Source organism: Nerophis lumbriciformis, linkage group LG06 (assembly GCF_033978685.3).
Source record: "Nerophis lumbriciformis linkage group LG06, RoL_Nlum_v2.1, whole genome shotgun sequence".
In the NCBI taxonomy this organism is placed as follows: Eukaryota; Metazoa; Chordata; class Actinopteri; order Syngnathiformes; family Syngnathidae; genus Nerophis; species Nerophis lumbriciformis.
Window position 1 is genome coordinate 12,906,763 of NC_084553.2, and position 72,089 is coordinate 12,978,851.

Here is a 72,089-nt window from a genome sequence, read left to right on the forward strand (position 1 = left end):
TTTGTTATCTCTTGCACGTGTTCATGTTCCTTGTGTTTATTATTTTGTTATGGTATATATCACAGAAGAAGAAAAAACATACAACGATAAAAGAAATACAAGCAGAATAAAATCAAATAAAAAACTTGTATGAAAAAACTAATAAATAAATAAATAAAAAACACTCCACAATATTAAATGTCCAGCATAGTTATATGTAGGTATTTCAATGTCTTAATTACTGTTTGGAAATTATTAAGAAAAATAGTTTCCATCTATATATTTTTTATACATATTTTGACATGTTCTCTTTTACGTTCTGATTGTTTGAAATGTGTGTATCGTTTTGTTGAAATAAAGTGAGAGAAAAAAAGAGCTGTGATAGTCACCTTCTTATGACATCATTTCCGGGTTCACCCAGCCCACCTTGGCGAACGTCTTCTTAATAAGGTTTTAAAGCAACGTGCACATTAAAAGTAACCGTTGTTATAAAATGATTATTTCCAGCGCCAACATTAAAGTGAGTGTCGCCAACAACATTATATCACAAGCAGGAGAACGTGTGGGAGCAGGGCCGGCCCGTGGCATAGGCCGTATAGGCAAATGTTAAGGGCGCCGTCCATCAGGGGGCGCCACGCCAGTGCCACAAATGTTGGAGAAAAAAAAAAATAAATAAATAAAAAGTTGGTGCCATTATTTCTAAATACAAAAAAATAATCCCACGTTCATTAAAATACAAAGTACAGCCTATTTAATAGAAATATTATTTGTTACAACAGCAGCACAACCCAGCCATGATGCAGCAGCATCAAGCGGTCTTCCTGTTGCCTCCACCTCAGCAGCACAACCCACCAGTGATGCAGCATTAGCAGCACAACCCAGCAGTGATGCAGCAGCATCAAGCGGTCTTCCTGTTGCCTCCACCTCAGCAGCACAACCCACCAGTGATGCAGCATTAGCAGCACAACCCACCAGTTTTGCAGCAGCATCAAGCGCTCCTCCTGTTTCCTCTACCTCAGCAGCACAACTCAGCAGTGATGCAGCCGCATCAAGCGGTCCTCCTGCTGCACCAATAGACCCTGCTGACTGGCCTTCTGTTTTAACTGAAAAGGTACGAACAGAGTTAGTTCACAGAGGTCCATTTGTAATTGATAGTGACTTCACATTCCCGAAACAGAAAGACGGACGAAGGTGTCAGCATGATTATTTTAACAGACTCTTAATCAATGGGGAAAAGGTGAGAAGAACCTGGCACCTACTCAGTGGCCTAGTGGCACCTACTCAGTGGCCTAGTGGTTAGAGTGTCCGCCCTGAGATCGGTAGGTTGTGGGTTCAAACCCCGGCCGAGTCATACCAAAGACTATAAAAATGGGACCCATTACCTCCCTGCTTGGCACTCAGTATCAAGGGTTGGAATTGGGGGTTAAGTCACCAAAAATGATTCCCGGGCGCGGCCACCGCTGCTGCCCACTGCTCCCCTCACCTCCCAGGGGGTGATCAAGGGTGATGGGTTAAATGCAGAGAATAATTTCGCCACACCTAGTGTGTGTGTGACAATCATTGGTACTTTAACTTTAACTTTAACTTTTATATACTCGAAAAAAGAGGATATCTTGCACTGCTTCTGCTGCAAAATATTTTCAAAGAGAGATTACAAACTGAGTAGGGAAGGTCTGAAGGACTGGAAAAATGCAAGCCACTTGCTCAAGGTCCATGAGGATAGCCAGGAGCATAATGCTCACATGGCAACATGGAAGAACTTGGAGGTCCGTTTTGCGAAAGGACTCACAATAGATAAACAAGAGATGGCACTTGCTGAGGCTGAGAGAAAAAGGTGGCGTGAAGTTCTACATCGTTTGGTGGCAATAATTCAGTCCTTAGCTGAAAGAAACATGGCTTTCAGGGGGTCCACAGACACATTACATAAACCAGACAATGGCAATTTTCTGAAAGAAGTGGAGCTTATGGCCAAATTTGATCCAGTGATGAAGCAGCATGTCAGTAGAGTAGAAAGTGGAGCTGGCAGTCACGTACATTATCTGGGAAAAACAATCCAAAATGGACTGATTGACTCCATCAGTTCAAGAATAATAAAACGCATTGTGGAAGAGATCAAAACATCAAAGTATTTCTCCATCATTTTAGATTGCACACCTGATGTGAGTCATAAGGAACAGCTCTCTGTCATAGTCAGGATAGTGTCACAAGAAGACACACCACAAGTTAAAGAGCATTTCCTGGGCTTTCTTGTTGCAGAGGAATCAACAGGAGATCATTTGTCAACTCTCATCCTAAAACGGTTAGAGGAGCTTAACATTCCTTTTGAAGACTGCAGAGGACAGTCTTATGACAATGGGGCCAACATGAAGGGAAAAAATAAAGGTGTTCAGGCAAGGTTGCTTCAGCTAAACTCAAGAGCTTTTTTTGTCCCATGTGGTGCCCACACTTTAAATTTGGTAGTAGCTGATGCTGGAAAAAGCTCACCAGATGCCCTTGGCTACTTTGGGCATTTAGCAAAGTTATTCAAGCTCTTCTCAGCCTCCACCCATAGGTGGGGTGTTCTACTGAAACATGTTAAAACCACTTTGAAATCATGGGCTGAGACCAGATGGGAAAGCAGGATAAAAAGCATTGAGGCAGTCAGATATCAGGCTCGGCAAGTCAGAGAGGCTCTTCTGGAGGTGAGGGAAACAACTACAGACCCTGTGGTGAGAGTTGAAGCCCAGTCTTTGGCTGAGGAGATTGGATCCTATCGTTTTTGCATTTGTACAGCCATCTGGTATGACATTCTCAGCAAGATCCAGTATGTGAGTAAACTCATGCAGTCGCCTTCCATGCAGCTCGATGTGGCTGTCGACTTGCTGAAGAAAACCAAAGATTCCCTCACCAGCTACAGAAACACTGGATTTTCTGATGCACAGACAACGGCAAAGGAGATGTGTGAAGAAATGAATATGGAGGTTGAACTCAAACAAAAGCGACTGAGAACCACCAAAAGGCACTTCGGTTATGAGTCTCCAGATGAGCCCATATAAGATGCACTTAAAAAAATGGAAACCACATTTTTTAATGTGGTAGTGGATACAGCCATCTCTTCACTTGATGAGAGATTTCAGAGCCTTGGAGAGGTGAATGACAAGTTTGGAGTACTCCTCAATTTCCAAAACTTACAAAAAGAAGAGCTGCTACAGCAGTGCCAAACCCTGAGTACTACTCTGATCCATGACAGCCAGCTGGACATTAATGGCACAGAACTTGCAATGGAAATGCAGAATTTCCCACCATTGCCATCAAAGAACATGACAAACATGGAACTCTTGACCTTCCTGCATGAGAAGAAGCTGGCAGAAATTTACCCCAACATGTGGGTTGCTCTGAGAATCTCTGCCACTCTTCCTGTTACTGTGGCTGCTGCTGAAAGAAGCTTCTCTAAGCTTAAACTCATTAAAACCTACCTGAGATCTACTATGATGCAAGAACGTCTCAGTGGACTTTCCATCATAAGCATAAATCATGTGGTCTCAAATCAGTTGTCATATGATGATGTTGTAGATGACTTTGCTGCAAGAAAGACTAGGAGAGTAAGGCTGTAGCAGGTGATGTGAGGTTGATGAGGGGGCGGTGTACAGTAATTTGTAAGTCATTCTAGTTAATGCAATATTAAAAAGCACAAATAGAGAACTCTGTAGGATCCCCTTTTTTTGTAATATAGTTGTTAAAGTCATACTGGTTTGATATCTTGTTTTGTGCAGTGCCTTATTTATATTGTTGACACATTTTATTTTGTGTTTATGTATGTAAAGAATATTGTATTTATTGTATAATAATAATAATGTACAATATTGTATTTATTTTTTGTATTCATTTATTTATTCATATTTTTTTTATCTTGTTAACTATTCTGATTGTTAATTTGCTTTCTTTAAGTAAAAAAAAAGGTCAAAGACAAAGCTATTCGGTTTCTTGTGAGTATATACACTTCACTGCCGATGTGGGGGGGCGCCACCTAAAATCTTGCCTAGGGCGCCAGATTTGTTAGGGCCGGCCCTGTGTGGGAGACAATTGCAAGTAGGTCCCGCCTGCTCGTACCGAAACAAAGATTGTGGATGACGGACAAGAGGATCACTCTGCTTGTGTAATTCCATCGTCGAATAAACTTGCTGAGCGATGCACTGAGTGAGACCTCTTGTGGCAAGTTCGAAAGCCACAGCCGAAGAAAGAAACACAGACGTAGCAATTTATCGACGACGGCAAAGTTATTAAGTTTATTTTAATTTTTTGTTCCATTCATTGACTTATTGACTATCGGTCCCGCTGTTGTGAGAAAAGGTAAAGCTTCATTTAAAAAAATGCAACTAGTTTCACAATGTGATGGTTGATGACATTTTCAGAAAATTTCCGAAATAGTCGTTTTTATTATTCATACATAAGCTTGTCACAATAGGTTAATCAAGGTTTATAACGTTTTAGTTTCCTGGTATGTTAAATAATGCTAAAACTAACCACACTATAAAAACATTTTTAACCTTAATGGTTGCGGTTATTTTGTTCGAGAAAACATTCAGCGTTGATGCGCATGCGTGCGTATGCTCAGGAGCGTTGGTTAGCAAATTTTAAAGGGAGCATATTTTCTCAAACATCGGCCTAAAACTGTACGATTTTTTAAATTGCCTCTGGACATCGAATTTTGTTTTTTAATGCCCTCTTAAGGCCTTAATTTTCTCAATATTAATTGAATGGCTTAATGTTTTGTGATGACTCTGTAAAAGAAGCTAGAACAAGGTAAATAGAAGATGAAAATAGGGTAAATAAAAGGTAAAAAAATAAGTTAAAATGTGAAGAAAAAGGTAAAACAAGGAGAATAGAAGGTAAAAGAAAGTAAATGTAAAATAACTTAAGTACAAGGTAAATAAAAAGGTAAAACAAGGAGTATAGAAGGTAAAATATGTTAAAGAAAGTAAATACGGTAAAATGTGTTAAATAGAAGGTCAAAGTAAACAAAAGTTAAAACAAGGAGTACAGTATGTATATAAAGGTTAATAGGTTAAATAGAAAGTAAAATCACGTAAATAAAAGTCAAATAAGTTAAATATAAGGTAAAACAAGGAGTATGGAAGATAAAAAAAATAGAAGGTTAAAGAAAGTACATAAAGTTAAATAGACAGTAAAAAAAAGAAGGTAAAACAAGGAGTATAAAAGGTAAAATGAGTTCAATAGAAGGTAAATAAAAAGTACAACGGATTATAGAAGGTAAAAAAATAATAATAATAATGTACAAGTAAATAAAAGGTAAAACAAGGGATGTAACAGGTAAATAAAGTTAAACTAAGGTAAACCGAAGGTAAAAGAAAGTAAGTAAAGATAAAATAAGGTAAATAAAAGGTAAAACAAGGAGTATAGAAGGTAAAATAAGTTAAACAGAAGGTAAAAGAAAGGAGATTAAAGGTGAATAAACAAGTACAGGAAGGAGTATAAAAGATCAAATAAGTTAAATAGAAGGTAAATGAAAGTAAATAAAAAGGTAAAACAAGGAGTACAGCATGTATATAAAGGTTAATAGGTTAAATAGAAAGTAAAATCACTTAAATAAAAGTCAAATAAGTTAAATATAAGGTAAAACAAGGTGTATGGAAGGTACAAAAATAGTAGAAGGTTAAAGAAAGTACATAAAGCTAAAATAAGTTAAATAGACAGTAAATTAAAATAAATAAAAAGGTAAAACAAGGAGTATAAAAGGTCAAATGAGTTCAATAGAAGGTAAATACAAAGTAAAACAGGGAGTATAGAAGGTAAAGGTAAACATATTTAAAGAAAATAAGGTAAAAGTAATAAATAAAATGTAAAACAAGGAATGTGACAGGTAAATAAAGTTTAAAATAAGGTAAACCGAAGGTAAAATAAAGTAAGTAAAGATAAAATAAGGTAAATAAAAGGTAAAACAAGGAGTATAGAAGGTAAAATATGTTAAAGAAAGTAAATACGGTAAAATGTGTTAAATAGAAGGTCAAAGTAAACAACAGTTAAAATAAGGAGTACAGTATGTATTTAAAGGTTATTAATAGGTTAAATAGAAAGTAAAATCACGTAAATAAAAGTCAAATAAGTTAAATATAAGGTAAAACAAGGAGTAGGGAAGGTACAAAAAATAGTAGGTTAAAGAAAGTACATAAAGCTAAAATAAGTTAAATAGACAGTAAATTAAAGTAAATAAAAAAGTAAAACAAGGAGTATAAAAGGTCAAATGAGTTCAATAAAAGGTAAATACAAAGTAAAACAGGGAGTATAGAAGGTAAAGGTAAACATTTTTAAAGAAAGTAAGGTAAAAGTAAATAAAAGGTGAAAGAAAGAATGTAACAGGTAAATAAAGTTAAACTAAGGTAAACCGAAGGTAAAAGAAAGTAAATAAAGATAAAATAAGGTAAATTAAAGGTAAAACAAGGAGTATAGAAGGTAAAATAAGTTAAACAGAAGGTAAAATAAAGGAAATTAAAGGTGAATAAACCAGTACAGCAAGGAGTATAAAAGATCAAATAAGTTAAATAGAAGGTAAAAGAAAGTAAATAAAAAGGTAAAACAAGGAGTATAGAATGTAGTGAAGGTTATGACATGTACAAAAATATTTGGTTTATTTCAACTATTTATCTCTACAATACGCACTGAAGCTATAAAGTGTGTTTTATCTGATTACTTGATTAATGGAACAAATTAATCAATACTTGATTACTAAAATAACGGATAGCTGCAGCCCTAGTTGGAATTCACAAAAAGGAGAGAAGAGTAAGTGGGTTAATCCTGGGTTTTGGATTAGAATGTCCTAGTGTGAGCACGTCCTAATACTTCTACCTTTGGTCAAACATCTTCTTGCTCAACTTCCTGTGATGAAAGAAAACAAGACTTTTTGTTGACATAAAGATGAAACATTGCTAGTTTATTTCAAAAACAGGCATCGTGTGCGTCCTCTCTTCGTCACACTGTCCTAAATTCAACGTCCCTCAATCAGTCTCTCCACAAGTTCTCTTTGGTGGACCTCTGGCCGCGTCCTGAAAAGTCCCTACAGGATGAGCGTCTGACCCAGGATCTTGCGGTTGATCTCTGCCAACGCCACGGAGAAGACGAAGGCCTTCTCGTCCGAGAGGCTGGCGTAGACGTCCACTTCCTTCTCCTGTTTGTCTGCCCGCACCAGAACACACGTGTTGGTCTTCATCACAAACGTTGTTCAAGTTCTCTTAAATCACCTCCCACAATGGCTTACCTTTGTCCTCGTCCTGCTTTTTCAGGCCCACCGTCTTGGGTCTGCCCCGCCCCCTCCTGATGGGGTCCGACTGGCTGTTGGCTCGAGCTCGTCTCCTGTTCTCCACGTCGTTGGTTAAAGGAGACTCCATTCGGTCTCTCCGGATGCGCTCCGTCCTCCTGCGCTTGGATTCCAGGTTGTCTGACACGTGCGACAAAAACACAACTCATTGTGAGGCGTGAAAGGGGCGGGGCTAAACCAACTACTAAGTAAAAGTAGCTGAAATGTCTATACTTCAAGGTCATGGTGTATATTTTCATAATACCGCGCTCACCTGCTCCGTTTGGCGGCGAGGACTCGTTTGACTTGGCATTGAGGAGCTTCCGGCTGATAAACACGTAACCGCACGGGCATGACTTGCACGCCACGGGAATCTGGACGTGAGAAAATGAGAGACTTTGATGACGTGCAACTTTTTTTTTTTTTTTTATCTGAACAACTTGAAACTAGCATCTGTCATTTCAACCACAACTCATTTGGTTAAAGTCCCTAAAGGGTGTTTGTTAAAGGGGAACATTATCACAATTTCAGAAGGGTTAAAACCATTAAAAATCAGTTCCCAGTGGCTTATTTTATTTTTCGAAGTTTTTTTCAAAATTTTACCCATCACGCAATATCCCTAAAAAAAGCTTCAAAGTGCCTGATTTTAACCATTGTTATATACACCCGTCCATTTTCCTGTGATGTCACATAGTGATGCCAACACAAACAAACATGGCGCATAGAACAGCAAGCTATAGCGACATTAGCTCGGATTCAGACTCGGATTTCAGCGGCTTAAGCGATTCAACAGATTACGGTACGCATGTATTGAAACGGATGGTTGTAGTGTGGAGGCAGGTAGCGAAAACGAAATTGAAGAAGAAACTGAAGCTATTGAGCCATATCGGTTTGAACCGTATGCAAGCGAAACCGACGAAAACGACACGACAGCCAGCGACACGGGAGAAAGCGAGGACGAATTTGGCGATCGCCTTCTAACCAACGATTGTTATGTGTTTGTTTGGCATTAAAGGAAACTAACAACTATGAACTAGGTTTACAGCATATGAAATACATTTGGCAACAACATGCACTTCGAGAGTGCAGACAGCCCAATTTTCATCAATTAATATATTCTGTAGACATACCCTCATCCGCTCTCTTTTCCTGAAAGCTGATCTGTCCACGAACGAGTTTCCACACGGACATATTAAGTAGCGTACCGCACGTTGTGTAAACAATGCACACCGAGGCGCAACACACGGCATGCTAGCAACGACCGGGCTACGACAACGAAGCGAAAGTGGTTTGCCAACATTATTCAGCAGCGGTAGGGTATGCTTCCGGCAACACGTCAAACATGCTAACCCATTTGAAGCGTCACCACCTCCAAGTGAACATCGCTTCCACGAAGAAAACGACGTGCGTCGTGCAAACACCGCATTCAAGCAGCCTCTCCTCGGCGAGTCAGACAGGGCTAAAGCAATAACAAATGTTTTTATAGCAGCAGATTTAAGACCATATTGCATTAAAAACTAGATTTTGACCCACTTCTTCTTTCTGCAGACAATGTGGATAAACTGATTTTTCTGGCAAAAAACATGGAGATTGAGTGAAAGTCACCAGGGTTAAAGGCTGGGGGGGGGAAAGAAAAGTTAATCTGAGGCTGAGTTGACTTGAAACTGTTTAATGTTGCACTTTTTATATGTAGAAGAAAAGTTTTGTCATTTTATTCTATCTGAGCAACAACTTGAGGCAGTTTAATGTTGATTAACGTGGACCCCGACTTAAACAAGTTGAAAAACGTATTCGGGTGTTACCATTTAGTGGTCAATTGTACGGAATATGTACTGTACTGTGCAATCTACTAATAAAAGTCTCCATCAATCAATCAAAAAATGCACTTTATATGTGGAAAGGTTTGGTTAAGAAACCATTCTGAGCCTTATCTTATTTAGTTTTTATTTGATATATGGTGACTGCATTAACCCTGGCAATGGACCCTGTGTGTATATGTATGTTATTGTTATGCTTAGCATTCATGACTGCCTGCTGTTGCACTGATCAGCCTAGTGGTGGCTCACATCCATCACGCACACAGCTATTTCTATTTTTGGGCAGAATTAGTAAAGTGTTCCAAATGTTAAAAGGATAAAGCCATTGTTTACAAATTTGGTAAATAAATAACCAAAAAATTTATATTTTGTTGTTTTCTTACTGTACCGAAAATGAACCGAACAGTGACCTCTAAACCGAGGTACATTTTTGTGTACCGTTACACCCTTAGATGCTGTTCAAACATTTAATTTCTTAATTTTTTTCATTTGTTTTATACAATTCTTAAAATTTTGACAGTACCTCGTAAAGATGTTTTAATTGCTGAAGTGGGTTTATTGAATGTTAAATGCGCCAAAAAAAATAGACCGCTTTGTACACTGTTGAGGGGATTCAATGCACCAGTAGAGGGCAAGTGGGTTTCTGTATAGTATCTCCAGCCGTGTCCATATGGTGACATAAATTACGGTATTGAGAGGTGAAGTGGGACTATGTAGGACAAGAGTGTCAAACTCTGGCCTGCGGGCCAAATTTGGCCCGCCGTGTACCGTATTTTTCGCACTATAAGGTGCACCTAAAAACCTCAAATTTTCTCAAAAGCTGACAGTGCGCCTTATATATGGACCAATATTGAGCCACAACAGGTCTCGCAACTACGGGATGCATAAAGTAACCTCAGCCTCTACTGTAGCGTCTATTCTATGCGCCTTATAATGTGGTGCGCCTTATAATGTGGTGCACCTTATATATGAACAACGTTTTAAAATAGGCCATTCATTGAAGGTGCGCCTTATAACCCGGTGCGCCTTATAGTGCGGAAAATACGGTAATTTCATTTGGCCCTTGAGGCAATATCAAATTAACATTAGAGCTGGCCCGCCGGTATTATACACCGCATTCACAGTCATACTTGCCAACCCTCACGATTTTCCCAGGAGACTCCCGAATTTCAGAGCCCCTCCCGAAAATCTCCCGGGGCAACCATTCTCCCGACTTTCTCCCGATTTCCACCCGGACAACAATATTGGGGGCGTGCCTTTAGCGTCCTCCACACTCCGCTTTTCCTCCATACAAACAGCGTGCCGGCCCAATCACATAATATCTAGGGCTTTTACACACACAAGTGAATGCAAGTCATACTTGATCAACTGCCATACAGGTCACACTGAGGGCGGCCTTATAAACAACTCTAACACTGTTACAAATATGCACCACACTGTGAACCCATACCAAACAAGAATGACGAACACATTTCGGGAGAACATCCGCACCGTAACACAACAGAACAAATACCCAGAACCCCTTGCAGCACTAACTCTTCAATATACACCCCCGCTACCACCAAACCCCGCCCCCCCACCTCTTCTTTTTGAAAGTTGATTTTGCACTATTAAGTTATATAAGCGTTGCTTGTTCCATATTCAGTGTTAAAGCAAATCAGTGTAGCAAACTGAGCAATAATTAACGTTTTATTCATGCACTTTCTCTTGCTACTTCAAGGCTTGAATGTTTGATTCATTCATTATTGTTATTTTATTTTCAAATGTATTATTAGCCTGTGGAAAAAGTTTATTTTGATATTTACCTCGGAAGGCTGCAAATAGAAAAGAGGCATTCAATTTTTATTTAAATTGTATTTGATATGCCATTGATATTTTTTAATTATTATTATTATTATTTGAAACTCGATTTTGCATGTCACTATAAAGTTATATAAGCCTTGCTTGTTCAATATTCAATGCAAAACTTGTTTGGGTCCAAGGTTAATTTGTTCAACCTTGGCCCGCGGCTTTGTTCAGTTTTAAATTTTGGCCCACTCTGTATTAGAGTTCGACACCCCTGATGTAGGACATCACTGAAGGCCTAGGTTTAGAAACGCACGGCCTGCCACTGCTGTAACTAGAAAAACAAAAACTCCCGTAAAGTTCTGGCGACTGAGCTGCCAGATTTTTACTGTAAAATCTACTGTTATTTTTTTTAAATTTGCAATTTCTAGTCATTTTATGTAAAAATGTTTTGGAATGTATGATGTCATAATTGTTGCACTATTAGATAATATTAAAGTTGTAAATATATGCAATTGCATGCAGTACATGTACTTCATTGATGCATATCATTTCATGATGCGGCGGAATAGGACTTAAGTTTGACCCCTGTGATCTAAAGACTTAAGCGCTGAAATTGAAATATGTATGACTTATCTAACACTTTTATGAGTTGGGCCCTTTTGGATCCTCAATAATTCTAGTGGTTTTTTTTTAACACTAACACTAAAAAAAGAATAATTAAAATCAATGTCAAGTCAATTATTGACCTATTTACGCTCCAATTACTTCACATCAAATATTCCACTTTGAACCTTTTTTTGGCAAAATATTGCATATTGTGCATACTTGCCAACCCTCCCGGATTTTCCGGGAGACTCCCGAAATTCAGCGCCTCTCCCGAAAACCTCCCGGGACAAATTTTCTCCCGAAAATCTCCCAAAATTCAGGCGGAGCTGGAGGCCACGCCCCCTCCAGCTCCATGCGGACCTGAGTGACGTGTGGACAGCCTGTTCTCACGTCTGCTTTCCCACAATATAAACAGCATGCCTGCCCAATCACGTTATAACTGTAGAATGATCGAGGGCGAGTTCTTGGTTTCTTATGTGGGTTTATTGTTAGGCAGTTTCATTAACGTCCTCCCAGCCCGGTAACAACACACAACAACAGCAGTCAAGTTTTTGTCTACCTTAAAGCAGTTCGTCTGCCGTAAACAGCAATGTTGTGACACTTTTAAACAGGACAATACTGCCATCTACTGTACATGCATATGTGACCCACCCATAATGTGTCACATTTTTGTGTTGATTTATTTATTTTATTTTGTGGTTTGAATTCGTTTTTGGAGCTGTCATTACACGTTTATCAGTATTCACATTGGTCAGTAGGGGGCAGTAGGGCGTTTCTTCCCAATTGAATGCTATCACCTGCAGACCGGAAGTGTCTTGTCATTCTGATGAGCGCGACCAGTCTGTGAACAATTGAAACGTCCTGTGTGCTTTTTCCTCCTGTATAACAGGTTAGTTTTGGTGAATCAACTCACTGAATAATATCCATGTGATCTTTATAAGTTTAAGTACACATTCTGATGGTGGAGCCTAACTCTAAAGTGTTTGTGAGTTGTAGTTTGTATTTGTGAATGAATCCAGTGCACAGCTGCAGTAATCTATACAAAATGGCGAGGTGAGTACGCAATGTTTATATAGGAACTTCTGATCCTAATTCAGACTCCCAAATTAGAGCTCCCGTTTTCTTATTGATTTTATAATGTATATTTGTATGTGTGTGTTCTGAAATAGTGACAGAGAATAGAACAAGGATGGACAATTCAACCCTTAACTCAACAATGAGTAGATGAGTGTTATGTGTGTGTATATGTGTAAATAAATGAACACTGAAATTCAAGTATTTATTTTATTTATTTATATATATATATATATATATATATATATATATAGCTAGAATTCACTGAAAGTCAAGTATTTCTTATATATATATATATATATTAACCACGCCCCCTGACCACGCTCCTTCCCCCCACTCCCCACCTCCCGAAATCGGAGGTCTCAAGGTTGGCAAGTATGATATTGTGTGTTTTTGCCATAAAAATTAGGGGTTTTACAAAAAGGTCCTAAAACATAAAAAATAAAATACTTTATAACGACAAAGACAGACCTGAAGTTGGTCGAAAGATTTAAGTGTTGAATAGAATTTAAAAAAACAATTAATATATGACTAATTACGAAGAAAAAAATTTGATTGAGGCCCTCCGGGCCAAACTTGAGAGGAGCCCTAAAGGTTGGAAATAGAGATGTCCGATAACATCGGGCTGACGATATTATCGGCTGATAAATGCTTTAAAATGTGATATCAGAAATTATCGGTATCGGTTTCAAAAAGTAAAATTCATGACTTTTTAAAACGCCGCTGTATGGAGTGGTACACGGACATAGGGAGAAGTACAGAGCACCAATAAATCTTAAAGACACTGCTTTTGCGCTACGGCTTTTCACACACACAAGTGAATGCAAGGCATACTTGGTCAACAGCCATACAGGTCACACGGAGCTTTAACACTGTTACAAATATGCGCCACACTGTGAACTCACACCAAACAAGAATGACAAACACATTTCGGGAGAACATCCGCACCGTAACACAACATAAACACAACAGAACAAATACCCAGAATCCCTTGCAGCACTAACTCTTCAGGGACGCTACAATATACACACCCCGCTACCCCCTACCCCTAAGACCCCACCCTCCCCAACCCCACCCACCTCAACCTCCTCATGCTCTCTCAGGGAGAGCATGTCCCAAATTCCAAGCTGCTGTTTTGAGGCATGTTAAAAAAATAATGCACTTTGTGACTTCAATAATAAATATGGCAGTGCCATGTTGGCATTTTTTTCCATAACTTAAGTTGATTTATTTTTGGAAAACCTTGTTACATTGTTTAATGCATCCAGCAGGGCATCACAACAAAATTAGGCATAATTATGTGTTAATTCCACGACTCTATATATCGGTATCGGTTGATATCGGAATCGGTAATTAAGAGTTGGAAAATATCGGAATATAGGATATCGGCAAAAAAGCCATTATCGGACATCTCTAATTGTAACTAAAAAATAAAGACAACTTCAGATTGTTTTCTTTGTCTTACTATGGCCTAAAATAGAACAAACACATTCTGAAAATATTACAATAAAAATATAGAAAAAAATACCGGCAGCGGTAGAGTTTAGATCCATGAAGGAAAGAAGAAAGTGAATGAATGTTTAGAACTGAATACATTTACATATATATGCATAAAAAATTGTTTTCTTTTGTATTTTGTATTTTTTTATGAATTAAGTAATGTTTTTGACAACATTTTTCCAAAACACAATACAGAATGTGAGATATAACAGGATAATGCATACATGTATCATTTGTCTTCAAAACGGTTACAAAAAAGTGGGACCCCATTTGTATGACTTGATGGGGACGGGGTCATAAAAGTCATTTTGAAAATTCCTAGCACCAACACTTATTTTAGTATTGGTTCGTGCAAAAAAGCAACGGGCTGTTGTGTCCTGCGGACCGGTTCTAATACTAATAGGGTTCGGAATTGGGGGGTTAAATCACCAAAATGATTCCCGAGCGCGGCCACCGCTGCTGCTCACTGCTCCCCTCACCTCCCAGGGGGTGGAACAAGGGGATGGGTCAAATGCAGAGGGTAATTTCACCACACGTAGTGTGTGTGTGACTATCAGTTCAGTGGTACTTTAACTTTAATCAAATATCATCCCAGGGGCCGTAGATAATTCATTCGCGGGCCGGTTGTGGCCCGCGGGCCTTGACTTTGACACCCCTGTTGTATTGATTTTGAAAATGGAAAAAAAAAATCAAAGTGCTTTGATTTTTCAGTGTGTGGTCCTCAGTGGAAAAAGTTTGGACGCATCTTTACGACAGTGACGTAACTGTCCGAGAGAGGAACTGCAGCTGTCAATCACCCTTCATGTAAGACCCGCCCCCTCCGTCACCAATACTTTTAACTTGAATAATACATTTTGTTGTTTTGTATTCACATTAGTGTGGATTCTACTGTACTAATAATATTATAGCCACTCGAATACGTACGCAATGCGTTATTTTCTAAGGTAAATGCGTAGATTTGAAAAAGGTCACCACATAATACAGTGCTATGATAAATAATACAATTTGGCCGGAAGTGCTTTACATATCTTATTTTTAGCTCAGTGTGATTTGACGACATTAAATCAAAAATCCTGACATTATTTTAGGTGCATGCAGATCAACCGTCAGGGAGCAGTTATGGTAAATAATCATTTTTTAGCAGTTAAATAAGCAGTTCTAAGGTTTTTTTGTTTTGTTTTGGGGGGAATTATTGCAGTGAAAATACGACGTGTGCAGAGGGTGAGACGTATTTCCGCCAAACAAGCGACCTCACTTGTAATATATATAAATAACACTTAATAACTATAAAACCACAGCGTCACATTAAAATTAAACACATTTTCCTCACCTGTTGGTCGCATTCAGGACAAGATTTAGTAGCCATTTTGACTTTCTTTGTTTTATTTGTCGACATACTCCGACTCCTCCGGCGCAGGCAAATAACAACCGCAGCCGCTCGACTCCTCACATTGAGGGAAACATGTAAAAAATGTGGAAAAAATAAAGAACGCTTTGGCGAATTATTAATCGGTTATTCGAACATCCCAACACAGCGGCGGAAATAAGCTCAAATAAAAAAGTAAGAATTGCACTCGTGCTACGCGCATGCGCACATGGGTTAACTGCCGCCGTGCGGCTTTCAAGGACCGTGGGGGAAAAATGCGCTTTTAAATCCCTTCACATTTTTAGGTGGAAAGGATCACGTTTGAGATGGGGCGAGTGTATATTTATTATTAAAGATACATTTTCACCGTTATTTCCTTTCGCGCAACTCCGAAAGAAGGTTGTTGTATGTGTAACATAGTACCAGAGGGACGAGGGCGGGGCCTAAACACATCTAAGCCTTCGCGACAGAGGGTGTCCTATTAAATACTAACGCAAGTGAATCCAGCACATGTATAGAAAAACAAAAGTATTTTTTTAAATTGAATACAATAATAAGAAACATTGCCAACTCCACAGCAAAAATAAAATAAAATAAAATGTTAATCAAACTCAACCAAAAGCAAAGTATTAATACATGAAATACTGTACAACAAAACTTGGCTAATAGTTAAAGTTAAAGTACCACTGATTGTCACACACACACTAGGTGTGGCGAAATTATTCTCTGCATTTGACCCATCACCCTTGATCACCCCCTGGGAGGTGAGGGGAGCAGTGGGCAGCAGCGGTGGCCGCGCCCGGGAATAATTTTGGGTGATTTAACCCCCAATTCCAACCCTTAATGCAGTAGAAGCCATTAGTTCAAGTACCACCTCAGAAAACACATGGCTCTTCAAGTACGATCATAATGACGAAAAAAAAATACAGTAGCATAGTAGGCCTACGTGTTCATTATAACAAGTATATTATTTAACAAGTATATTTCATATGTTTGACCACCAGGGGCGCCACTAGGGATTTTGGGCCCCATGAAAAGAATCTTTACAGGGCCCCCAACACAGTGTCATTATTTTTTCTGTATTATAATTTCATCATCTTTAGGGGCATTTCTGGGCCCCCCTCCATCATGGGCCCCTAGAATCCGTCTCCTTTACCCCCCCTTTTCGGCGCCCCTGTTGACCACTGTAACATTACTCTCAATGCACAAACATCAACGATGTTCCATACACAGTACATATTTACAGACTTCTTTGGCGTACGACTGGATGGAACCCGCGTACTACCACATTGAGAATCACTGCACTACAGTGTAGTCACTGAAATACACTATATTGCCATAAGTATTTGGCCACCTGGCTTGACTCACATATGAACTTGAAGTGCCATCCCATTCCTAGCCCATAGGGTTAGGATATGATGTCGGTCCACCTTTTGCAGCTATTACAGCTTCAACTCTTCTGGGAAGGCTGTCCACAAGGTGGCGGAGTGTGTTTATAGGAATTTTCCACCATTCTTCCAAAAGCGCATTGGTGAGGTCACACACTGATGTTGGTCGAGAAGGCTCAGTCTCCGTTCTAATTCATCCCAAATGTGTTCAGGTTAGGACTCTGTGCAGGCCAGTCAAGTTCTTCCACACCAGACATGTCATCCATGTCTTTAAGGACCTTGCTTTGTGCACTGGTGCACAGTCATGTTGGAAGAGGTTCCCACAAGTTTGGGAGTAAGGAATTGTCCAAAATGTTTTGGTATCCTGGAGCATTCAAAGTTCCTTTCACTGAGCCCAACTCCTGAAAAACAAACCCCACACCATAATTCCTCCTCCACCAAATTTCCCACAATGAAGTCCGAAATGTACCGTTCTCCTGGCAACCTCCAAACCCAGATCAGGTTGCCAGATGGAAAAGCGTGATTCATCACCCCGGAGAACGCGTCTCCACTCCTCTAGAGTCCAGTGGCGACGTGCTTTACACCACTGGTGATGCATGGCTTAGATAAAGCTGCTCGACCATGGAAACCCATCCCATGAAGCTCTCTGCGTACTGTACGTGGGCTGCGACACTTGTGACCCCGGGGAACATGCTTTATCACAGGAGTGTCCAAAGTTTGACTCGGGGGGAATTTGCGGCCCGCAGCTCAGGTTTTGTTGGCCAGCATCATATTGTCAAAATAAAAAACAAGTTAAAAAAAAAGAACAAAAAAGGATTGTAGTGAGAAAAAGATGACATTTTGTACAGGGTGTACCCCGTGGTATTTTAGGCTTCATATTGCGCCACACATTTCCAATGGGAGACAGGTCTGGACTACAGGCAGGCCAGTCTAGTACCCGCATTCTTTTACTATGAAGCCACGCTGTTGTAACACGTCGCTTGGCATTTTCTTGCTGAAATAAGCAGGGGCATCCATGATAACGTTGCTTGGATGGCAACATATGTTGCTCCAAAACCTGTATGTATCTTTCAGCATTAATGGTGCCTTCACAGATGTGTAAGTTACCCATGCCTTGGGCACTATTACACCCCCATACCATCACAGATGCTGGCTTTTGAACTTTGCGCCTAGAACAATCCGGATGGTTCTTTTCCTCTTTGTTGCGGAGGATACAACGTCTACAGTTTCCAAAAACAATTTGAAGTGTGGACTCGTCAGACCACAGAACGCTTTTCCACTTTGCATCAGCTAATCTTAGATGATCTCGGGCCCAGTGAAGCCCGCGGCAGTTCTGGGTGTTGTTGATAAATTGCTTTTGCTTTGTGTAGTAGAGTTTTAACTTGCACTTACAGATGTAGTGACCAACTGTAGTTACTGACGGTGGTTTTCTGAAGTGTTCCTGAGCCCATGTAGTGATATCCTTTACACACTAATGTCGCTTTTTGATGCAGTACCGCCTGAGGGATCGAAAGTCCATAATATCATCGCTTACGTGCAGTGATTTCTCCAGATTCTCCGAACCTTTTGATGATATTACAGACCGTAGATGGTGAAATCCCTAAATTCCTTGCAATAGCGGGTTGAGAAATGTTGTTCTTAAACTGTTTGACAATTTCCTCACGCATTTGTTCACAAAGTGGTGACCCTTGCCCCATCCTTGTTTGTGAATGACTGAGCATTTCATGGAAGCTGCTTTTATACCCAATCATGGCACCCACCTGTTCCCAATTAGCCTGTTCACCTGTGGGATGTTCCAAATAAGTGTTTGATGAGCATTCCTCAACTTTATCAGTCTTTTTTGCCAGCTTTTTTTGAAACATGTTGCAGGCATCAAATTCCAAATGAGAAAATATTTGCAAAAAATAACAAAGCTTTCCAGTTTGGACGTTAAGTATCTTGTCTTTGCAGTCTATTCAATTGAATATAAGTTGAAAAGGATTTGCAAATCATTGTATTCTGTTTTTATTTACCATTTACACAACGTGTCAACTTCACTGGTTTTGGGTTTTGTACTATCAATGCAAGTGAGCATTTCACACACATGTTTTTCATTCATGTATTTTTTATCATTGTAATTTGATGCTGAATAACCCTAATTATCCTAAATATTTAAACAAACAACAAATAAAATGGACTCAATCTCTGTCAGCAAAAAGTGCAGTTTTTCCACAATTGGAAAAACTGGGTGACGTGGTTCATTTTGTTGCCAACGCCATCATGGCATCCTTGCTCGGTTGTCCACGCTGATGGGCTTATATTGCTCCTTCAGTTTGAAGATGAATCATTCACCCACTGGGACATTTGGCTTTACAATCATGTTTTTTACTCCTAACTCTTGTAACTTCCCAGTGGTTCTCACTCGTGAGCCGCGACTCGGGATGCCATGTCCGTTAGGGCTGTAATTCTTTGGGCCCCACACGATTCGATTCTATTCTAGGACGTAACAATTCAATTCAGAATCGAATCTAGATTCAAAACGATTCTCGATTCAAAATCAATACTTTTTTTAATAACATTGGGTGCCAGTTCTATGATTTCCTCCATAAAATAGATGAACAGCTCGGAGAAATATCTATAATACTTAAAAGAAAATTGGTTTTGTTTGATAAAATCTTACCCAAACATTTACTAAAGTGGCTGGACTGGACAGATTTCGGGAAATATTAAATAATAATAAAATAAAATGTTTTTAATTTTTTTTTATTAGATTAAGAATCGTTACAAATAAGAATCGCAATTTATTCGAAAATCTTTTTTTTTTTTAAACCCCTAATGTCCGTGTATTGTGTGTAGGGTTCCGGGAATATTCAAAGTTGGAAACGTTCCATGGGAATTAACGGGAATTAATGGGAATAAACATTGAATGCAACATGCTATATCTTGCAGCATGATTATAAGCAAAAACAACCTGATTTAATGCAAATTCAGTAGAATTTCAACCCTGCACTGTGCATTCCTCCATCACATGTGCAGATAATTCCCAGCATGCTACACACTACAGCAGGGCTATTGAGGCCACACTAGTATTTGAGCCCAAGGATTTCATCCAGGCAGGTAAGTGTTGATGATATAACTGGGGTAAATATATTTGATCTATGGTATTTAAGTGTAATAGAGGTGTAATTGCTTGTTACTGTATGACTATAGGCTACTCCAGCAGACTTCCGCTCAAGCTAGTTAGCTGTTCCTGAACTTGTTAAATGATTTTGGGGCCAATATCTCTAGTTGGCTAGTGTTATGTACCACCAGTCTCATAATGAACCAAAAACATTGCTCCGTTAGCCATAATGCTAATTTTATCTAAGTTAAATCCCATTCATTTATGCTAACAACGCTAGCGATCCGAATTTACCTTTTTTTGTGATCTGTTAAATTCACCTAGCAAATACTAAATCAAAACGTGTACCGGTAGTTTCCTCTGCCTTGTGTTCTGCTAGCCATTCTGTTGTCATACATGTAGGTTATAGTTTGATTTAGCATGCTGATTGAGTGTTCACTTGTTCATCGAGCCCACGGGTCACCAACCTTTTTGAAACCAAGAGCTACTTCTTGGGTACTGATTAATGCGAAGGGCTACCAGTTTGATACACACTTAAATAAATTGCCAGAAATAGCCAATTTGCTCAATTTGGGCATGAGGAGGTTGAGGTGGGCAGGGTTTGGGTAGGGGGTAGCGGGGTGTGTGTATTGTAGCGTCCCGGAAGAGTTAGTGCTGCAAGGGGTTCTGGGTATTTGTTCTGTTGTGTTTATGTTGTGTTACGGTGCGGAAAATGTGTTTGTCATTCTTGTTTCGTGTGGGTTCACAGTGTGGCGCATATTTGTGACAGTGTTAAAGTTGTTTATACGGCCACCGTCAGTGTGACCTGTATGGCTGTTGACCAAGTATGCCTTGCATTCACTTGTGTGTGTGAAAAAGCTGTAGATTATATGTGACTGGGCCGGCATGCAAAGGCAGTGCCTTTAAGGTTTATTGGCGTTTTAAAAAGTCATAAATTTTACTTTTTGAAGCCGATACCGACAATTTCTGATATCACATTTTAAAACATTTATCGGCCGATAATATCGACAGCCCGCTTTTTTTTTTTTTAGTGACCCATGAAAACCCTGTCGTGACATTCATTGTAAAAGGAAAATTAACAAAAAAGCGAATACATTGTTAAGAATTTCCTTTATTTCAGTAAATGACAACGATAATTCCTATTTAGTCAGATTCTTCCTGGACGTGATTTACAAGTGGCTATGCACACAGAAAAAAAAAAAAAAAAAAGGAGACAACTGGTCAATGACGCCTCCGAAACGAAAGAGACGAGAAAGAGGCTGCGACAAATCATTTTCCAAATGTTGACACACAAACGCGGACATTGTTACATCATCAGAATGGTCGAGGACACCCGGCGACCCGTCGTGTCTGTTTTGTCCTATGCGCACGTGGAACCTGAAGACAACACGGCAGTTGCGCTACGTGATCATGTGACGAGGGCGGTGACTTCTACTCCTGCCAATTAGTCAACTAGCAACATGATGCATGTTAAAGAGACAAACGGAGAGGAATTGTTGGGAGTTAAGTGCAGTGTAGCAGACACGCTTCTGTCACATCGCCAACCAGTCGCTCGGCAAGCGGGGAGGAAATCATCGTATCTAATGAGAATAATAATAATAATAATATGGATAGAGGGAGTTTTTGGGGCTCGGGGGAATGCTGGGATCCCCTCTGACTGGCTGGGATGAGACTGTGGTGTTGTCGTGTGTGTGTGCAGTCGCGTACGTGCGTCGATATGTGTCTTCACTTTAGAGGACCAGGCCCTCGTAGACGGGACCCTCGGACTCGGGGGATTCTCTCTGCAGGCGAAGATGTTCCAGTGTGTTGTGGAAGTGTTTGTTGATCTGCTCGCTCTCCTCGCTCGCCTCAAGGTTGGGAAGATCCTCCCGGATCTTCTGGATCAGCTGGTTCAACACCTGGACAGTCACCTGGACACACAACACAAGTTTGGTCGTACAAGTCGGGATGGATTTAAGGAGACGCGTGAAACGGGAGAATGTGGCGTCTTACAGCATCAAAAGGTGGCTGTAGAAAACTAATTTTGAAATTTCATTTTCGGGACCCCCAAAAGTTTTTATTTTTGCCAAACCTGACACCCTTGTAAAATTTGGGGAGTTTCCATACATATTAAGGGCCTCAAAAAGGCGGCTAAACAGGGATAATAACAATAAAACAGCAATTTCAATAGGGTTCTAATCAATGTTCCCTCTAATTTTTTATGTGTGTGAGCAAACGCAAAAACTCCCTGAGCATTCAGCGGAGCTCATGTGAGCAACATCAGACGTGGCTACACCAGCAACACACCTGTCCAAACCTGACTAAATAACAAGTTTAATCTCCATCCATCCATCCATTTTCTACCGCTTGTCCCTTTCGGGGTCGCTGGAGCCTATCTCAGCTGCATTCGGGCGGAAGGCGGTGTACACCCTGGACAAATCCCCACCTCATCGCAGGGCCAACACAGATAGACAGACAACATTCTCTTATTATTATAATCAAATGACAGCAGTCATTTCCATGAGGTTATTTTCTAATATAAGTGTTTAGGCTCACTTACAATGACAATAACAAAAATTATTGTTTTTCATGAACTGTGTACTTGTATTGTTTGTCTGGGTGGAGGTCCTGCTTTGGAAATAATTTGTACCCCTTTCAGACATTGCATTTAGTTCCCATTAAAACATTCACATGTTGCACAATGAGATGTAAGCTTGGGATCATGTGTACATTCCTGCAACTTCGTTTGTAAAAAATATATTTTTATTAGTATTTATTTAATATACTAACAGCATTTCATGATTAATATTTTTAAATTAAGATTCCTAATAAATGACACTAGAATAAGCACACATTTGATTGGTAAATCATAGTGTAACGACCTGGAATTACACTTTATGTGTAGTGTTGGAGTGGTCCGACTTTTTGTGTGGCTGTAAACGCATCACTGGCTAAGTTCCATATGTGCATGTGTTGGCGCAAGTGAGAAAGAGCGAGCGGCTGCTGTTGATATAACAAAGTTGCTTTTGGTCTGGTTTGTACTGCAGAAAATGACCAGTTTTGCTAGATATCATTTTTTTTACTAATGTTTTGGTGATGTGTTTATGGCCGACAATAAAGAGTTTTGCTCAGTAAAGTGATCGATGGAATTCATGTCTTCAAAGCGTCTCGACAAACGTTACAATATTTGAACAATGATGACGAAAACTGTTTTCTCTGTCGTGTCCGTGTCGTGTCGAAAATTTGATTTTGTGCGTGGCATAGATTTGCCGTGCGCAGAGGACACTTGAGCAGTGGGCAATTGCACAGGCGCGCACCTTAGAGGGAACATTGGTTCCAATTACACCGTCTATATAAAGTAAAAAAAAAAAAGTAAAGTAAAGTACCAATGATTGTCACACACACACACACTAGGTGTGGCGAAACTATTCTCTACATTTGACCCATCACCCTTGATCACCCCCTGGGAGATGAGGGGAGCAGTGAGCAACAGCAGTGGCTGCGCCCGGGAATCATTTTTGGTGATTTAACCCCCAATTCCAACCCTTGATGCTGAGTACCAAGCAGGGAAGTAATGGCTCCCATTTTTAGTGTCTTTGGTATGACTCGGTTGGGGTTTGAACTCACGACCTACCGATCTCAGGGCGGACACTCTAACCACTAGGCCACTGAGCCGACACTATCAGGGGTGTCAAATGCGCGGCCCGCAAACAGGTTTTTCCGGCCCGCGGGATGAGTTTGCCAAGTATAAAAATGAGCCGAAATTTTTGAATGAAAGAAACAGCTGTTCTAAATGTGTCCACTAGATGTCGCGATAGCAATTATTTGTATCTTTGTAGATGATGCTACATATGTAAAAAAAACTAAATAAACCACATGATGTTAGTGCACCAGTCGAGGAAAATGAGCAAACTACATAAATAACATCCTGTAATTTGATTTAGGTATTCTTTTTTTGTCTTGATAGATTGAAAATTAACACCAATGAGTTGACTGATGAACATTATCACATCAATTATTCAGAAAGTATAAATAACGACAAATAAAGATAGAATACTATAAACCGCAACATGTAAGTGTAAAAAAAACCCATCAACATTATGATTTCTACATTTTCAGAATGTGCTTGTTCTATTTGTTAAACAAAGAAAACAATCTGAAGTTGTCTTTATTTTTAAGTTATCGTGTCGTGATTTACCAGTCCGGCCCACTTGGGAGTAGATTTTTCTCCATGTGGCGCCCGATCTAAAATGAGTTTGACACCCCTGGTCTATATTCTGAAAATAATATTTTTAAAAAAACATTAAAAAGTGGAATAAAAGAACAAAAAGGTGAAATGTACTGAGAAAAAGTTGCAATGTTGACTAATAACAGAGCTGCCATGCAGACTGATTTTTTTGTCATTGATCAATCAAAATCAACGGTATGAATTGACATATACGAGGCTCCAATTACTTCACATCAAAAATTCCACTTTAAAATATTTTTTAAGGAAAATATTGCATAGTTTGTGTTTGCCTTATATAAAACAAGCTGCATTTAACACAAATTAGTCAGAATGGATTTTTTCTCTCTCTTTCTTCCTCTCCATTTTTCTGCATTGTTTTGTATTTGTAGTTATCATTATGTATATGTATTGTTGCATTGGAACAACTGTATTGTTGATAATAGAGGTAAATTATTGGTATTGTTCATTATCAATAGCACTATTTCTATTGGTATTTGTATTATTCCATTTGTAGTGTAATAATGCTCATTGTCATTTCTGTATTATTATTTATTACGCTAACTGCTTCTTTGCTATCACTTTTACCATCATATTTGTACATATCCTATTTGCTGATGTTGCTCTATTGTTGTTGTTGTTATTGTTGTGTTTGCTGTTGTTGTTTTTGTCTCTCTGTCTAATCCCCCTCTTGTCCCCACAATTTCCCCCTCTGTCTTCCTTTTTTTCTCTTTCTATCCCCTCCTGCTCCGGCCCGGCTGCACCAAATGATAATATAAATACATTTAATAAAGTCAAATACAAATAAGGCAACAAGAGAAGTATCCTACACTTCTCTTTTGTAAAGTAAATCTGAACAGCCAATATGGGCATCTACATCAACTATATGATTTGCCTGAGAAGCTGGACAGGACAAAAAAACGCCAAAAAAAAAGAATGGATTTAAGGAGACGTGTGAAACGGAAGAATGTGGTGTCTTACAGCATCATTTTCCCGCTCGTAGAAGCACACGTATCTGTTGAGGATTTCGATGAAGAGTTGGACCTGCAGCGAGGGGTCCATACACTGGTTGGCGATCTTCAGCGCTTTCTTTAGACATTCCATCACCCGCTTCCCGTCCCGAATCTAACAAGAAGCGCAGTGAACAGTTTAGAGACGGCTGGGGCAAGTAGAGCATCATCACTGTCGTCGAAGTCCCACCTCTTCGCCGTTTTTGTCGGTGCTGCGTCCTGACCAAAAGAGGTGTGCGCAGATGCTGACGGCGCGGCACTGGTCGGGTTTCTTCAGCAGCTTTGAGGCCGCCAGCGCGCACTGAGTCCTCAGAGGCTCGTGGTTCTCCTCGCTGAAACACTTCATCCTCTCAAAGGTGCCGATGATGAGCGTGATGGCCGCCAGCTGAGCTTTGGAGTCGCTGATCTCGTCCTCGTACAAAGAGAAGGCCTGAACAAACAAACAAAATAGACGTTAAAACTAGAGATGTCCGATAATATCGGACTGCCGATATTATGGTCCGATAAATGCTTTAAAATATCGGAAATTATCGGTATCGGTTTCAAAAAGTAAAATGTATGACTTTTTAAAACGCCGCTGTGTACACGGACGTAGGGAGAAGTAAAGGCCCTGCCTTTGCGTGCCGGCCCAGTCACGTAATATCTACGGCTTTTCACACACACAAGTGAATGCAGGGCATGCTTGGTCAACAGCCATACATGTCACACTGAGGGTGGCCGTATAAACAACTTTAACACTGTTACAAATATGCGCCACACTGTGAACCCACACCAAACAAGAATGACAAACACATTTCGGCAGAACATCCGCACTGTAACACAACATAAACACAACAGCACAAATACCCAGAACCCCCTGCAGCACTAACTCTTCCGGGACGCTACAATATAGACCCCCGCTACCCCTACAACCCCCGGACCTCAACCCCGCCCCCAACCCCACCCACCTCAACCTCCTCATGCTCTTTCAGGGAGAGCATGTCCCAAATTCCAAGCTGCTGTTTTGAGGCATGTTAAAAAAAATAATGCGCCTTGTGACTACAATAATAAATATGGCAGTGCCATGTTGGCATTTTTTTCCATTACTTGAGTTGATTTATTTTGGAAAACCTTGTTACGGACGGCGTGGCGCAGTGGAAGAATGGCCGTGCGCGGCCCGAGGGTCCCTGGTTCAATCCCCACCTAGTACCAACCTCGTCATGTCCGTTGTGTCCTGAGCAAGACACTTCACCCTTGCTCCTGATGGGTGCTGGTTAGCGCCTTGCATGGCAGCTCCCTCCATCAGTGTGTGAATGTGTGTGTGAATGGGTAAATGTGGAAGTAGTGTCAAAGCGCTTTGAGTACCTTGAAGGTAGAAAAGCGCTATACAAGTACAACCCATTTATCATTATTTATTTATTTACATTGTTTAATGCATCCAGCGGGGTATCACAACAAAATTAGGCATGATAATGTGTTAATTCCACGACTGTATATATCGGCATCGGTAATTAAGAGTTGGACAATATCGGAATATCGGATATCGGCAAAAAAGACATTAATCGGACATATCCAGTTAAAACACTTCCATATAGGGATGGGTACCAAATTCGGTTCTTTGACAGGCACTGATCGAATTCCGTCAGTACCATAGGCGCCGATCCCGTGGGTGCTTCAAGGCCCGAGCACCCACGGACAAGGCCGAGCACCCACGTGGGATTGATGGCAAATTCTGTCTCACCACCAAGCAAAAACCGCACATGTTTTGGGTTTTCAGCCAAACTCCCTCCAAGTAATGCTGCAATTTTCAACACCAACAAAGCAAGTATGTTTGGTAAAAAACCCCTCAAATGTAAAGTAAGGCTGCACTCTTCCAAAATGTGCTAGCTTGTTGCTAATACTATTTGGATTTGCCATAGGCAGGCTACTATTAGCGTTAACAATTTTACATGGCTATTTTAACACATTCAAATTTGGTAATGACAACTACAACTAAAATTAATATTATAATCAAACAGCTGATGTGTACAGTATACAGTATAAACACCTTGTGGGGCGCAACATAATAGCTTCATGGAAAAATGACTGCCTAGTCTAGGGGTCGGCAACCCGCGGCTGGATGGCATTTGTCATACATTTTTGAAAAAGCTCTCTGGAGCTTTTTCAAAAATGTATGAAAAATGGAAAAAGATGAGGGGGAAAAATATATTTTTTGTTTAAATATGGTTTCTGTAGGAGGACAAACATGACACAAACCTCCCTAATTGTTATAAAGCACACTGTTTGTATTAAACATGCTTCACTGATTCGAGTATTTGGCGAGCGCCGTTTTGTCCTACTAATTTTGGCGGTCCTTGAACTCACCGTAGGTTGTTTACATGTATAACTTTCTCCGACTTTCTAGGACGTGTTTTATGCCACTTCTTTTTCTGTCTCATTTTGTCAACCAAACTTTTAACGTTGTGCATGAATGCACAAAGGTGAGTTTTGTTGATGTTATTGACTTGTGTGGAGTGCTAATCAGACATATTTGGTCACTGCATGACTGCAAGCTAATCGATGCTAACATGTTATTGAGGCTAGCTATATGTACATATTGCATCATTATGCCTCATCTGTAGGTATATTTGAGGTCATTTAGTTTCCTTTAAGTCATCTCAATTCAATGTATATCTCATGACACACTATCTGTATGCAATATGGCTTTTAATTTGTTTCAATCAATCAATCAATGTTTATTTATATAGTCCTAAATCACAAGTGTCTCAAAGTTTGCGACTCCAGACAGATTTGTTTTTGTATTTTTGGTCCTATATGGCTCTTTCAACATTTTGGGTTGCCGATCCCTGGCCTAGTCGGACATCATACCATAGATAGCCTATACTAGGCCTGGGCAATTATTTTGACTCGGGGGCCACATATAGAGAAAAAAATGTCTAGGGGCCGGTATATCTATTTTTAGGAACACTAATACAAAACTTCACAATAATGTCTGATTGAATGCTAAAAACGTTATGACAGACCGCCTTAAAAAACGTAATGGAATTTTACATTTTTCTATGAACGATAAAACACTGAATATTGACAAAATATGTATGTCACACCCCCTTTCGATCGACATATTTTACAATCAAGTGAAACGCAACAAAAATGCAAAAAACAGTGAAATATGAACGCGAAGGGTACAAAATAAACCCACCTACAATCTGATATTTGCTGAATTCCCCCCAGGGAATAAAGTACTTTCTATTCTATTCTATATATCACTAAGCTTTAGAACTTTGTTGTGAAAATCTCCTTCCGCGTCTGTGGAAACGCTTCCCGCCCATACTGCTTGGTGCCTCGTCTGAGCTGCTGTGACGTAGATGACCATAGTAACTAATTAGATTGCCATAGTAACTGGTATATCATCCATAAGCACAAATTCCAACCATTGAAATACTTTGTATAGTTCAAGACTTACGGTCATTAGAAAACATCACTGCACATCATAATGGCAGCTACAGTTTCCATCTTAAAGATCTCAAAAAATGATTTGGGAATATCTGGCGGGCCAGATTGAAAAGCTCAACGGGCTGCATGTGGCCCCCGGGCCTTAATTTGGCCTATACAGTACTGCCATCTAATGTCATGGACGTGGAAATGCATTGCAAATGGGACTCAAATAGTAAAAAAATAAAACAAGATACGACAACTGGACAGCACAGTTATCATAATCAGCTCATTTTTAAATGTTACATTGAAAAATAAAATGTTATTATCAAACAACATTTATTAACACACAATGATACAGAAAATTGGTACCGTTCAGTACCTTTATTGAGTCCCAGGTACCTGGGAATTGGTACCGTATCACTTCAAATGTAAAGCGTACTCATCCCTACTTCCAAACCTGCCAACGTTAAGGAAAATTGGACACCTCTGATTTCATGGCTTTCGAGTGTGCAACGTGACGTCAACTCAGTGAGCAACAACACCTCTTGTCGTCTATTTAGCTTGTGGCAAACAATGGTAATTAAAGAGAGAAGTGTTATTGAGCAGGAACTCATTCATGTTACTGATCCTAATGTTGATCTGATATCAAAGGCGTTCGAGAACGAAAAAGAGTGGCGCAGTGTAGGGGATGTCCCGATCCAGGTTTTTGCACTTCCGGTCCGATACCGATATTGTTTTTGCACTTCCGATCCGATACCGATACTGACCGATACCGATACTGACCGATACCGATACTGACCAATACTAGCCTATCCGAGCATGTATTAAAGTTTAAAGTTATTTAGCCTACTTAGTTGTCAGAATCATGTTGAAAAGGGTTTTAGTACTCTTGATAACAACTAGCCATCTGAATTAGGGGAGTTTGAATAATACACAATGGTTGGTAACAAGAAACTGACCTGTTGATTCAAGGATAAACACAAAATAGACAAAATTATACATGACAAACAGAAATGGCATCATTGAACTAGGGCTGGGCGATATGGCCTTTTTTTAATATTGCGATATTTTAAAGCCATATTGCGATACACGATATATATCTCGATATTTTGCCTTAGCCTTGAATAAACACTTGATGCATATAATCACAGCAGTATGATGATTCTATGTGTCTACATTAAAACATTATGATGATTCTATGTGTCTACATTAAAACATTCTTCTTCATACTGCATTAATATATGCTACTTTTAAACTTTCATGCAGAGAGGGAAATGACAACTAAAAAAAATCACTATTTTTTTCATACGGTGTTGATGTGGAAATGTTTGCCTCGGCATTTTGATGGTGTGGACGTGTGGCACCGAATGGAGATAAGCGTCTCGACAGACGTTACAATAAAGTTAAAAGTTAAAGTTAAAGTACCAATGATTGTCACACACACACTAGGTGTGGCGAGATTATTCTCTGCATTTGACCCATCACCCTTGATCACCCCCTGGGAGGTGAGGGGAGCAGTGGGCAGCAGCGGTGGCTGCGCCCGGGAATCATTTTGGTGATTTAACCCCCAATTCCAACCCTTGATGCTGAGTGCCAAGCAGGGAGGCAATGGGTCCCATTTTTATAGTCTTTGGTATGACTCGGCCGGGATTTGAACTCCCAACCTACCGATCTCAGGACGGACACTCTAACCACTAGGCCACTGAGTAGGTTATTTGAACAATGATGACGAAAACTGTTTTCTCTGTCGTGTCCGTGTGTCGAAAATTGTTATGCGCTTATTTTTTTATTTGATTTTGTGCGTGGCATAGATTTGCCGTGCGCAGAGGACGCTTGAGCAGGCGCGCACCTTAGCGGCTGCGCTAGCATCACAGCTAACGTTAGCCATGCTGCTACTTCTCTGCTGTGCGAGGGCGTATACGTATGTGACGTATGACGTGACAGTATGTGACGTGTGTAAGAAGGTGCGCTCGCTGTCTGTGAGAGGGAGACACAGGAAAGAGTGAGAAGAGCCTGTCGTGTAATGGCAGCAGCTAAAAGCAACTGCGTGAGAATCCACAGACCTGTGGATGTGTTGAAGGTGAGCTGGAAAATGCGGAACGGAAATTAGGGAGCAGCAGAAAAGTGGAATGTATTATTTAAATCGGTGCGTTGGAAAACACGGACCGGAGTATTTTTAAACTGGATCTGGATCGGCATTTTCCCATGCCTTGCCGATACGCATTTTTTTGCAAATATCGGCGGCAGATCCGATCCAAATATCGGATCGGGACATCCCTAGCGCAGTGTAAGGTCAGATATTTTTTGGCAGGTGCACGTAAAGCTACTCAAGCGGCATAGCGTACGCTGGCGCCTCGTGACTAGGGCTGCAGCTATCGATTGCTTAAGTAGTCGAGTAAATTATTCGGATTAATCGAGCACTTGAATTAACCCCACTTTCTATCCTTAAAGGGTATCTGCTTTTTTGGGGGGGAAATTTGGCCTAGCGTTTACAATCATTATGAAAGACATGACGGATGTATTTTTTTTTAACGCATTTTAACTTGTAAATAAGTTAAAAGTAATAATAATATATGCGGAGCCAGTGGGAGGTCCTCTATTTCGCCATTAAAATCCAATAAATAATCGAACAATACTCCATTTACATTTCGTGACTTTTGAATATTAACCAAGTATTAGCGATATTGTTATTATAAGGGATAACGCAGACAAACTATTACGTTAAAGTACCACTGGTAGTCACATACACACACACTAGGTGTGGTGAAATTACTCTCTGCATTTGACCCATCCCCTTGTTCCACCCCCTGGGAGGTGAGGGGAGCATTGAGCAGCAGCGCTGGCTGCGCTTGGGAATCATTTTGGTGATTTAAGCCCCAATTCCATTATAGCAGCACCATGATCACAAGCTTGTGTGCAGTTTTGACATGATCGACTGGTTTCCTTGCTCCTTGGAAGTTTATTGTAGATCATAAATCATCCCTCTCACTTGGATAGAAGAAGGCTGAGGACGTATTCCGACAAGTTGGTACACTTCGACAGCCAGTTAGGACAGGAAAAGACGCTTAGGTCCACCCGCCCTTTCTTTAAAAGGATTATGAGTGATTCTTCCTCTAAACGGGAATGTAAGAACGTCTGAGCAGTCGGTATCCTAATGACAGCAGACATTGTACAGTAAGTGATGTTTTATTATGTTTGTTGGCTCTCATGCAGTCTGCAGTGAGTAATAATCAGTGATGTATTTGGGGGGGGGAGCGAATGTTGTGATGCGTTTATGAAATTAATACCCTGCGTACGGCTAAAATTATCAAAATATGTGCCTGTTACTATATTACAGCATGCTTATAAAAACTTAATGGAAGTGTTTGGATGTTTTTTCAAGGGCTTTATAGGCAGAATAGAGCAGCTCCCATAGGCTCTATTGTAAGCAGACTTTTGATAGCTTTTATTTAATATTTAGAATACTTAAAAAAAAAAAAAAAAAAAAAAAAAAAAAAAACATTCATCGTCATGTCTTTTATAATGATTGTGAACGATAGGCGAAATTCCAAAAAAGTGCAGTTCCCCTTTAACGCGTCTTTTAGGGAAAATAGTTGAAACTTGAGATGTCACAATATGAATAATTTCATATCATAGTGTGACCAAAACTATCAAGGTATTGTTAAATGTGCTCAAAAGGTACGTATACACACTGAAATATTTTGACCAAGTTATTTTTGTAACAACTAAAACAAATAGAAACACTGTTGAAAACCCCCCACCTTTTTGCATGTTTTGTGTTTCTTATGTTTCACTGATAAAAATGTTTCTAGCAGGCGTTGGTGTCCTACTCTGTTCAATGGTCTTTGATCGCACCGTGAAGACTGTAAAGCTGGCGCCAGTCCGTCCATGAGTTAATCAAATTGTAGATATCGATCCCGGTTTTTCATTAAAAATGGTAGCACCGTAATAATAATATTGTTGTGTTAAATATTAAAAAATAAATGAACAATTGTGTTACATATTTCTAAACGGAAAAGTGGTAGGATTTCAAAATCTCTGCTTCTTCCTCCTCCTTTTTGAACATGTTAGAATGTAAAACTGTAAACATGCGATGTAAACATTGTAACTGTATACATGTTTGAAACACATCACTATGTTGGTATTATTTTTCTTTTCATTATTATTTTTTTGCTGTCGTTTTGTTTCTCTTCTTTGTTGTTATTATGCATATCCGAGATAAATACTTACAATACTAATCGTCGAAAGTTTAACCGCAATTATAATACCGATTATCATTACAGCCCTAAATGAAACGTACAAGGATTTTTCAGATGACCCTTATCCTTTTTTCTGATAAATGAACATATCATCAAAATTGCTCTTTTAACATGAGCGCATCCCGTTATTAAAAATAAATCTGAGTGTTGCCTAAAACCAGGTAATAAATAAATAAATAATAAAGAGGAAAACTAAACAAAGGCTCTCTGATAAAGTATAGTTATTTAAAAAAAGTAAAAATGTGTATGTATTTTCTAAATTTGACACGTATTATTTGTTGAATAACGTAAAGAATACATATGTAATAAAAATACATGAATATATAGTAAATTGTGTGACAATAAATGTAACAATTTCACACATCCACATTTAAAAAGGTATTAATTGGAGGAGTAGTGTTTGATTTGTTAGCATTAACATACAAAATGTAGACGCTAACATGCCTTCACATCTGTTTGAATAAAACATTTGTTATGCTAGTAAAACACATACTGGGGCGTTAGCTACCAAAATAAACTTCTACCTTATTTCTGCTTTCTTAAATATGCACGATGCTTTTTGGTAATGTGCTGCTTCATCGTTGTACTGATATTGAGAAATGTCAGCTCCGTTTGACAGCGCAAACATGTCTTTATCAGTTCAAAATTATCGCACAACTTTTTAATTTCTCTCGTTTACTTTGAGCCCTTTACTATATTTAGCCCTCGTTTTTTTTTTTTGAGCCATCGCTCTCCATCATTACTCTTTTTGACTGTGTGCCACCACACACTCTCACACCACCGCTCTCATGTGCGCTCAAAAGAAACAGTCTGGCGGAAACAATGTCGGCGCATTTTAAAGTTCTGGGCACTCAATGCGGTTTGGATTTTATCAATGTTTGTTGGTTAAACTCTAAATAAATTCCAACCTGCAGAGGCTGAAGTCAAAACTGAAACAGCAAATGGAACGAAACGCAGCGTGACTTCAGACTAGAGATGTCCGATAATATCGGACTGCCGATATTATCAGCCGATAAATGCTTTAAAATGTAATATCGGAAATTATCAGTATCGGTTTCAAAATTATCGGTGTCGGTTTCAAAAAGTAAAATGTATGACTTTTTAAAAAGGCGCTGTATACACGGACGTAGGGAGAAGTACAGAGCGCCAATAAACCTTAAAGGCACTGCCTTTGCGTGCCTACCCAGTCACATAATATCTACGGCTTTTCAAACACACAAGTGAATGCAGGGCATACGTGGTCAACAGACATACAGGTCACACTGAGGGTGGCCGTATAAACAACTTTAACACTGCTACAAATATGCGCCACACTGTGAACCCACACCAAACAAGAATGACAAACACATTTCGGGAGAACATCCGCACCGTAACACAACAGAACAAATACCCAGAACCCCTTGCAGCACTAACTGCAATATACACCCCCGCTGCCCCCCCCCAAACCCCGCCCACCTTAACCTCCTTATGCTCTCTCAGGGAGAGCATGTCCCAAATTCCAAGCTGCTGTTTTGAGGCATGTTAAAAAAAATAATGCACTTTGTGACTTCAATAATAAATATGGCAGTGCCATGTTGGCATTTTTTTCCATAACTTGAGTTAATTTATTTTGGAAAACCTTGTTACATTGTTTAATGCAGGGGTGTTCACACTTTTTCTGCAGGCGAGCTACTTTTCAATTGATCAAGTCGTGGGGATCTACCTCATTCATATATATAATTTGTATTTACTTATTTATGAAATATATGTTTTTGTTAACAAGTTAAAGGTGTTTAATGATAATACAAGCATGTTTAACACATATAGTTAATATTGTTAATAAATTAAAGGTGTTTAATGAAAATACAAGCATGTTTAATACATATAGTTAATATTGTTAACAAGTTAAAGGTGTTTAATGATAATACAAGCATGTTTAACACATATAGTTAATATTGTTAACAACTTAAAGGTAGTTAAAGATAATACAAGCATGTTTAACACATATAGTTAATATTGTTAACAAGTTAAAGGTGTTTAAAGATAATACAAGCATGTTTAACACATATAGATTCCTTTCTTTCATGAAGACAAGAATATAAGTTGGTGTATTACCTGATTCTGATGACTTGCATTGATTGGAATCAGACAGTGGTGCTGATAACGTCCGCAGTTTCGAATGGAGGAGAAAAAAAGTCCTCCTTTCTGTCCAATACCACATGAAAGTGGTTGGTTTTTGGCATCTTATTTATCCAGCTTCCGTACTCCTTTGTATACACTTTACAAGAAATGCATTGTCGGCAAACTCCGTAGCTTGCTAGCTTGTGCTCGCCAGCTTTCTGAGACTCTTATTTTGTTATCGCAAGCAGGATGAAGCAGAGGTTTTATTGTGCAACTGTGCAGTCGGTCTTTGGAGTTTTGACGACAGGTACGGCGCCAGAGAATGTTGAAATAAAGTGTTTCTCGCCTTCCTGTCGGTAATTTTAATGAGCTGGCAGCAGCCAGCGTCATCTCAGAAGACCCTCGGGTGCCGTGAATGTCAATCAAGTGACGAAAGTGACGTCATAGTGAAGATTTATGATCGCTCATTTTTAGGACTATTTTTTTTAATGCATGGCTGGTGATCGACTGACACTCCCTCCACGATCGACCGGTAGCTCGCGATCGATGTAATGAGCACGCCTGGTTTAATGCATTCAGCTGGGCATCACAAAAAAATTAGGCATAATAATGTGTTAATTCCACGACTGTATATATCGGTATCGGTTGATATCGGAATCGGTAATTAAGAGTTGGACAATATCGGAATATCGGATATCTGCAAAAAAGCCATTATCGGACATCTCTACTTCAAACTATTCAAACTGGTAAAACAAAGCCAAGTGGGGACCCTAGTTGGTGCCGTGCAGTGTAAAAGAGGACTAAACGTGAAAGACTTTATTACCTGAGACATGAACTCATACGCTACAGTCTCGTGGTTCTCAAAGCCGATCTCGCCAGCAGCCAGCGCCCCCTGCAGGAAGAGTCGTAGAGGCAGCTCGGCCAGCTCGGCCTTGATGAGCGCGCTGATGGTCTGGTGCGCGAAGGAAAAGATCTTCTGGCACTTCTTCTCCCACTTGTCATCCTGTGGTGAGCGAGGAAGACACCAATAAATAAGGAAGAGTTTGAGCTAACGACGCCGCGCACTCACTAGTGAAGAGTTCTCTTTGTATCTGAAGGCCAGCTGGTAGGCCGCAAACACCAGAGGAGGAAGAGTGTAGCGAATCCTTTGGTTTCCCCCGGCACCAAAGTGTTTGCGGGCTGTGTTGAGGATCTGGACACGCGTTGGAGAGCGGACGTCAATGACCAGGAGCAAGAACCGTGTCCCTAAAGTGACAAACGTGCACTCACAAGGTACTGTTGGTCAGCGTCGTCAGAATGCAGCAGGTGGATGAAACGACCCACAAGGCTTTGCTCCTCTGCAAAGTCCTCCGGATCGGGATCGTCAGCAGGCTGGTCGGGCTGGTCCTGAATGAGCGTGGACGCCAGGGTCAAGATGGCGTCCACCTGCCGAGACCAAAGAGAGGACGTTCGGTTAGAGAGCGCTAGAGAGGCAGAACTCCACGTCTGTTACAAAAGGACCGGACCTGCTCCTGGGACACAATGGTGGTGTTGTAGTCCAGCGTGTTGCTCAGCACGTAGCAGCTCATGCTCTTGCGCGACTCGTAGTCGAAGTACTCGAAGAGCGGCGGGAAGTGTTTGAGCTGCAGCACCGTCAGGATGTTGTTGTACGTGTCCACCGGGATCTTCAGCAGCCGGGTGAGCTCCTTGGACACGGCGCTGCTGGTTGCTATGCTGTGGGAGCGAAGAGTCCATCGTGGTCATGTGACTATATATGCCCGACCCTTCAGAATTTCGCAATGGCACCAATTCACGCAAATTCAAACCAATCCACCGCAAATTATGCACGGCCTCACAACTTTGTCTGATCCCCACCGTTTCCCCACACATTTTGGCAAAACGCAAACTCAATTATTTATTGCTGAGTTCGGCAGAACTCTTGTATTTATTGTTAGCTCAGATGTTTGTAGAATAGCTCATGGCTGGATGATAAAACAATATCAAGATATATCGCAATAGACATGTAATCGATATCAATAAAAAATGCTTTCGCTAAAATCTTTTTTTTTTTCTCTTCCTCATGGAAAGAAACCGAGAGTTGCTAAGCAAGGTTGGTTGTATGAACCAAGGTGCTCAATGTCTGGTAACCGAGCAACGCAGCAAGTGATCACTGATCAGTGGGAGTGACACGCTAACAGCCGATCAGGTAACAGTATCAACTATCAAATTTGGGTGCGCCATCTTGTTGTCTGGCTGTTGATTCTTCGCATGGAGTGAGTAGAGAAACTAAAAAAATGAGTGTTGCAGAGAGCGAATAAATTGTGGATAAAACAGAAAAAGTCACCTGGACAGTATGGCAGTTTTTTGGATTTTTTAAAACGGTTCGTAGTCAGAACATTGTGGTCTGTATGTTATGCAAGGCACTCGTCCCCACCGAGACCGGTAACACCACACCACCTTAGCCGTGCTCACCCTTTGGAGCACAGCTGTAACTTCCTGGTACTAAACCTGCAGAAAACAGTTCTTCTCAGGTTTCTCTATGTTTACATTTTCAGACTTTGCACTATTTTCTTACACTTTACTAAGCATTTCTTACGTATTCCTTATTTATGCAACTTAATTTTAGAAGGTTATTATTAAGTGTTCGATGTGATTTTAAAATGTTGTTTACATTTGAGTCTTTTCCATGCTTGTGTTGACATTTCCTATCCTTTCTGCCTTGATCTATAATTAGAGAAGATTACATTTTAAATAAAAACATTTTAATTACATTTATTTTTTCCTGGTCCTTATTTTCAATAGGTTATAAAAATATCAATATTTATTAGGGGCTCAAAAAAAAAAATCACATCCGAATAGTGATTCTTATTTATTTAGATTCAAAATTATTTTGTAATTTAAAAAAAATAAAATAAAAATTACTAATTATTTTTGTAATGTAAAAATGAGTCAATAAAAATATGTTTAGGAGCTTTTCTAACCTTTAACCTGTTTAGAAAAAGTGTTCTTATAATTATTATACCAAATACTACATTGCAAGAATGTGTTTGAATCGAGAATCAATTCTGAATCTAAAAACATTTTAATTCAATTTATTTTTTCCTGGTCCTTATTTTCAATAGGTTATAAACATATCTATAATTATCAGGGGCGCAAAAAAAAAAAATCACATCCGAATAGTGATTCTTATTTATTTAGATTCTATATTATTTTGTAATTTTAAAAAAATGAAATAAAAAAATAAAAATTACAAATTATTTTTTTAATGTAAAAATCAGTTAATAAAAATATGTTTAGGAGCTTTTCTAACCTTTAACCTGTTTAGAAAAAGTTTTCTTATAATTATTATACCAAATACTACAAGAATCTGTTTGAATCGAGAATCAATTCTGAATCAAATCGTTACACCAAGAATCGGATGGAACATTCATACACCAATTATCGATGTTGATATAAATAATAGGATCATATAAAACACATATCGTGATACAGTTTTCAGCCATATCGCCCAGCCCTATCCCCACATCGCCCAGCCCTATCCTAAATACACAAAAACAGGTAAGAAAATTTGGTTTTGCATAATAGGACCCCTTTAAAATACTTTTGCTTTAATGGCGGTGATTATTATTACCTTAGGGCAACGGCTTCACACGGTGTATGGAGATAAACAATTAGCTGCTAGCTGGTCAGCCAGGAGACAAAACAAAAAATCACCCAGAGAGGATTAGTGTTTGTGATCGGCGTTGAAAGGCAATAATTGGCAATGGCAATCACATACTTTTTCACGAAAATCGTCCGTTACGGGTCGGTGGCCGATTGATCGGTATATCCCTAATAAATAACATAGAAATAATTAGTTTGAATCAAGAATCGATTCTGAATAGAATTTAATCGTGAGTTGTAGAAAGATTCGTATCCCTACAAACCCTTAAAACACTAAAAACATTCATAAAATCAAAAGCTGCCAAATTAAGCCTTAAATCGTCAAAATTTGTGCTGTCAGTTCTTGAAAAATCAGACATTTTATGCTGCAACAATCCTGTATAAAAGTCTGCATTTCTTACAACCTTGGTGCCTTATCTCGCTCATAAAGGAACGCGGTTAGTCGGCGACTGCGGAACTTACTGTTCTAGGTTGAGCTTGTTGAAGATCTCCACGGTGCTCTCCAACACTTTATCTACATAGTCCACACGGTCAGGGTAACATTTCATGGCCAAATTGATGAGCGACACCTGCAGGGAGACCACGTCCTCGGACGGCATGTCCTGTCGAGACTGAAGGACGAGAAGTAGAAGGGGGGAAAAAATCATGGAATGAAAACAAATAGCTGTTTGGCTGAAAGCAGAAAGCAGGAAAAACGAAAAGTAAAGGCTGGCTGTAAATGAAGGACCTGGATGACAGTGGCCACTTGCTGAGAGAAGATGTCAAACAGTTTGATCTCAGCTGGAATTCCGGGTCCATCTTCTCGATGGGCGAAGAGGGCCAGTCTGAAAGGAAGCCCTCGCGTTACAACCCGTCCATCCACGCGCTCGTCTTTACCTAAGGTACCTGTCAATGAGGGCGATGATGATGTTCTTGACGTTGACGTGCTGATGAAGCTCGGCGCAGGAGCGCAGGAAGGGGTTCAGGGTCTGCAGGTGGAACTCATCTGGGAACACCTGGCAGCGCGGAGAAGAAACGCGTTAACTTCATGCTCAGATAGATGATCACATGACGCACCTGGATGATGCACTCCATCAGATACTCTTGCGCCAGGGAGTCTCTGCAGTTCACAACCTGCTCCAGCACGCCGGAAAGAACGATCTGTGGAAAGAAAATGTCCAAATGTTTATAAGTCGATTCCTATTGCTCAGTTTGCAAACCGGAAGAAATATCTGCCAGAGAGGCTGCTAAGCAGCTAACTATGTATCTCTATACACCGTGGGGAGCCATTCTCCTAAGTCAATAATCCTCCATTTACAGCAAATAAACTATGTTTCTTACATGTATTATTATCACTGGAAGAAGAGGCTAAACATGTAACACAAAGAGGACAAACAAGGCATGCGAATAGCGAATGGATCAATTCATAAATCGGTAGTGTTGATACCAAAGGTATTATCACTACGGTATATAATCGACACTAGAGAGATTAGATTGATATTTTTATTTTCCCAAAATCTTTTTTTCTGTAGTTTTTATCAATTTTTACAAATTTAGAAAAAAACCCAAAAAAAACAGGGATTTAACTGAGTAATCAGGGCTGGGCGATTTGGCTGAAAACCTTATCACAATGTAAGTGTTTTATATCGGTCAACATCGATAATTAATATTTTTAATGAGCTATTGAAAATAAGGACCAGGAGAAAAACATATCAAATTAAAAAAAAATTGTATTTAAAAATCTAACCTTCCTCTTTTTATAATCCCCTCAGCTGTCAAGGCAGAAAGGAAAGGAAATGTCAACACAAGCAAGGAAAACAAACTATGTAAAGACTTTTTTTATTTTTTTTATTGCATTCTAACTCGTAAATAAATGTTAATAAAATAAGCAAAATACATTAATATTACATGTTGAACAGAGGATGTCGTTGTGGCTTGTGCGGCCCTTTGAGACACTTGTGATTTAGGGCTATATAAATAAACTTTGATTGATGTTATCATGAATGTGCCTGTTACTACATTACATACATATATACATATATATATATATATATATATATATATATATATATATCAACTAACGATTAATTTGATAATCGATTAATCTGTCGATTATTACTTCGATTAATAATCGGATAAAAAAGACAAACTACATTTCTATCCTATCCAGTATTTTATTGAAAAAAACAGCATACTGGCACCATACTTATTTTGATTATTGTTTCTCAGCTGTTTGTAAATGTTGCAGTTTATAAATAAAGGTTTATTTAAAAAAAAATAAAACATTTTATTAAAAAAAAAAGCCTCTGCGCATGCGCATAGCATAGATCCAACGAATCGATGACTAAATTAATCGGCAACTATTTTTATAATCGATTTTAATCGATTGTTGTTGCAGCCCTAATATACATATATATATATATATATATATATATATATATATATATATATATATATATATATAAAACATGTGTAAATGTTTTTTATGAGGTTTTCAAAAATGAAGTGCAACTTTTGTGAAAATGTACTTCTGTGAAAGAAACTTCATAACATTCATATTCAAGTTGAAAGGATTGATATGGATATAGTGCTTGAAAAACCCCCCGTAAGAAATTAATTGTACATTTTTGACACTGCCTCTTAAAAGAATCGGATTCTTTGGGAACCAGTAATGTTCAAATCCAAACAATGCCCAACCCTCGTTTTGACGGTTACGTTTGAGCACGAAGATGGATCATGCTGAGCATCTTGTGAATAAACTCGCTCACCTGTTTGTACTTGTCCACGTTGACGCCCTCCAGCTGGCTCAGCCGGACCAGGTTGGTGCCCACCAGGATCCTCAGCTCCTGACGCTCCTTTTCCCTCTTCTCCCGATCCCGGCTGTGACCCTGATGCTGCATTCGCACCCACAACTTGTTCATCTCAGCAAAATTGAGCAGGACAAAGTCCACGGAGTCGTTAATGTCGCCCGTCATCTCCTCTCCTTCTCTGTGGAGCGAAGGATGACGGGATTCGTAATAGTTACGACCTCGGGAGGTTCCACTTCACACACTTCAAATTTGAGTAGCCACAGGGATGGTTTCTAAAATTAGAACTTGAAAGTGGAAGAAAAAACAACAACACTCACTCGGCCTGCTCGCCGTCATCTGGCAGGATGTTGCGGGTGCACTGTAAAAGGTAGTTTCTCAAGAAGAGGCCCCTGAGTGGGTGCTGTACCCCACGGCACATCTCCACCAGGTCCTTCAGGATGTCCTTCCGAGACTGCGGGAAGGAACGCACGTACACCACTCCTACTGTGATGAGCAGATAGCTAAAAAGAGAGAAAACCTGATTTGAGAATGTTGTGGCAAAATCAATATTTCAGTATTCTCTTGTCCAACAACAATTTTAGTCTCAAGTGCTTCCAAAGATAAAAGACCTTTATCGTCCCCTGCTAAAGTCCTTGGGCCCTGCAGAGATAGCTCTGCTTGGTTCTTCTTACACCCTACCCTTGACACATCGTAAGAACATGAGCCAAGGACACATGTGATGCTGATGATTCCCAATTTATATTGTATTTGTCTTTTGGTCATAGGTTACTCTCCAAATGGGGTTCTTTTGTGATTGATGCTGTATTATTGCCTTATCAAATGTTTAACCAAAACATTCCTGTTCACTATCAGTCTGTTTTTTGCTCATCCAACCTCCCAAAATTCCAAAACAAGACTAAAACCTGGAGTTCCGTTCTTTGGAAATACAGTAAAGATGAGGAATGATTGTTGCTAGAAATACTCACAGCCTGGGGATGATGTTGCCTGCGTACTGGACCAGCTCATACAGATCCGCCACCTTGCGTCCTTTTGCAAACTCGTCTGTGAGGTAGACCTCTAGGTAGTGGAGTTCATCAGAGATGGCCATATCTCACAAGACTGTTAAGGGCTGTACGTGACCCCATGCAGAACAATAATTAACTCATAGGACTTGCATGCACCTCCATCCAAACACCCTTGGCATGTTGTGTTCACGACACATTTATGCATTTGACTCATGCTAGTACGGTGGTTCTGTATCTACTAATCTATTCCAAAAGGTGCAACAAAGACCCAATCGTAAGAACAATGAAGCGTTTTCCCCATAACAAATAATGTTATAATCGAATTAATCAGTTTCAGACACCATAAAATATGTATACTTAACACATTTCATAGAGAATATAAAGTTTTACATGCAGGAAACAATGCAAAATACATGGATGAATTAACATTTAACATCTATTTTACCCTTATTGAAGACTGGACTTTATTGCAATCAAGGGGTGCGCCGATCCAATATAGATATCGATCCGATATCAGCAAAACAAAACAAGTATTGGATTTTATGGGCTTGAATCTAAAATCTCCAAGATTATATGCACTTTGATAAAGTCTGTCGTAAACAGTCCTGCAGCATGTTTACTTGTACAAAGCTGAACAGCCAGTTAAAATGTCAATGTCCTCAAATAAGCAACAGAAGGTTAGTCTTTTCTTCTATTTTAGTAAAGTCATTTACAAAAGTGGAGGAGTTCAAGTACCTCGGAGTCTTGTTCACGAGTGAGGGAAGAGTGGATCGTGAGATCGACAGGCGGATCGGTGCGGCGTCTTCAGTAATGCGGACGCTGTATCGATCCGTTGTGGTGAAGAAGGAGCTGAGCCGGAAGGCAAAGCTCTCAATTTACCGGTCGATCTACGTTCCCATCCTCACCTATGGTCATGAGCTTTGGGTTATGACCGAAAGGACAAGATCACGGGTACAAGCGGCCGAAATGAGTTTCCTCCGCCGGGTGGCGGGGCTCTCCCTTAGAGATAGGGTGAGAAGCTCTGCCATCCGGGAGGAGCTCAAAGTAAAGCCGCTGCTCCTCCACATCGAGAGGAGCCAGATGAGGTGGTTCGGGCATCTGGTCAGGATGCCACCCGAACGCCTCCCTAGGGAGGTGTTTAGGGCACGTCCGACCGGTAGGAGGCCGCGGGGAAGACCCAGGACACGTTGGGAAGACTATGTCTCCCGGCTGGCCTGGGAACGCCTCGGGGTCCCACAGGAAGAGCTGGACGAAGTGGCTGGGGAGAGGGAAGTCTGGGCTTCCCTGCTTAGGCTGCTGCCCCCGCGACCCGACCTCGGATAAGCGGAAGAAAATGGATGGATGGATGGCATTTACAAAAGGTAATCATGCTAGGCAAAAGGGTATAAGGAGTTAGCAGCTACACAACAGCTAAGCACACCGTAGCACACAAGCTAGACATACGTAATAAGTGTCCATAACGAAACAACATTTTAGTCTAAAACAGCACATTTGTCAATATCAACAATTATTAACTAATTATAGTTGCATATTACTTATATACAAAGTCTCCAAGGCAGAATCGTATTAGAAAGTATCCAGTAACAATTGTGTCCACATCATTTAACTTACTACTTAACGAGGCTAACTAAAATATAGTAGCCACAAGGTGTTGTCAAAATATTACCAATTACCATTCCACTTCAACTTAAAAAAAAGCTCAAGTCCATTCCAACCCGTTAATAATAAATGAGTTAGTGTTTTTCATACCTAACATTAATATTGGACAAACCAGATGCACTGCCTTAAGTGTTATAGCAAGAAAATGCACTTTGGAAATGTATTAAATCGAATAGAAAGATTTACTAGGTGTGTGATAGGGTCTAACAGAGTATCTTGGTGTTTTTTTTAGCAGAGTTGGGCTAAGGTCATGGATGTCTTTTGACATTGAGTTGCGCATGTTTGATATCATTGTATTCACTTTGTCATTGAACACCTCCTTCATGAAAAACAAAAGTTTTGGTATTTTCCAGATGTGTGCGTATGTCTTCTGGATAAAGTACTTGATAGTTCATGCACTGAATCAATAAAAAAAACATTTCTGAGCATTTGCCATAGACTCATTGTCATTATTTATGCCTTCTTGTACTTTTAAAGAGTTTAGAGCTACTTCATTTTGCCTCTTCAATGTTTTTAGTAAGATAATTAGCTTTGCTTCTTTGCAGCTGACTAATAACTTCATTTCTGAGGCCACTATAGCCCAATTGATCAATTGCATTTTTTGTTTTTAAGGATTTTTTAGGTGCCTTATTACGTTTTTTCACTGTTTGCCATATGCCATTGTTGAACCATGGGAGAGAGCAGTTTTTGTCTCTCTTTATCCAGGTCTGTGTACTTTTTAATTACCTCATTCTACGTGGTTATAAATGTACTTGCGGCAATATTTATGTGAGACTCTTTTGTAACAATGTTCCAGTTTATTTGATGTAATTCTTGTTCAAAATCAGGTAGGTGTGATTTAGGTACTCCTGTAGTTTTGGTTTTTGCGTCTGTCATTTTATAATAGAAAAATCTTTTTTTTAGTAAATTTTCTAATAATTAGAATTACTGTATTTTTCGGAGTATAAGTCGCACCGGAGTATAAGTCGCACCTGCCGAAAATGCATAATAAAGAAGGAAAAAAACATAAATCTAAAAAAAAAAAACTATGAAAAAAACTGCGACTTATAGTCCGAAAAATACGGTATGTCATGGTCTGAGAGCCCTGTAATGAGATTGTATGTTTTTGTTATTCTTTCTGGCCTAGTTGTAAACATCAGATCGATTGCAGTTTCAATATTCCTTTAATTTTGGTGGGTTTTCATATTTAGTTGTTTATATTAAAATGTTTCCACAGTAGATTTAAGTTTAATTTTGCAATTTTTTTCCTACCAGTTTATATTTCAATATTCCATAATAATACATTCAGTGCAATCATCCATATTTGAGAGACATTTTTAAAATTCATTATAAAAAACTTAACCATATGAAGGTGGGTTGTAAAAAACAATACCGGTAATATTAAATTTCATGTTAGGAGACGGAAGAACTTGCAGACCAAAACATTCCAAGTTCACATTAATATTAACCACTTCACATTTGAACTGCTCTCTATTGTATATTAGGACACCACCACCTCTCCCTAGTTTTCTCTCTCTCCTGTAGCAATTGTATCCTGTTATTTCTATAAAGTCTGCTGAAATGTTTTGATGCAGCCAACTTTCAGAGATATATAAAAAAAATCCAGGTTTGAGTCAGTTAGTAGATTATGTATTTGATCCAGTTTGGGTAACAAAATCCTGATATGAATATGCCCACCCAGCAATCCCTTCCCATTGTTCTCCGTTTGAGTCATTTCACTTTATAAAATCTTTTCTAACATTTCATACTGAGAAATATTATAAGTTTAAATGATTCCTGCTGATATTGTATTGGATCAATATCAGTACCAGCCAATACTCAGGACTACGATATCAGTATCGGAAGGGAAAAAAGTTGTGTCGGGAGACCTGTTGCGCGGATGCCACAGTCATACTTTGCTAAGAGTTCCTTCTTGAATTCAATAGTTTTTCTCACCTTCTTTATCAAAATGCTGACACATTCAACTTTCTTTGGCCCTTATGTTGCAGTCGCACTAAAACAAAAACTGAAAACTCAAATAAAACAAAACAGAGGAATCACCATTGCTTGGGGTTCTTTTCAGGGCACTCGATTCCACTGAATGATATGACGGACTAGTTTATCACGTGGACTGCTTGGTGGTACGAAAACCGAGACGATAAACAAAAGCTACAGCATAATTTGGGAAGTACAAAAAGGTGGTAAGTACAAAAACTGAAGTTTATATGATACGGTGTGTACAAACGTCCCACAAACTTCTGCTACTCCTCAGGGAAAGTGTCTAATTTGGAATATTTCTAAACGTCTGCTACTTGGAGGATACAGAGCTCATAGTAGCTTTTTGGAGACAGCATGGACGTCCTCAGCTCCCCCAGCATGTTGGAGGCGTGTTTCAGCGCATCCATCAGCTTGTTCTTGTCCTGGTGGTCACACAAGACTCGAGCTCAACCCAACAAACAATTACACATTTCCCTACCCCCACTGTTAAAAGGGCGGAATCATATGACCGAGCATTGCAATACATCAGATGATGATGATATCCAGAACAAACATTCATAGGAAGCCGCCCTACCAGGCATCGCTTCATCTGAAACGACTGGACTTTGACGGCCTGCACAGCTTCGTCCAGAAGCTTCTCCTGCTCATCTTGGGGAGACTGCTGTGTGGTCGGCTGCAATCATCACGAGTGTTAAAATACACACTTTTAGGAAGAAGAATAAACACAGGAAGTTACATGACTCATATTTAAAGAAGTAACACTACAGCGTCACCAATTGTCACGTTCTCACTTGTTAGCGAAGTTAACATTTTATACGATTAACACTACTTCACTTTTTTTAAACAATAGCTGTGTGTGCAATTAGGGGCTCCAGGTTGGTGTCCCGACAGGCCCAATGTTCCCATTTTAGAACATCCGACCAACACACCCAATAGGGGTCTCAAATACTCAACTCGTCTCCCTGCCACAGAAGTAGGAGTGGGGCTCAATGTCCCTACACCAGTTCGACTGCAAGGTTGATAGTCGAATCATACTCTTCAGAAGCGAATCGTTTATTCTTCTAAGGCATTCCTATTCTCCAGGTCGTCACATTCTCTTTGGGGTTGGTTGTCACATGTACAGAGGAACCTTGATTTATAAACTTCTCTATTTGCTAACTTTTCGATTTATAAACTTTTAAATTGAGTCAAATACACGTGAGTACGAACGCTTCGTTCATTCATTCATTCATTCATTCATTTTGTGTCCTGACAGCAGGCAAAAATCAGGGCGCAGCATTTTTGGGGAGGCGAAGGTCTCCACATCACTTGCTGCGCAGTACACTACTACCGTATTTTTCGGACTATAAGTCGCAGTTTTTTTTCATAGTTTGGCCGGGGGTGCGACTTATACTCAGGAGCGACTTATATGTGAAATTATTAACACATTATTGTAAAATATCAAATAATATTATTAAGCTTATTCACGTAAGAGACGAGACGTATAAGATTTCATGAGATTTAGCGATTAGGAGTGACAGATTGTTTGGTAAACGTATAGCATGTTCTATATGTTATAGTTATTTGAATGACTCTTACCATAATATGTTACGTTAACATACCAGGCACGTTCTCAGTTGGTTATTTATGCGTCATATAACGTAAACTTATTCAGCCTGTTGTTCACTATTCTTTATTTATTTTAAATTGCCTTTCAAATGTCTATTCTTGGTGTTGGCTTTTATCAATTAAATTTCCCCCAAAAATGCGACTTATACTCCAGTGCGACTTATATAGGTTTTTTTTCCATCTTTATTATGCATTTTCGGCCGGTGCGACTTATACTCCGGAGCGACTTATACTCCGAAAAATACGATAGTGAATTTTCAGGGTTTCAGCAATGTGTCTTTTCTGTGAGGATTTTTTTGCCTTTTGACAAGTTTTGTTTCAAAAAGACAACAGCCCAGTGTGGAAAGAGAAAGAGGGAATCACTGTGCAGTTTAAAAAAAAAAAAAAAAAAGATTATTTGCGAGCAATATATTAATGGCGCTCACAAGTATGGTAGAATCGACAAAGCAGGCTTCGTACTAGGGCTGGGCCGATAAAACTATATCAATATATATATCACGATAGACAGGTAATCAATTTTAAAAAAATTAAAAATGAGTGCTGCATAGAGCAAAAAAAATTGTTGATAAAACAGGAAACGTCACCTCAACAGTGTGGCAGATTTTGGGATTTTTTTTTCAAACGCACCATAGTCCTTCACCGCGCTCATCCTTTCTTATCAATCTACATCCGTTCCCTATTCGGATGTACGGAAACGACAGGTAGGAACTAAAGTGCAAGACTGCATAACTAAAATCAATGTTTATCAATCAATCAATGTTTATTTATTTAGCCCTAAATCACAACGACATCCTCGGTTCAGAGCCCACATAAGGGCAAGGAAAAACTCACAACCCAGTGGGATGTCAATGTGAATGACTATGAGAAACCTTGGAGAGGACCGCAGATGTGGGTGACCCCCCCCCCAGGGGAGACCGGATGCAGTGGGTCTAGCATAATTTTGTGAAAGTCCAGTCCATAGTGGATCTAACATAATAGTGAGAGTCCAGTCCATAGTGGGGCCAGCAGGAGGCCATATAAATAAATAAATAATAAATAAATAAAATATAAAAAAATGTGCTACTTTAAAATAAGGATTTGGTCCAATAGCATTTAAATTAAAATTACTCCATAACATATATTCTCTTCCATACTTTATAATAATAACAGATCAAATAACAGACCACGTAACTTACTGGCAGTAAACCTGCAGAAAATAGTTCTCGGGTTTCTCTATGTTTACATTTTAATATTTTGCACTATTTTGTTACACTTTATTAGGCATTTCTTACATATTCCCTATTTTAACACCTTGAAGAGGTTATTGTTAAGTGTTTATTGTGATTTTTGAATGTTGTTTACATTGACTGATTGTTTTTCATGCTTGTAGTGATATTTCAATTATTTTCTGCCTTAATAACTGAGGGGATTATAATCAGAGGAAGGTTACATTTGGGGAAAAAAAATGTTAACATTATATTTTTCTCCTGGTGTATATTTTCCATAGGTCATAAAAAATATCAATAATTATCGATTACGACCGAAACAAAACAATTACATCATGATGCGGTTTTCAGTCATATCGCCCAGCCCTACTTTCTACTACAGCAAGTTTTGAATGTGATGAGACTGGACATTCCGAGAAATATATGCCAAACCAGACTTTATTTCACCGCAGAGGAGAAGAGCTACTTCTTGTTCAGAGGCGCCTCTTCCAAGGCACACAAACACACACCTTCCTGATCTTTCCCTTCTCTCCCTCTGTCTGTCTGCTCTTTTCTCGTCAGTTCCTCCTATGCCGATGTTAATGTACCGGTAAGTGGATTATACTTTTTTAAATACTTATTATTGTAGCAGTATGGTTGTTACTTCTGTGTTGTTGGGGAATGTTAATAAAAAGAAAGTTGATCCATCACCTCCTTGTTATGTTTGTTTGATATACAGTATTATATAGCACTTTATATTGTGTTCAAAGTGTACAATCCTTCACTAAAATATGGACTTTTGTCAAGGTTGGAACCCATTAATCATGTATACAGTACAGGCCAGAAGTTTGGACACAACTTCTCAATCAATGGGTTTTCTTTATTTTCATGACTATTTACATTGTATATTGTCACTGAAGGCATCAAAACTATGAATGAACACATTTGGAGTTATGTACTTAACAAAAAAAGGATAAACAATTTATATTCTAGTTTATTCAAAATAGCCACCCATTGCTCTGATTACTGTTATGCACACTCTTGGCATTCTATCGATGAGCTTCAAGAGGTAACCACCTGAAATGGTTTTCACTTCACAGATGTCATAGTTTTGATGCCTTCAGTGACAATCTACAATATAAACAGTCATGAAAAAAAAGAAACCGCATAGAAATGAAAAGGTGTGTCCAAACTTTTGGCCTGTACTGTACATTGTTTCTTATGGAGAAATTTACGACACCATACGAACTTTTTGATTTACGAACGCTGTTCAAAAACCGATTAAGTGCGTAAATCGAGGTTCCACTGTATGCATATCAAAATCAAATAAATAATCAATATCCTCACGAGTCATGACTGACTGTCTGGCCGAATTGGCGAGGCCGTTGGAGTGTAGCAATGCTAATCGCATACCTGCCAACTTTAGAAATCAGAAAAACCTAGTAGCCAGGGTCCAGGGACGCAAAATGATTATTAGCATTCAGACAGGTTAAAATGTTGCTAAAACCATCACTTTTCTATCAGTCACAGTGACTTTTCAAAACAAAAATATTACAGCAAAAATCATATGGGTTGATTGACATGTTTATTCTGTAAGATAACTTCAATAGTTTGAAATTATTTTGACAGTTAATGCCAGTTATCCTGTCAACCTTTCACAAGACTTCAATTTGTTAATTGAAAGTATAAACAGTATAAACCCTTTTTACAGTAAACAAATGGTAAAACAGTACTAAACAATTCCATTAAAAAAAAATTGGTGTCATTTTTAACTTTCTGTCCAAGCTTGTATAATCTACTGCCTTGTTCAATTGTAAAAAATATTCTGTGCCTAAAATTCACATTTCTATCACAATTATCATACTGTAAACATGGTAAGCTAACTTCATTAAAATTAATAGTCCTGTCAATAGCATGGAATTACAATTCAAATGTAGTTTTTTTGTAAGCCTTTCAAAAGAATTCAAAATATGCAGTTTTCTTTTCGGTTTAAGACTCGTTTGCGATTTTTCTCCGGCTGATTCCATGATCGTTCGCTCGTTTGGAAACAATGGCAACTGGTGCCTCGTGCTTGGCAGCGGTGCTATAAATAGCCTCGCGCATGGCATTCGAAATGGCTCGATAGGAAGTTACGGGAAGCAGTGTCGATTGTCATTGTTGTTACGCGATTTCGTGAATAAAACTTTAAAAAAAAAAAAAAAATTTAATTAATGAAAAACCGTATTTTTTATCACTGCAACCGTAACCCGGAATAGGTTGATGAAAACCGTACTAATTACGGGAAAACCGGAGTAGTTAGCAGGTATGTAATCGGCAGACTCAGCACCATAGTGAAGCAGGATCTAGCTTTTGGGCCAGCAAAAACAGCAGACATTTATCCATGACAATATGGAGAAGCTGCTTGAAGGACATACTGCGGATGCCCGCTCTCTCAAGTTTAAAAGACCAGTGGTCAGAGCGGCACTTCTCGTGCAGGCTCTCCCCGCACCATGACGCAGCAGTCTGGGCGCATTGAGGGTGGACTGCGGAGTGAAGTATCCAAACTCAGATGCGAAACCAACTTCACCAAGGACCGCTGTACATTGTTATTTCATAAATCAACTGTAGTTATTTATAGCAAATTTTATTCTAATATTTTTTGACAATATTTCTTATCGAAAATGTTAATTTTCTTTTTAAATGGCACGTTAAAATTGTGCTTGGGCAAGGGGGTAATGCACAGAACAAACTGATTTCAATTATTTTCAAAGAGTGGCTATGAATTGAGATTAGGGCTGCAACTAACGATTAATTTGATAATCGATTAATCTGTCGATTATTACTTCGATTAATCGATTAATAATCGGATAAAAGAGACAAACTACATTTCTATCCTTTCCAGTATTTTATTGGGAAAAAAAACAGAATACTGGCACCATGTTGTGGACATTGGGGATGCAGCATACACCAATAATAACACAGAAATGTAACTCATCAGATCAGAACTGAATCAGATATTGTACATGTTTCTGTTGTGAATAATAAAGGATTCATTTTAGGCTGCCTCTGAATAATAGCATGAAATATTCCAGCACCTTCATAACGTTTAGTTATACGAAAGCGTCACTCAAATCTAAATATATTTATATAGCTTTATCGGGCCCGGCCGGCTACGTTGATCCATTATGAAACCAACTTGTGATATTTCTGTCCGTTACGTTTATTTCGAAATTGGTAACCGTGCGTTTTCTCTCTCAAAACGGAGTCAAATGTGCCGGAGACACATTATCAGCCCCGTGTTGCAACAAAGGCATAACGTTAACGTTACTCACAAAAAAGCTGAACTCATGAATGCTTGTTGCCACTATGGACTTAAAAAGTTACGTACTGTGAGTTCTTCCCTTCATCCATGGCTCCAACATGTTTCCTTTTCAGGTGCTCCTGAAGCAATGTTGTACTTTTGTGTCATTTTGCAGGAAACGGTCTTCTTTGAAGTCTTTAAAGTGAAGTGTTCCCACACTTTTGACGACTTAGGTTGTCCACTTTTCTCCATTGAAGCAATAACCTCAAGGTGTTTCTCAGCTAAACTATCCGTACTGTTTTCCTGCGCCATTTTTCGAATGTTTCCGCAAAGGAGACGACGTCGTCACGTGAGCTGCACATGACACATCATTGGCTATCTTACCTCCACATCATGAGACGTAGCCTCAGCGCCGCCCTGGCGCTGTTTTGTACTGTTTTTGTACTTATTTTGATTATTGTTTCTCAGCTGTTTGTAAAAGTTGTGCATAGTTCCAACGAATCGATGACTAAATTAATCGCCAACTATTTTGATAATCGATTTTAATCGATTAGTTGTTGCAGCCCTAATTGAGATACCAAATGTACTGAGCTACAAACTTGAGCGTGGAACCAATTCAAGAGAAACGTATTACTGTATTTATATTATATTGGGTGTTGTTTATTATTTGCTTTTTAAATGATATCTCAATTCTGTACACTGCTGCTGGAAATTTAATTTTCTTGAGGGAACTCTCCTGAAGGAATCAATAAAGTACTATCTATCTATCTATCTATCTATCTAACCATCGCCAGGTTACAATCACATTTGGTGACATTATTATATCTGCTGTTTTGTTGCGGTCGGCGTTCCGCCGCTCAGGCGGCCTCAGACCTCTGTTTGGTTTGACCCTGTTGGTCCTGGACTACATTCACACTTGACTAATAAACAAACCATACCTGCAGAGCAAACATACAAAGTGTGAACTCACCTTAAAGGGGAACTGCACTTTTTCAAAATGTTTCCTAGCATTCACAATCCTTATGTAAGAAAAGAACACATATGTCTTTCTATTTTTTTTATGCATTCTAATTCGCAAAATACAGCAAGTGGGAGGTGGTTAACAATGCAGCTATTAGGAGTCATTGCATCTGTTCCGCCTTAAAGGCCCTTTAAAAAAACATCCAAAAACCGCCAACTACACTCCATTTACATCTCGTGACTTGAATATTAACCAAGTTTTAGCGATAGTTATTATAAGCGTTAACGCCAAAGAACACTTGTAGTGGATTGATTAATCACAGACAGCTAACTATAGCTACTGCAGCTATGACATACTGAGCGGGTGAGCTACTGCATCACCTCTGAGTTGGTAAAAGTTAATTATAGATTTTAAATCATGCTTCTCACAGGTATAGTAGATTATTCTGGCCATAAACCGAGAAGTTGGTCCACTTTTGACATTCAACTTATAACCGGAGTTAGCGATAATGACACGAAAATACGTTCTTTTCTGCCCACCTTTTTTTCTTTTTACCTGTATAAGGATTATTATTTCTGTATCTAAATGGGATTATACAAACATTCCATCAGTCGGCATCCAAGTGAGAACAGACATTGTACAATTAATTGTTTTATTAGGTTCGTAGTTTGTACATCTTATTTAGCAACACTGCTACATGCTGGATCTGTTTATCACTCAGCTTCTTAATAAACCTGTAGCTCATCCTCTGTATATTCAGGCTCAAAAATCTAAGGTTCTGGATCATCATTTGTCCCAAAGTATACAATGTTGGCTCTTATGAAGTGTGTCATGATGAGTAGTTATTATAGTAGTAGTCGTTGAAGAAATAGCGAAGGTCGTGATGCGTTTGTTAAAATAATGCACTGCCGTATGCTTAAACACGTAAATATTACATGTTGTTGTGAATGTGCCTGTTACTACATTGCATACAGTAGGGTAGGTTGTGCCTAATTCCTGTGAGAATCCTGCATGTGACTGAAGCATTGAGGTGTGGGACTAATCAGGACTAGCTGCAGTGTGTTCAAACAACCACCCAGTAGCATCTGTGAGCAGATAATACTGTATCATCTATATCTCTTTCGGGCTTATCAGGTGGGTAGTAGTGCATTCTTCACTTACGCTTTAAGTGAGAGATAAGAAAAAAATTAACCTAATTTACAGCAAGTATAAAAAAACGCTGATGGAGGTTTTTGGAAGTTTATTAAAGCGCGTTATAGGCGGAAAAGAGCAACTTCCATTGGCTCCATTATTAGCTGACTTTTGCTAGCTTTTATTTACTAGTTAGAATGCATAAAAAAGGAAAAAACATGCATTCTGGTCTCACATAAGGATTGTGAATGGTAAGGCAAAAACTCCAAAAAAAGTGCAGTTAAAATTGGACTATGTCTAATTTTTCTAAAATTATTCAAAAGTGAACTATTTGGAAAGGTAATTCATGATATATACAGCGGTTATGTTGAATCTAATTCAAGTGAGTGTGCTATGATTAAACAATTGGATATGTTGTCAAGCTGGAGATGTAGTTTAGGGTAGGGGTCAAGTTAATATTTTAGGTTTGTTATTCAAACCAGAAGAAAGCGTATTGTCACTAAATAAGGATTATTGACGACATTTGGACCAGCACGACCAAGTCTTTGAAGGCACCACCGCACAACATTTGACAGCTAAGCTAACAACATGAAGCCTCGGAGTCGCCCTCTGGGTGGCTCAAATCAACCTATTAGCTCGTTCGACGCCGCCTTTAAAACGACAACACAGTATGGGCAATGCCTTAGGCAAAAAAGGCAACAAAATAAAAGGTTTGAGTCGAGATATGGCTGTGTGGGTTAGTAGCTGTTAGCCTAGCTCGCCTCTGCATGACGGAAGCGTTAGGCCACAGTGGCGCTCAAACACTTTCACGTCACCGGGAAGCACAAACATCACGTTCATGGCCATCTTTGCAGCATTAAAGACGCACGTCGTGTGTTTAGACAAAGTCACATTGACAGAGAACGACCTACCATGATTGTGAGATGTGTGTCAGAGCAGTCCCAACAGCGGTGGCTGTCATGTGACTCCGAGATGCGTTCACGATCTCCCTCCCTGCGCCGTCCCGTCGTGACGTCACGGGGACGCAGCAGGCGGAGGCGGATGACATGTCTCCATCGGCGATACTGCTGGTTTTGCTATCGATCTGATACCAAGTCAATGCTGTACAGTTTTACCAATACTTTATACTTAAAAACGTTCATGATTGTATTCCTTCAGAATAAAACACAGGCCAACATATGGGGTGAACAGAAAAAAAATATTTTTATTAACAATTCAATTTAATTCAACAATACAGACATACAACAATTAACAATATTTAAGAAAATATTTCAAATATTTCCAAATTGCCTGTAAATACGTACAATTAATCAATTAAAAATAATCATTAAAAAAAATAACAATCAGAAAAAAACAATTAAAAAATAAAGTCATAAGGAAACAAAAGAAACAACAACAAAAAAAAAATTGGCTCCTATTGAAATCCTTTGGCTTTTTAACTTAATTATTTCCTTAGTTTTTAAGCGCTAAAATAGAGATTAGATTCGATATTACTTTATTGATCCGCTGGGATTGTGCCCTCAGAAGCTTCTATCTATAGAAAATAACAGTGGCAATGCACACAGGGTGAACATACATCCATCTATTTTCTACCGCTTGTCCCTATTGGGGTCACGGGGGGTGCTGGAGTCTATCTCAGCTGCATTCGGACGGAAGGCGGGGTACACCCTGGACAAGTCGCCACCTCATCACAGGGCCAACACAGATAGACAGACAACATTCACAGAAATAAGAAAAAACGCTATGAATACAAGAAAAACATACGTGGGCTGTGTATAATTAGACATATATATATATATATATATATAGATATAGATATATAAGACAGAATTAAAAACATATATATATACACAGTGTAGACAATATATATATATATATATATATATATATATATATATATATATATATATATATATATATATATATATATATATATATGAACAATACAACAACAAAAACAGATTTTTCAGAAAATAAACACAGGAGAGAACGGCTAAAGTTAAAGTTAAAGTACCAATGATTGTCACACCCACAGACTAGGTGTGGTGAAATTATTCTCTGCATTTGACCCATTACCCTTGATCACCCCCCGGAAGTGAGGGGAGCAGTGAGCAGCAGCGGTGGCCACGCCCGGGAATCATTTTTGGTGATTTGACCCCCAATTCCAACCCTTGATGCTGAGTAATGGGTCCCATTTTTACAGTCTTTGGTATGACTCGGCCGGGGTTTGAACTCACGACCGACCGATCTCAGGGCGGACACTCTAACCAAGTGTCGCTCTCGTACTGATATTGCTCTAGTTGTCAATATTACCGATATTCGGATCAATACGCCCAACACTGCCCTGTATCCGGAATTAAAACAAATCTGTGTATCAGTTTGTTTAGGGGGGAAAAGGCTCTAATATGGAAGTTAATTTGTGTCTTTGTTACAAAAGCTTTATTTGGACTCTGAATAACTATATTTGTGCATTTAAATTTGGTGAAGTGATTTTTTTTTTACATCAAATTATGCTGTAAATGTTTTGAATAAAAATATAGTGTAAAAAAAATCAGTGTATGAAAAATGGCAGTGTGAAAAAATCAGTGAAAAAAATTCATTGTATAACATTTGTGTGTAAAAAAAAAAATCATTGTAAAAATATCAATGTCAAAAAATCAGTGTATAAAAATTCAGTGTAAAAGATTTGAAACTAAAAAACCATTGCCCATCCATCCATCCATTTTCTACCGCTTATTCCCTGGGAAGGATCCATTGCTTCAGTCTTAAATTACTGAAAGTGAGTTTTGAGTTTTAAAGCAACATTTCTGCACTGAATATTTCTGCAATCAATTTCCATGCATTGATTTTTTTTTACACTGAATTTTTATACAATGATTTTGTACACATTATTTTACACAAAATTTTCTAAAACACTGTATTTCACCAACATTAATTTTATTCAATTAAATTGTCAGCATAATGTGATGTAAAACAAAATAAGTTCACAATATTAAAATACAAAACATTCAGTGACATAAATTCAATGCAACAAAAAGATTTGCTTATAAAAACACAAATTAACCTTCATACTCTTATTTTTTTAAATGAAAATAATTGAAAACGTCATTCCAGCATGAAACTTCTATGTGGACCATTCTACATAAATGTCGATTTTATGATTCTACATAAATGTCGATTTATGGAAGTAAGGCCTACATTTTCTAATTGGCTGAATGGTTTACAACTATCAATCAAATCTTGGAGGATGTTTAAGAGTACAAAATCCCTTAAATTGATATCTTTGTTAAAAAACATTTAAAGTGATTTAGGTAGCCCTTTTTGTCTTCAGTTTTTTGTTCATATTTATTATTATTATTTATTAATATTTAATAAATCTGTATTTGCTTTTGTTTTCTTTCCTTGACGTGTTTTGCTGATGTCGTGATTTGCTCAACCTGATGTGTAGATTGTTGGTTATGTTGAAAGTGCTTTGACTTTTGTGTGCATTATAAATAGGGCTGTGAATCTTTGGGTGTCCCACGATTCGATTCGATTCAATATCGATTCTTGGGGTCACGATTCGATTCAAAATCGATTTTCTTTTTTCAATTCAACACGATTCTCGATTCAAAAATGATTTTTTTCCCCCCCCGATTCAAAACGATTCTCTGTTCATTCAATACATAGGATTTCAGCAGGATCTACCCCAGTCTGCTGACATGCAAGCAGAGTAGTAGATTTTTGTAAAAAGCTTTTATAATTGTAAAGGACAATATTTTATCAACTGATTGCAATAATGTAAATTTGTTTTAACTATTAAATGAACCAAAAATATGACTTATTTTATCTTTGTGAAAATATTGGACACAGTGTGTTGTCAAGCTTATGAGATGCGATGCAAGTGTAAGGCACTGTGACACTATTGTTCATTTATTTTTATTTTTATAAATGTCTAATGATAATGTCAATGAGGGATTTTTAATCACTGCTATGTTGAACTTGTAACTAATATTGATACTGTTGTTGATAATATTCATTTTTGTTTCACTACTTTTGGTTTGTTCTGTGTCGTGTTTGTGTCTCCTCTCAATTGCTCTGTTTATTGCAGTTCTGAGTGTTGCTGGGTCGGGTTTGGTTTTGGAATTGGATTGCATTGTTATGGTATTGCTGTGTATTGTTTTGTTGGATTGGTTAATTCATTTTTTTGTTTTTTTTGTTTAAATGAGATTCGATTCTGAATCGCACAATGTGAGAATCGCGATTCGAATTCGAATCGATTTTTTCCCCACACTCCTAATTATAAATATGTTTGTTGTTCAATTAAAAAAAAACAACAACAACAACAAAAAACTTCTATGTGGACCATACCATCTTTCACTTCCACGCAGGGTATATTTTACCTTTTCAGAAAGCGCTACCTTTTCAAAGCGTGCGTGCTGGATGAAATTATACGTTATTAGCAAAAGGATGAATAAACAATTAATAAAGATGCATCTTGAATTTAATTAAAAAATGCAAAAGAAGTATGCCACCCCTACTGAAGCGGTGTAATGGTAGCGTCCCAAGCTGCCATTTTAGCACACTGACGGCTAGCAAACCTCCCAAGTTATTTAGTATTATCTTTACGCCTCGGCGCTGTAACTTTACGACTTAAATTACAGTACAAATAACAACATTGGCTCGGAAGCATCCAACACGGCGCCTTGCCCCGAGTCAAACAAGTCCGAATAAACAGTGGCGTAAACGACGGGTAAGTCGCTGATTTAAAGTTACCGAAAGGCTAGTTAGCGCTAGCCTGTTAGCTTAGCCAAGCAGCTGACTGTCAAACTTGTTCGTGTCGCTAAGCTAACGTGAGAACAATATCAATGTTTATAGTTTCTGTGCTTTCTAGGTATTAATAAGTCTTACAATGCTAGTGTGTGTGCACATATTGGCGACACGAACAGCCTGGTGTCAAGTTCTTAAAACAGTTGTTAGTTTTTGGTCAACTCTATTTATATCCGAAGGATCACGTGACGCCGCCTAACGCGGAAGTCGCCAGCGTCTTGCATAAATATCCACATGATGAAAGTGCAATGTAGTATTTGAGTAAGTTGCTCACGCTAACTATGATGGATGATATTCAGTTACATCTGCAAAAGTATCGTTATTATTTGCCAAGTTAAAGATATGCTTTAATGTTGTACGGTGGCCGACGGGGCCGTACGCGCAGCGACGTCCAAAAGTTCTTAACGCTGAAATAACTCAAAATAAGCATAAACACCATAAAACACATGTTAAGGGAACATGTTGCAGTGACGTAAACGCTGCAGGGTCAAAAAACTGTTAAAATGACAAAAATAACAAAAAACACCCGAAACAACTGCATTAGAAAAAGTCTGCAACGTCACAGATTGATTGATTGATTGATTGAGACTTTTATTAGTAGATTGCACAGTATAGTACATATTCCGTACAATTGACCACTAAATGTTAACACCCGAAAAAGTTTTTCAACTTGTTTAAGTAGGGGTCCAAGTAAATCAATTTATGGTACAAATATATACTATCAGCATAATACAGTCATCACACAAGTTAATCATCAGAGTACATACATTGAATTATTTACATTATTTACAATCCGGAGGGTGGGACGTGGAGGGGGGTGATATCAGCACTTCAGTCATCATCCATCCATCCATTTTCTACCGCTTATTCCCTTTTGGGGTCGCGAGGGGCGCTGGAGCCTATCTCAGCTACAATCGGGCGGAAGGCGGGGTACACCCTGGACAAGTCGCCACCTCATCGCAGGGCCAACACAGATAGACAGACAACATTCACACTCACATTCACACACTAGGGCCAATTTAGTGTTGCCAATCAACCTATCCCCAGGTGCATGTCTTTGGAAGTGGGAGGAAGCCGGAGTACCCGGAGGGAACCCACGCAGTCACGGGGAGAACATGCAAACTCCACACAGAAAGATCCCGAGCCCGGGATTGAACCCAAGACTACTCAGGACCTTCATATTGTGAGGCAGATGCACTAACCCCTCTTCCACCGTGCTGCCCATACTTCAGTCATCAACAATTGCATAATCAGAGAAATGGACATTGAAACTGTGTAGGTCTGACTTGGTAGGATATGTACAGAGAGCAGTGAACATAGTGAATTCAGAAAGCATAAGAACAAGTTCATACATTTGATTATTTACAATCCAGGGAGGTGGGATGTGGAGGGGGGAGGGTGTTAGTCAAGGGTTAAAGTTGCCTGGAGGTGTTCTTTTAGTGTGGTTTTGAAGGAGGATAGAGATGCACTTTCTTTTACACCTGTTGGGAGTGCATTCCATATTGATGTGGCATGGAAGGAGAAATCAATTGGTACTTATAATAATATCACAGCCAGGAGTTTTGATTGATTGATTGATTGATTGATTGAAACTTTTATTAGTAGATTGTACAGTACTGTACATATTACGTACAATTGACCACTAAATGGTAACAACCGACTAAGTTTTTCAACTAGATTAAGTCGGGGTCCACGTAAATCAATTAATGGTAAAGGTTCCTAACGCTGAAATAAACCAAATACGCATAAAACACATGTTACAGGAAAATGTTGCAGTCATGTAAACGCTGCAGGGTCCAAAAACTGTTAAAATGCCGAAAATAAGAAAAAACACCCGAAACAACTGCATTAGAAAAATTCTGCAACGTCACAGATCAATTGGTACTTATAATAATATCACACCCAGGAGTTTCAACAAGGACAAATAAAACTGCATCTTTTCTTTATGCCTACCATGAATTGATTAACGTGGAAAACAAGTTGAAAAACTTATTTGGGTGTTACCATTTAGTGGTCAATTGTACGGAATATGTACTGTACTGTTCAATCTACTGATACAAGTCTCAATCAATCAATCAATGGGCATATAGTGTTTCTGCTGATAGAACCTTCTGAGGGCACAATCCCAGCGGATCATTAAAAGTAATATCGAATCGAATATCTGTTTTAGTGCGGCAGACGCACTAACCCCTGTTCCACCGTGCTGCTTTATTATTGGACCAAATTATTATTTTAAAGTAGCTGTACTCGTAGTAAATGATTAGTAGCAGTTGTTATGTGTATATATATATATATATATATATATATATATATATATATATATATATAATTATTTTTATTATTATTTTTTTTTTTTTTATAATATCCTGCACTTTAGTTTCTACCTGTTGTTTCCATATGTTCAAATAGGGAGTGGACGAGGGTTGAAATGAAAAGATGAATGCGGGGAAGGACTACGGTCTGTTTGAAAAAAATCCAAAAAAGCTGCCATACTGTCGAGGTGACTTTTCCTGTTTTATCCAAAATTTCTTCGCTCTCTGTAGCACTCATTTTTACTTTCTCTTCTCACTCCATGCAGAGAATCAACAGCAAGATTGCGCAACTAAACTCGACAGTTGATACTGTTACATGATTGGCTGTTTAGCGTGTCCCTCTCACTTCCTGTTTTGCTAGGTTACCATTGAAACTTTTATTAGTAGATTGCACAGTTCAGTACATGTTCCGTACAATTGACCACTAAATGGTAACACCCGAATAAGTTTTTCAACTTGTTTAAGTCGGGGTCCAGACAGCAAGTGCTTTGTTCATGCAACCAACCATGCTTCATTCTTTCTGGTTTCTTCCGACGGTACTTGCTGTTGTGTATTTGGGATCTATATTAGTACCGAAAATTTGAAATCAAACTGTAGAGGCACGTTGGAGATATTTATAAAACAAGCTTGCCTTCTGGAGAACGAGCCGTTTGGAATTTGCCCATTTGGTGAAGTTTTTCCAAAAAGTGATGTCAGCGGTTAATGGTAGAAATTCACCCGAAGGGCTTTGCCAAGGTCTACCATAGTCCGGCGCTGTAGTCAATAAACTCCTTCTTTTTCGCTATCCTCTTGTGAGGCAGACTGGCTCGAACATGCACATGCATCCTCCGCTGTTGCCCTGTCTAATATAAAGTAACTTATAGGACAAACTTATATTTGTCAGTAGACTCGCTTTGGAAGGGCTAAAAACCACAACAAAGATGGCAGGGAAAAGACGCTGTCAAAGTGGAAGCACATCAATAATATCCCCCAATAAACGGTCAGAAAGTAGCTGAAAATGGTCTGTAAAACATAATCTATGCACCATTATTACCAAAGAACCTCCATTACATGTTATGTAGACAACAATGACGTGTTTTAAATGTAGAAAAAAACCTAAAATGACCCCTTTAAAGTCAAACACACATAGTATCACAAACAGCCGATGACGCAAGGGTGCGACGTGTTTACGGGTTTGTCTGAGTTTGTCTGAGTTTTAGAGTCGCCAAAAGACTTAATCGGATTTGATTTTGTGAAAAAGTGTATCAGGGTCTGATTACCGTACTAGCTAAATATAGCTAGGCCTGGGCAGATAACAAATTCTGTTAGACGATATATTGACCTACAAATTATTGCCAATAAACAATTTTACTGTCAAAAGGGACAAGCGGTAGAAAATGGAAACCCTAACCCTAATGACCAAATTAACCATTGATCATAATGTTTTGAACAATTTCCCTTATGGATCATTAAAGTTTAAAGTCTAATACAATCATTATACATAATACGAATGTAAGTATATCCATTCACATGCAATAAACTTGTACTTCTCACATGTTTTAAAAATGTAGTTGTAGAAATTTAAACTTTTAGATATCCAAGTTAAAGCAAGCAAACAAACAAATAAAATAAAATATAATCTGTCTGTCATCCAAATGCTAACTACACATGTGGCGAGAATGTGTATATGTGACACACAATATACTTTCTTGGCAGAGAAATCCTCAAATACTGTTCTGGCTACATAAAAGCCCTATTATTTTTGTTTGTGTGTTTAAATATGTTTGTCTTCTTCCATTTTAATTTGTAGACATACTGCTGTTGTTTCCTTGGGCAGGGCACTTCACCCACCTTGCTGCCAGTGCCACCCACACTGGTATAAATGAAGATGACCACCACCAAGCTTTATGTATAGGTTTTTCATTGTAAAACGTGTTGAGACATTTGTGTAAAAGCGCTATAAGAATATCATTAACTTCATTTTAGAGTTTTACAGAGGTTATCATTATTATAGTTTTATGTGCATGTCTTACAAACGCCCTCAGTTGCTGAAATTGAATATCAGCCCAGGTCTACACATGATAGTAGTACAAACAAAAGCCCATGACACAAGGGTGCGACGTGTTAGGAGTTTGTCAGGATTTCAGAGTCGACAAAAGACTTCACTGGATTTGCTTCTGGGAAAACGTGCATCAGGGTCTGATTACTGCCTAAATATAGCAGCAAAGTTGGCAGCACCAATCCTTCATGCTCCTTCCTCTTATTCTCTGGTGGACCAGGGGCATTATAATGTGTTTATGAGCAAGGACGAACATGGGAATTAATGGGAAACTGTAGGTTGTTGGTTAATTCATCTTTCTGAACTAAATGGCCACGTTTTAGCGTTTGTTTTGTACGTGACAAAATTAATATTTATGAGTGTAATATCTAATAATATATCTTATTAAGAATACATTAATTAATTTTTTAAGATACGCTAAAGGTCATTAAACAAACAAATCGCAAGCCACCCCTCATCTTCAAGTGCATCTCTGTCACTTTCACGGTTTTTGAAATTCAATTCAAAAAGTGATATCGTTACATCCCGTAGATCGCCACACACAGAATGAAATATTTTAAGAATGTATTTTTTAAATTTGTCATTCCAAAAACATGCACCTGGGGATATGTTGATTGGCAACACTAAATTAGCCCTAGTGTGTGAATGTGAGTGTGAATGTTGTCTGTTATTCTGTGTTGGCCCTGCGATGAGGTGGCGACTTGTCCAGGGTGTACACCGCCTTCCCCCCTGAATGCAACTGAGATAGGCTCCAGCACCCCCTGTGACCCTGAAAGGGACAAGCGGTAGAAAATGGATGGATGGATTTCAGTGACTATAGCTTGTAACAGGGGTCATCAACTAAAATTCAAATAGGTCCCAATACATGTGAAGGCCCTGGCCCTGATCCCTGGCTTACAGTTAATAAAAACGTCAAATTCTACATCATAAAAAACATCGTTAAATTTCTCCTGAAATAAAACTTTTGAAAAATATTCTTATTTGATCTTAAATTAAGAACAGACACCTGCATTAAACTAAAGTAAAATCCCTCCACATTAGCTGTCAATTACACACCGACAGTATGAACATCTGTATTAGCTTGTGTGGTGTCTCACAATCACATCTGCACACAGCGTCTTATTGGATCAATTGGTTTATGAGTCCAGTCTTTAAATGCACTTCCTGACATGTTGCAGTTATTTTTCAAAACCCGTTTGAGAGAGGATGAGTCGAGGCTTGCTGTAGCGTTTGCAGCACTCGGCAAACAAGCTTACCTTAGAGCAGGGTTGTCTGCATTGTTCCTGTTTATTAGTCACCAATTAAAACCAATAAAATATAGTTTAGGGATAGAACAAAACGCAGTGTATTGATAAGCCCGGATTGAATAGATTTGTGCATCTTCAATGAGGTCAAAGTATTAGCAAATTTTGCGCTAATGTAAGTAAATATTTTTAAAAAATTGCTTCTTTTTTCATGTAATCAAATAAAAAACAACAAATTTTGTTGCTTTCAATATTTTAAAACACTTTCTTTTCAGTGTGGCACTAAAGTTAATTTTAAAGAGGTTCCACTGTATGGTGAAGTCAAATGAATCCTTTAAATTAAAAGTTGTTACCTCTGCACTTTTCAAAGAGCATTCGTGTGTGTGCAAATATCTCAGACAGCATCACATGACCTCTGCTGCTTTCCATGTTTTCACACACATTACACACAAGGGGACAAACACACACACATATAGCCACCCCCCTCCGCCCCCCGACACCAGGCCGGAACCTAATTGTTGGGCCGTGATGCTGGTAGTCCGGGGATTAGCTACTGACCGCGTAGCGTATTCACTCTCTCTTTCATTCCCGCTGCCCACTGGGCCTTATCGCCATCAATCTGACACAGTGTTTATCTGACGCTGCAGCCAGATCTGCTGGCCTAGGAGAAACGTTCACAAAGGCCATGGGTCATCAGCATTTTGATTGTGGGACCCGGAATGGCCATTTCGCCCTCTGGCCCCCATGATCCCAGCAGTCCTGTTTCCGCCGTCGTCCTGCAGTGGTCGTCGCAGAAGTTGAAGCTGAAAGGCCCGTTGCTTTTTTAGCCGCCTCCCAGCTCGTCCTCTTCTGTATCGTAGTAAAGTTGTTTCCTCGGCCACCTGTTCTCACGTTGGTCTTTTGGTTGGACGGGGTCCTCCATGTGGATTGATTTGTTGTTTACCTGTTTTGTCGCCAAGGACCTGGCAATCAGCACGTAACCCTGGACGTGACTTCCTCTTGTTTCTTGTCTGAAAGTGGAACGGGTTTGCCATCATGTCCTCTTTTAAACTGGATTTTCTCCCTGAGATGATGGTGGATCATTGCTCTTTGAATTCTAGTCCTGTGTGAGTAGCTTTTCTTGTTTTTTTGGGGTTGAAAGTTTCCTTGTTGATCTGTCCGTGCAAGTAAGTTGACTTTTTTTCGGCATTTCTGGATACTAAATACTAAACAACCTCATTCAGTGTAATGAACCTTTACTAAGCCTTAAAAATGCAAATCTAAATTGTATAATTCAAAAACCGTTTAGGTCCACTTTAACAAAGCCGAATATAACAAATCCGTTCTTTTCGCATTTGGCCACTTGAGGACAGTGTTGGCTCCACCTTCCCCTCTTCCTCTGCAAACAAACCGCTGCTCATGCTTTGGTTGACTGATAATGGAATCAGGTTTCATTGCCTGCTTTACTTTCACTTTCAAAGCAATGCCTTCCGACATACAAATGAGAAAAAACGGGATTCCACAGTGTTGATCATGAATCTAGTGTTACTTAATAGATTTTTAAAAAATGTTTTTGCCATTAAAAGTCTGCAATTTGGCGGAAAATTTAAAAGGAGTCTCTGTGTGACTGTGTCCGCATGCTCTGCCACCTTTGCCGTGCTTTTATAAACAGTGGATACAAGGTCGTGGACTCTTACGACTTTAATGTCTTTGCAGCGGCAAGAAAATGAACGGGTCTCTGGACCACCCCGACCAACCAGATGTGGACGCCATCAAGATGTTCGTGGGCCAGATTCCACGTTCTTGGTCCGAGGAGCAGCTACGCGAGCTCTTCGAGCCTTTCGGCGCCGTCTACGAGATCAACGTTCTGAGGGACCGCAGCCAGAACCCGCCACAGAGCAAAGGTGAGTTCGGGAAACCCTCCACTAAGGATGTGTACTGTTCACATTTGAACCGATACAATACCAATTCCTGACACCAGTTTTCGGTACTTTTGTGTATGCTAGTAAATGTTGATTGTTGCGTAATAAAGATGTATTTTTTAATGTGACATTTAAATATGAGCTGATTATGATAACTGTGCCGTTCAGTTGACATTGTTATATCTTGTTTTCTTAATACATTTGGGTCTCATTTGCAATGCAGTTGCACTTCCAAGACATTAGTTGGCAGTACTGTACAGGCCAGAGATGCCCAAAGTGGGACCCGTTGGCCAAATTTGGCCCACCGGCTTGTTGCGTTTGGCCCGCCAAAGGGTGGCTTCCCAAGCGTAATACATATTGACACTGACCTTTTTCAAACTTCCATAATCATTGATGGCATGTCCGCAAGGTTAGCTAGTTGCCACCTATCCACATGAACTTTATTATTTACATTTGAATGCTGCTCATGGCACTATGGTGGGCGCAAACAAGCTGTGCTTATTCCCACTACTTTTGGATGGTTAATCACTTGAGAAAAAATGGGTGCTTTGCAAAGTTTAAACATGTTCCAAATATAATAAATTGATCAGAATGAGCGGTATTGGCCATGTACATTGATTGACTGATTTAGATTTTTTGGGTTTCACTTTTGAAATTGCTGTGATTGTCCCACAGCCCTTTGGCTCATTTTCACTTTGGTCCTTGGAGGCAAAAGGTTTGAGTACCCGTGGTATAGGGTATCTATGGTATGTTGTCTAACTAGCTTTTTGCATGAAAATGAATGTGTTGTGCCCTACGAAGTGTTGTGCTTATTATTACACACCAGCTGTAACAAATGATCTTAGTTTTAGTTACCAGATTTGGAGGCGTCGAAATCGCCATGTGAAATCGCTAACGCTACTAGTAGCCTGTCTATGGCAAATTCGATGCAATTTATCATCAAGCTAAAGCATCAAGCATCGAAGAGTAGAGCCTTACCTTACGTTCGAGCATTTTTTACCAAGCATAGTTGCATTGTTGGTGTTGAAAATGTACTCAGATTACTTAGAGGTAGTTTGGCTGAGCTCGCCCTGAGTGCTGCTTGACTGATGTTTATTCTGCAACCGGACGTGACGAGTTTGTAATTGGCGTAAACATCACATGCAACAAAGGTATTAAAAAAAGGCACTGTTTTTGATTTTACGTGAATCGATACCCAGTCCGTCGGTGCCAATAAAAGTACTAAATTTGGTACCCATCCCTTTACTATGACAAACTTAGAAGCTGACGCAGAAAATACCTGTTGCTTGCATTTCAAAGAGAGCATCACCAGAAAAGAGCCGCGAGACAATATCAAATGTTACAGACGTAACGAAATTTCTTATGTCCTGTTCTGCCAGGATGCTGTTTCATCACATACTACACCCGCAAGTCTGCCTTGGAAGCACAGAACGCTCTTCACAACATGAAGATTCTTCCAGGGGTGAGTGATGGCGTCCGTCAGCTGACCTTTCACCTTGATGGTTTTCACAGACTGTTCACATTCTCGTTTGCATGTTCAGATGCACCACCCGATTCAGATGAAACCAGCTGACAGCGAGAAAAACAACGGTGAGGATTTTTCTACAAACATACATGTGATCATGGTACCAGTGATCAGACGTCATCATTTCATTTGACTGACAGTCAGTCAGTAGAGTAAACAAGTTAAGTAGTGCCATCACCTGTGATTTACTTAGTATGGCGTCTTGTTGATGGTAGTTGTTTGGCTCGTCTATTTGTATGAAACACAGGAGAAATGACCGTAAACTCAACTGACAAGGTTGAGGCTGCATTGGTTTTTGTGGAAGCATGTTAGACAGACACGACAAGCTCATAGGTTGTCAGAATCGTCCAGAGAACACGATTTGCCGCTGTCTTGGCTTCACAATGAAACTTGATGTTGTGTTGTCTAATGCAGCTGTGGAAGACAGGAAGTTGTTCATTGGAATGATCTCCAAGAAGTGTAACGAGAACGACATGCGCTTGATGTTCTCGCCGTATGGACAGATTGAGGAGTGTCGGATACTGCGAGGCCCTGATGGACTCAGCCGAGGTCAGACATTCTTCTCTCTCTTGTCTTTCTGGGAATATTGTAGGAATTCGCTAAAGACAATGCTGTCAGGGTATTTTTGTCGGACAATCATTCTTTATTTCAGTGCTTTGCACAGACTGCATTCTGGAAAATACAGCAAACGTGCAGTAGAATTCCAATGGAAATGAATAGATCCTGATCTCATCATAGTTGTCCGAGATGTTTAACACAACCTGTTCTGCATGAATACAAAAGCTAGCGAATTGTTAGCTGACTACTTTGAAGTTGTTACTTTACTTCCCAGCAAATTGTAAGTAAGATCTTAAGGCGTACTTACACTAGGCCAGTTGTGCAGTGGTTGGGTGATTGATTGATTGAAACTTTTATTAGTAGATTGCACAGTACAATACATATTCCGTACAATTGACCACTAAATAGTAACACCCGAATAAGTTTTTCAACTTGTTTAAGTCAGGGTCCACGTTAATCAATTCATGATAATGGGTTGGATTTATATAGCGCCTTTCTAGACACTCAAAGAGCTTTACAGAGAAGTGAGAACCCTTCATTCATTCACTCCATGTCATACCGCGGAATATTTAGCTAGTCTGAGGGACCTTATCCACACCCACTTTCTCTTCACGTAATGATGCAGGTTGTTAATAACTGACACGATACACAGTAAAAGTACAATTCAAAGACTCATAATACTCCAAAAATAAATGTGTCATTAAATTATTGTGATTGCGCCTCTCTAAAGTCATTAACGATAGTGGCTAAGGATTAGTCTGTCTGATATGAGCAAAAAGACAATTATCGCATTATATTGGCTTGCATCTAAAATCCAAGGTATAAGCTCCGATACAATCAGTCCTGCAGCGTGTTTACTTGTGCAAGACTGGACAGCCAGTTAACAACAAAATGTCCTACAATAAGCACACAAGATTGGCAAGTCATTTACAAAAGGTAAACATGGTAGGCTATTGGTTACTAGGGGGTTGCAGCTACACAACAACTAAATGCACAATAGCACACAAGCTAGATATATGTGATAAGTGTCCTTAATTTGTCAATACCAGAAAAAACAGCTTAAGTTCATTCCAAACATTTAATATTGAAAAGGTTAGTGTTTTTCATACCTAGCATTTTTCTTTGTTTGAGTCATTTCTCTTGATCGAGCCTTTTCCAACATTCCACACTACAAAATAATAAAAGTATGTCTGATTCCTGCTGATATCTTATCAGATCAATATCGAGGCTCAAGGCTCCAAAACTGGTTTCGCACCGGGGTGAAAAAGTTGTATCGGGACTAGGGGTGTCCCGATCCGATATTTGGATCGGATCGGCCGCCGATATTTGCCAAAAAATGCGTATCGGCAAGGCATGGGAAAATGCCGATCCAGATCCAGTTTTAAAAAAAACTCCGGTCCGTGTTTCCCAACGCACCTATCTAAATAATACATTCCACTTTTCTGCTGCTCCCTTATTTCCGTTCCGCATTTTCCAGCACACCTTCAACACATCCAGAGGTCTGTGGATTCTCAAGCAGTTGCTTTTAGCTGCTGGCATTACACGACAGGCTCTTCTCACTCTTTCCTGTGTCTTCCTCTCACAGACAGCAAGCGCACCTTCTTACATACGTCACATACTGTCACTTCATACGTCACATACGTATGCGCCCTCCCCGAGCAGAGAGGTAGCATGGCTAACGTTAGCTGTGATGCTAGCGCAGCCGTGCTCGCAACGCTTCCTCTAAGGTGCGCGCTTGTGCAATTGCGCACGGCAAATCTATGCCACGCACAAAATCAAATAAAAAATAAGCGCATAACAATTTTCGACACACGGACACGACAGAGAAAACAGTTTTCGTCATCATTGTTCAAATATTGTAACGTCTGTCGAGACGCTTATCTCCATTCCGTGCCACACGTCCACACCATCAAAATGCCGAGGCAAACATTTCCAGATCAACACCGTATGAAAAAATTAGTGATTTTTTTAGTTGTGATTTCCTTTTCTGCATGAAAGTTTAAAAGTAGCATATATTAATGCAGTATGAAGAAGAATGTTTTAATGTAGACACATAGAATCATCATACTGCTGTGATTATATGCATCAAGTGTTCATTCAAGGCTAAGGCAAAATATCCACATATATATGGTGTATCGTGACATGGACTAAACATATCCACATATATATGGTGTATCGTGACATGGCCTTAAAATATTGTAATATTAAAAAAAGGCCATATCGCCCAGCCCTAGTTCAATGATGCCATTTCTGTTTGTCATGTATAATTTTGTCTATTTTGTGTTTATCCTTGAATAAACAGGTCCGTTTCTTGTTACCAACCATTGTGTATTATTCAAACTCCCCTAATTCAGCTGGCTAGTTGTTATCAAGAGTTCTAAAACCCCTTTCAACATGATTCTGACAACTAAGTAGGCTAAATAACTTTAAACTTCAATACATGCTCGGATAGGCCAGTATCGGTATCGGTCAGTATCGGTATCGGATCGGAAGTGCACAAACAATATCGGTATCGGATCGGAAGTGCAAAAACCTGGATCGGGACATCCCTAATCGGGACATCCATAATGGTCGCCATTTGTCACGATGAAAGACAGCAGAACACGTAACAAGACTGGAAAGAATCCACAAAATCATGGAAATGACAGTAACACATGAGAACAGAGATGATGGGACAAGCACACGAGTCGTAGCATCTAGCATGCTAAATGTGAGCACAGGCCAATGGGGGGGCTAGATGAGGGAGGGCCCTAGTGTGAGTACGCCCTTATTTTCGCACATCTTTTTTATTTGGGGATGTAGTAACCATCAACAATAAGTCCAAAATATAATCTTACTATAATGTAGTATTTGTGTTTTTTCAGGTTGTGCGTTTGTGACTTTCACAGCCAGACAGATGGCCCAGTCCGCCATCAAGTCCATGCACCAGTCCCAGACCATGGAGGTGAGCAGCACGCATACAATGTTCGCTCTGTCACACCGGACCCAGCTTAGCTAGTCGTGTCCTGTGTTGGCGTTTAGGGCTGCTCCTCGCCCGTCGTGGTCAAGTTTGCCGACACTCAGAAGGACAAAGAGCAAAAGCGCATTACGATGCAGCTGCAGCAGCAGATGCAGCAACTCAGCGCCGCGTCCATGTGGGGCAACCTCACCGGCCTTGGCAGTCTGGGGCCTCAGTACCTTGCAGTGAGTGTCTTCAAGGAGTGCCCATGATGCGTTTCATGCGCCCTCCGACTGTAACAGCCCATCTGTTTGGTGTCCATGTGCAGCTTTACCTACAGCTGCTGCAGCAGTCCGCCTCCACAGGGAACACACTCAGCAACCTGCACCCCGTTTCAGGTACGCACACTCCTACTCCAACTTGCAAGCTTGCGCTGTGTGTAGTAACGCGTGGTGTAACATGTCACAGGTGATTTGATGTATGTGTGTATCAGGTCTTAACGCCATGCAGAACCTTGCTGCCTTGGCAGCAGCAACTGCCACGCAGGCCTCAGCCACTGGCTCCAGTGCCATGACAACATCAAGTAGCCCACTAAGTGCTCTAACAAGCTCAGGTAAACGCCTCGGAGCTCTG

General features: G+C 39.3%; 3 protein-coding genes across 4 annotated transcripts in view; 1 reads left to right on the forward strand and 2 right to left on the reverse strand.

Moving 5' to 3' along the window:
- Positions 1-6,886: 6,886 nt before the first annotated feature.
- Positions 6,887-15,668, reverse strand: lg06h16orf87 (linkage group 06 C16orf87 homolog). Its single transcript, XM_061963476.2, has 4 exons — positions 15,386-15,668; positions 7,545-7,644; positions 7,232-7,411; positions 6,887-7,149 (listed from the first exon to the last, which is right to left on the reverse strand). Exons 1-4 carry the CDS (start codon positions 15,449-15,451, stop codon positions 7,031-7,033), a joined length of 465 nt encoding a protein of 154 aa, XP_061819460.2. The 5' UTR covers positions 15,452-15,668; the 3' UTR covers positions 6,887-7,030.
- Positions 15,669-21,002: 5,334 nt separating this feature from the next.
- vps35 (VPS35 retromer complex component) lies at positions 21,003-55,145 on the reverse strand. Its single transcript, XM_061963717.2, has 17 exons — positions 55,043-55,145; positions 46,542-46,640; positions 46,293-46,389; positions 42,293-42,416; positions 41,645-41,827; positions 41,286-41,505; positions 39,595-39,678; positions 39,424-39,533; positions 39,266-39,362; positions 39,001-39,149; positions 36,402-36,609; positions 36,166-36,321; positions 35,966-36,088; positions 35,720-35,899; positions 25,314-25,553; positions 25,095-25,238; positions 21,003-21,819 (listed from the first exon to the last, which is right to left on the reverse strand). Exons 1-17 carry the CDS (start codon positions 55,043-55,045, stop codon positions 21,640-21,642), a joined length of 2,397 nt encoding a protein of 798 aa, XP_061819701.1. The 5' UTR covers positions 55,046-55,145; the 3' UTR covers positions 21,003-21,639.
- Positions 55,146-65,291: 10,146 nt separating this feature from the next.
- celf1 (cugbp, Elav-like family member 1) overlaps positions 65,292-72,089 on the forward strand; it is a 14,447-nt gene continuing 7,649 nt past the window's right edge. The window contains exons 1-9 of one of the 2 annotated variants that reach the window (XM_061963721.2): positions 65,292-65,640; positions 66,230-66,417; positions 67,815-67,897; positions 67,977-68,025; positions 68,375-68,509; positions 71,383-71,462; positions 71,540-71,701; positions 71,785-71,854; positions 71,950-72,069. In XM_061963721.2, the coding sequence (XP_061819705.1) occupies positions 65,570-65,640; positions 66,230-66,417; positions 67,815-67,897; positions 67,977-68,025; positions 68,375-68,509; positions 71,383-71,462; positions 71,540-71,701; positions 71,785-71,854; positions 71,950-72,069 (958 nt within the window). In that variant the 5' untranslated portion in view covers positions 65,292-65,569. The remainder of the gene's footprint in view (positions 65,641-66,229; positions 66,418-67,814; positions 67,898-67,976; positions 68,026-68,374; positions 68,510-71,382; positions 71,463-71,539; positions 71,702-71,784; positions 71,855-71,949; positions 72,070-72,089) is intronic. The other variant, XM_061963720.2, reaches the window with a different exon arrangement.

Excerpts from the sequence above, each read along its gene's own strand:
- lg06h16orf87 (XM_061963476.2), bottom strand. The coding sequence starts at position 15,451 with ATGTCGACAAATAAAACAAAGAAAGTCAAAATGGCTACTAAATCTTGT. Across the intron at positions 7,645-15,385 it reads GTCCTGAATGCGACCAACAG|ATTCCCGTGGCGTGCAAGTC; the intron begins GTGAGGAAAATG and ends TCTCACGTCCAG. Across the intron at positions 7,150-7,231 it reads AAAGCAGGACGAGGACAAAG|ACAAACAGGAGAAGGAAGTG; the intron begins GTAAGCCATTGT and ends TGGTGCGGGCAG.
- vps35 (XM_061963717.2), bottom strand. Across the intron at positions 46,390-46,541 it reads TTCAGATGAAGCGATGCCTG|GACAAGAACAAGCTGATGGA; the intron begins GTAGGGCGGCTT and ends TGTGACCACCAG. Across the intron at positions 36,089-36,165 it reads ACGCTGACCAACAGTACCTT|ATCCTCAACACAGCCCGCAA; the intron begins GTGAGTGCACGT and ends ACGCGTGTCCAG.